This window comes from Gracilinanus agilis, chromosome 2, assembly GCF_016433145.1.
Source record: "Gracilinanus agilis isolate LMUSP501 chromosome 2, AgileGrace, whole genome shotgun sequence".
Lineage (NCBI taxonomy): Eukaryota > Metazoa > Chordata > Mammalia > Didelphimorphia > Didelphidae > Gracilinanus > Gracilinanus agilis.
The window spans coordinates 626,588,479-626,660,567 of NC_058131.1; the positions used below are offsets into that span (position 1 = coordinate 626,588,479).

The window sequence follows — 72,089 nt, forward strand, 5'->3', positions numbered from 1 at the left end:
CCTGACTCCAGGTCTGTCACTTGATAGTGTGACTATGCTTCCTGGCTGCCCCAAATATTAATGAAGGGAACCTCTAAGAAGGAAAGGTTACTGAATAATGGGAGTGAGAAGAGAGATCTAATTCACAATAAGTTTTTAATCTTAACACAAAACAAGGAATCCTTAGCATTGATAGAATTTCAGGAATTTTGGCAGGTTTAAGGGACAGATAAGTATTAATGAAGTACCTACAGCCTACCAGGCATTGTGTTAAGTACTTGAGATACAAAGAAAAGCAAAAGACTATCACTGCCCTCAATGAACACATAGTTTAATGGAGGAGGCAACATATAAACAATTGTTGTTTTCAGTCCATTTTTGAAGATCAGTGACATCACAGGCTGATGTTGACACTTGTACATAAATTAAATTTAAGTGAGGCAGATTTTCATAGTCATCAGTTTCACTCTTTCTTTCAGTCATCAAAGTACAGGGGCAAGATAAAAGTTCTAAAAACTGGTAATGGCCTGGGATGGTGTTTGCCTCTTTGATGTCTCACCAGGCTCTAAATCCTCAACAGCATCTGCTTCAGCCACCTTTATGGTTGTTGAAACAAATTGTTTTGCCAGGGGAAGTCTTCATATGCATAAGTAGAGATCCCTTGAGGACTGGTTTATGGCCCATCAGTTACCCTCAACCTGGTTTAGCCTTCCTGCAGAGACAAGTTTTACTGGAGTGTGACCACTCTGCATGTTAGAACTTAGAGGCACAACTGAATTGAGTAGCAGGTGGATACTGAACAAAAGTGAATGAGAAGCTCTGAACAGGGCTTAGCAAGTCCTCACACCAGAGGCATTTGTTTTCCTTGCACACCCACATACCCCTACTAACCACTAAGTACAAACTATATTCAGAATAAATGGAAAATAACCAACAGATGGGGCAGTAAAGTGCCACAATGACTAGAACACTGAACTTGGAATCAAGAAGACTAATCTTCCTGAGTTACTTACTAGCTATGTGATCCTGGGCAAGTCACTTAACCCTATTTGCCTCAGTTCCTCATTTGTAAAATGGAAAAAAAATCACTCCAGTATTTGTATCTAGAAAATGGGATCACAAAGAGTTGGACACAACTGAAATGACTTAATAAAATTAACAGAAGGAAGGCACTATCCTGTAGAAAGGGCATTTTAACTGGACTTGAAGGAAGCCAGGCGGTAGAGAGAAAAAAGGAGAATCTTCTAAGCATGAGATATAGCCAGAGAAAATGGGATACAGATGGAGATATGTGGACAATGGGTCTTTCCAGGATAAAGAGTCAGATTTGCACAAAATAGAAAAGAAAGCAAAATTTGGCTTTTACTTTCTTAGTTTCCTCCAGCCCTTTTAAGTTTTCCCACCCAGAGAGCAAGAGTTCCCTCATGTTCTTCCCCTCTGTTTCTCGTCAAAACACACTTAGAAAAAGAACTGGCAAACTCATGTTGATAAGTCTTAATGAATTTTGTAGTTTTATTGAGGACAATATATCTCTTTAGCCCAACTCAAAGAAATCAGAACATAAATTGTAGAATTTTGAACATCCACTTCCAAATATCTTGGCCGGGTTTAGGGAATCTTCCCAGTGTTCCTCAAATCATAACATATCAACAAGATACATATAAAATTAGTTTTGATACTAAGATTATTGTTCCTAGGAGGAAAAAGAGAAGAATATATTTTACCATCTCCAAAAATAAAATTTTAACTCAATCTGCCTGTTTTCTTCTAGAAATTGGATAAAGAGTCATTGTAAGAAAGAAATATTTTATTGTGTATGGTTGGTATACACAGAGTGACAATCAGGACAGATATTGTCTAATGCAAACTCTGAATGAAGTCTCTTTTAAATAGACCACTCCATACAATTAGTGGTTGTAAGGTACTTTGTAAATATAAAATGGCATATAAATGCGTAACAATTAGGACAGGAAATTAATTACAGTTAGTACTTGTACCTAACCTTGTAAAGCAGTGTGATTAAAAAAGGAAGGGGTAGGGGCCTCAATTAAGCCTAACACAATCATCCAGATGAAAGGTTGTATGGAACATACTGTCAATAATAGCAAATAAGATCAGAGGCAGTCCGACTTCACTCTATGAATTTAAGATAAAAAAAAATGCTAAAGACAAATTGTGCCTGCAAATGAGCACAATCAGGAATAGAAGGATCAAAATCAAGAGTGGAAAGTAAGAGTCTATTTACCATTTTTCTTTCCTTGAATCTTGAACTTAGACCCTCTTGTTTCATTTATAATCTTTTTTTCCATTTCATTTTCATTTTTTAAAATCATAAATTGATTCAAATTTTCACCCTGCACTCACTAGTGATGATCTCGAATACAAAGCACAGGTCTTGGGCAAGTCATTTAATCTCCATAAGTTTTAGTTTTCTAATCTATAAAATGAAAGAATTTAAATGGGTTATTTAAAGTTGTTATTAAAAGTAACCTTTTAGAACCTTATGATTCTCATTCCATCATGAACTTCATGTGGGTTTAAGAATGTTTTAATTTTTAAAATACCAATATAAACAAATTTCTACAGAACTCTATGAAGTGAAAATTGCCCTTTGCCAGTTCCACTGTTAAATTCGCTTAGATTTGACTTTTATAGCTATTTTAAGGATTCTCCAAATAGCATACTTGATACTTCTGTTAACCATATATATACATGCTTTATTTAGTAAGGAGTCAAGTCTACTTTGGCTCCCCCTCACAAACGTTTCTTCTTCTTCCCTAGACCTTTACATTTAAACTTTTCATCCCATGTGTAGGAAACAAAGTAATCATTTTCTGCATTCCATTCTATTTAACTGATTATATTTCCTATACTAGACCCTGCAATATTGTATTAAACAGTGCTCTGATGTTTGTCAACAAAGTTGACCTACTTCTTAGCAATACATTAATTCTCAATGTACGGTTCCCACCCCCAGGCAATTCTATTAAATAACCAATATTCTAAAGCTGTTTTAAAAGCTAGGGTCTCTACCCTGTATATTATTATACTTGATCTTCCATCCTTGATATGTGCACATCTTGTATATAAATATTGGCAAGCTGTTTTCTCAGGTAAGCTCTTATTAAAGATCTGTTTATTTATTTATTTGGTGTTTTTTATTTTTATTTTTACTTTTTTTCATGGCTTTCTTTGTATTCCCACGCTTTGCAAGGATCCTGGTGTTTACTATCTATGCTGGTTGACTGACTGATCTATGGCCCTGTACACAGTTCCAAATTTCCGGCTTCTCAATGACCTGGTTTTTTAAAAAATGTAAAAATAAAAGAATAAAAATGCAACCTCCCACCTTCTCAGCTCACATTTCCTAGCTACATATTCACCTTTCTTTTGTACCTTCCCCTCATTAGAATGTAAACTCTTTAAAGCTAGAGATTCTGGGTTATTTTTATTTATTTATTTATTTATTTTGCCTCTCTTGGTTTTTATTCTCTGTGCTTGGCATATAGAAAGTTCTTAATAATCCACAAGCATTTCTTAAGTGCCTGTTCCGTGCTAGGCTTTGTGCCAGTCGCTGGGGGTAAGAAGAGACAGTTTCCGCTCTCAAGGGGCTTACATTGTTTTTTTTTTTTTTTAAACCTTTACTTCGATCATAGAATTCTTACTAAGTATTGACAGAAGAGTGGTAAAGACTAAGCAATTGAGGTTAAGTGACTTGCCCAGGGTCACACAGCTAGACTGTGCCTGAGGTTATATTTGAACCCACAACTGCTTTGGTCTCTAGGCCTGAGTTCTCTATCCAATGCCCCCAGGAGCATACAGACTGTAGTGCGGGTTTTTCTCAGTCCCAAATCCCAGTCTTTTAACCAGCCCAATTTTTTTTTTTAGGTTAAAATGACGAATTGGCTAGATTTACGTGCGCCTCCCATGGAGTTAAGTCCTGGTAAATCCAAAAGGTAGATTCTTTTCCATTCCTTCTCTCCCAGGTGGGACTGGGAGCATTGCTAGCCAGTCTTACCCCCGCCCCTTCGTTTAGCTCCTCCCCCCTCCCCACCCCCAGCGTTCCCTCTTTCTCCTCCCCTCTAGGGCCGGGGGGCGGGGCAGGGAGGCCTCGACCGCGCCCCCTGGCGGCCGGGGCGGGGCGGAGCGAGCGGCGGCGGCGGCGGGCGGAAGGAACGCGGTGTCAGCGCAGTGCCACGGTGTCTGCTGAGCCGTAGCCTCAGGGGGTCTCCAGACTGCCACCCCGAGTACCCTCCCGCCGCCGCTTCTCTACCTGCTTTCGGCCGCCTCACTGGGCCTCCCGTCGCCCGTGCCCCCTTCCTCCATCCCGGTCTCCCCCTCTCCGTCCCGCCCTGCGTCCCGCCGGCCTTCACTCTGGAGCGGCCCCGGCAGCCGCAGCAGGGGCGGCGGCGGCGGATCGAAGAGCTCTCCAGGTCGTCCCGGGAGAAGCTGCTGCAGTCCCGGGACAAGATGTTCTCCAAGTTCACGTCCATCCTGCAACACGCCGTGGAGGCGGTAAGGCTCCGAGGCCGCAAGCTGCACGGCTGGTCGGGGATCCCCGCAGGGCCTACCTGGTGGGCCCAAGGCTTCGGGGCATGGCCCGGGGACTCCGCGAGGATCGCGGCCGCGGCCGGGGAGGCCTCCTGGAGGCGGTGGGGAGACCTTGGAGTAACCGAGGTCCATCTCGGCCTCCCTGCCTTTCCGGGACTATGTGCCTCTGGTTCCAGTCATGGCGGGGGAGGGGAGGAGGAAGGTGAAGACAGTGACCCCGACTCGTGGCCCTGAGCCTGGTTCTGTGGGTCTGGGGCCTCTGCGTCCAGCAGAGCCGGGGTGAGGGTGGTGGCTCAACCAGGGGCCCCCATTCCTTCTTCACCTAAGCGGAAGCAGGCCGCCTCACATCTGGACTTGTCCCCCAGGCTTCCCGGACCGTTAGTTTTACCTAGGAAAGAGCCTTCCGGCCTGAGCCCAAACAAAACAAAGAACCAGACCCCCCCCCCCCCCCCCCAAGTCTTGTTTTGGTTTTCTTGAGGGGAAAGAGGAGGTGTTTCCTCACTGTGTTCTGGGACCTTTCTGGGCCTTGTTAAGCTGGGCTTCTTTCATAAACCTCTCCTGGCTCTTTGCTCCCCACCAGGCCTTTAGGTGGACTTGATTGTTTTTTTGCTTTTCAGAAATAGGGCATTAAGGGCATGGTTGTAATGAAGTATGGATTTAAACAATACCCGAGCTCTCACCAATACCATCTGTTTCCTTTCTTTTCTTCTGCCATTCCTGGATCTTTTGTTTTATCCAGCAATCCTGTTTACCTCTTCAGGATTTCAGAGACATGTATATAAAGGTGCTCTCTAAATAAAATAGGGAGGTAACATCCATAAAATAAATAAACGAACAAATAGAAAATGTAACAGCGACTTGTTAGATTTTTTTTGATTTTCTAAATTATTCTGGGCTATTTTAAAGCTAATAATGTTTAGATTCGTTTTCTCCAACTTGAAATAGTTTTCTTCTTAATAGTCCAGTCTCATATTCATTTTTAAAAAATATTCATAATTCTTGAGTTCATTATATGACAGGATATTTAATTATCAACGTAATCTTTCCAATAGTTATATTCTTTTTATTGGGCTCATTAACAAAATTTTTATAGAGTGAGTTTAAATAGACAGTTGTTGGAAGCACTATGGGAAAACTGGTACAGTATGAGATCAGGAAGAAGTGAAATTTTCAACAGTTAATAGTACTGAAGCTAGAGAAGAGAGGATAGATTGAGAAGTTCCAAGTCTAGTATACATTTGTTAATTTTTCTGTGTTCACCCCACTTAGGCTGTTAATCAACATCATCCTTTGTGTTATATCCCAAACCTATTTAAAACTCCTTCACTTTAGAATAGCAAGGATTTAAAAAAAACAAAAAAACCTTCATACTTTTAATATGATCTTACTAAATCTTTGTAAATAAGAGACCTGTCATTGTTTCAAATTGCTCATCTATTAACGATGATAGGAGTGCCAGTTGTATTTGGAAAGAATAGAAGACAACCTTTCTTCCCCCTTTTCCCAGTAAAACTTTAGTCTATCCTAAGATGGAAGTTTTGTACCTTTATTTTAGCTTCTTTAATTGCAAATGTTGTTAACATCCATAAAATTACCTAAGCTGTGAGTATTTCTGTGATAGAGCTCTTTAGATTCATTCGGGTTGTTGATGGAAATCAACAAACCTTTTGCTGGGATCTTAGGAACAAATGTCCCATGAATTAAAACATTTTGTAGAGTTAGCATTCATGTTTTGAGCTAATGTCATCTTCTCTATTTACTTTCCTATGATAATAAAGTTCATTAGAATTTACTTCTTTGAAGAAAGAACAACCTTTTAAAATTTTATCCTGAATATTACAGGGTAAGGAATAGGAACTGGGCCTATGATTTCATTAATAAAGAACTCCTAAATAAGGAAACTCCCTCTACCACTGCAAGTCAGCATTTTCTCTGCAACTTATAATAAACTTAGAGAGTTCTCTAGAACACTGAGAAAATAAAGAGATTTGTCCAGGGTCACACAGTCAGTATATGTCAGAAGACCATTTTGAAACCAAGTCTTCCAGCCTTTGAGTCCAGTTCTCTCTCTACCGAGCTTCTCATGAAATATGAAATTAAATCTTAATTTGAGTCTTTGGTGTATTCACTATTTTAGTATGTCTTCCTTTTCAGCATTCCAAAAACTTTTCTTCCATAGTCATCTTTTTATCCAAACTGTATTAATTTAATTTAGAATATTTTTTCCTCAATAAATAGTCTTTATTCTTTGAAAAACCTTTACCTTTTGTCTTAAAATTGATACCAAGTATTAATTCCTAGGCAGAAGTAAGTAAGGGCTAGGCAATTGGGATTAAGTGATTTACCCAGGATCATGGAAGCTAGGAAGGGTCTGAGGCAATATTTTGAAATGCAGGACCTCCTTTCTACAGGTCTAGCTCTCTATCCATGGAGCCATCTAACTGCCCCCAAATAGTCTTTGTTCTTTGCTCATTCTATTCTGTTGCTTTCCTATGGATTCCTTCTGATGTGTGATTCAGCCTAAATACAGCTTTCCAAGTAATTATAGGGGGTCCCATGAAGACACTACTTATATGTATAGAGTAGTGGGAAATGGCATTGTTTTTCTTCTGGTGCCTGTGCTGAATAATGTTTTAATCATTTTTAGGCCTTTTGATATTATTACTTTCCAGATTTCTCGATTCTATTCCATCTCTTTCAACTTATTTTTTTCCTGTTTGCTGAATCATTAGGGTAACAAGCAATTAGTGAACATGTATTAAAACAGCTTACAAATGGAAATTTTTATAAAGGTTTCTTATTTAGTTTTACCTTAGATTACAGAAAGGAAAATTCAACTAAGATATTTGCAAAAATCAGTATTTTAAAATTTGCAATAGGAGGCAGCTGAGTGGCTCTGTGGATTGAGAGCTAGGCCTAGAAGTGGGAGGTCTTAGGTTCAAATCTGTTCTCAGACACTTCCTAGCTGTGTGACTCTGGGCAAGTCACTTAACCACCATTGCCTCACCCTTACCACTCTTCTACCTTAGAACCAATACATATATTGATTCTAAGATGAAAGGTAAGAGTTTTAAACAAACAAAAAATTTGCAATAAAGTATTCTATTTTGAATTTAAGTGAGAAAATCCTAACATTTTGAAATCCATTGACAAAGAAAAATCTTTAAATGAATTCCACCCAGCCCTCTTCAGTTTTTACTAGTTTCTGTCAGCTAGTAAGAATCATCCATTATAAAAATGCAATTCTCTGTTTATTGCTAGAGAAATAGGTCAGTGTTACATGCCACATATCTGAGATGTTTTTAGGTGACTTGGGGAATGTATCATATGAAGTAGCTGTCTAAAAGGAGAAATAAATTTTCCTCCTCTGCTTTAAATTCCTTGCTAGTCTAGTTCTAGTTTTAAGGAATGTCATTTCCCAGCAGGCTAATGTCCCCAAGACATTATTAAGGGGGATGTCATGTTTTTGTGTTAAATCTTATTTCTTTCTGACTAGATAAGAACTAGGGATTTTTGAGATCAATAGTTTCTAAAATTATTGTTTTGGATTTAAAAAGGCAGGTAGGTGGACTAGTGGATAGAGTGCTGGGCCGGAAGTCAGCAAGACCTGAACTTGAATCCAGTTTCAGACACTTATCTGTGTGACTTTGGGCAGTCACATAACCCTGTTTGCCTCAGTTTCCTCTTCTGTAAAATGAGGCAGAGAAGGAAATGGCAAACCATTCTAGTATCTTTGCAAAGAAAACACCAAATGGGGTCACATAGAGTCAGTTAGACACGCCTGAAACAAATGAACCCCAACAAGGATTTTGTTCTGTCTTAAATATGTATATAATTCCATTCTAGAAGTATTTTATAAAAATGCGCATAAAACATTGTGTTTGAGGAGATTAAATAGCAACTTAAACCATAGTCCCTGCCTTTAAAGTTATTATCTTATTGGGGAGATGACATACATAAATACAATTCAATTATAAGGAAGCATATAATTAAGTCATATGAGTGCTACAATTATTAGATATTAGAGTAGGAGAGAAATCATTGGCCAGAATACTTAGAGAGGTCTTTCTTCAAGCTTGATCTTAGAGAATTGACATGATTTTAAGATAGAGGAAGAATATAAAGGAGCTAGGGAAAAGTGAATAGCTCTAAGGAAAGGAAAGGATGGAAAGATTTTTTTAAAGAACTTTGGTCAAGACAAACCCTCTAATTTCTTTCAGTGATAGAAAGCATAATGCCACCACTGCTATTATTAGTGGGAGAAATTTTTTTTTTAAACTTTGGTAACAAACACAAGTGTACTTATTATCAAAGTGTGTTTATTATCCTAAAGGAAATGCCATTTTTGTTTTAAGGAAAGGTTATAAAAATTCCCCACACCCAGACTGCATGTTTTGCAGTTGATCTATATGATGTTAAGCAGAACTTAAAATAAGAATCTTCTTGATCCCATTGCATTATTTTTTTAGTGAAAGAATGAAAGTTTCTATGCAGTGATTGATTCCAAGTTTCTGATGTACTATTCTTGCATTCAACAAACAGTTATATTAGAAACAGCACTGTTAACACTGATATATGATCAGTGTAGTCAAGTTGAAAAACAAAATGTACTATGCTTGGGCCAACAGGGGTTAGCAGTGAAATAGATTTACTAGGGTGTCATCTTACTAACCTTTCATTTGAAATGCTGAAAATTTAAACTGTTAGCTACTTGGAACTATTTAACTTTCCATTTAAAATAAATTTCTTGTTACAAATTTTACTCCTAAAAGGAGAGGTATTTGCAAAGCAAACATGTGATTCATGTTAGTTAGACTTGTAGTAGAGGCCCAATCTTGAACTCTATTCTCAGTGGCCCATCCTGTAAAAAGATTGAAAGTTGCATTGGTAAGATGATTTGGGGCAGCTGCTGGCTCCTTTGATACAGCTATCATTATTTCCAAATTTGTTCAAAATTCTCTGAAGAATTAAAAATGAAATAAAAGCATTAAATCTTTAAGAATAAGCTAAATGTATCTGCTGTAATAGCTACTAAATTTTGAGGTCTGTCAATCGGTATACATGCAACAGATATTTCTGATGAAACTGCAATTATTTAGGGAAATATGCATATTTTGAAGAAAAATCTTTTATAAAATAGATGTTGGAGCCTAACACAATAAGATTTTAGCATGTCCTGTCTCACTATTAACTTTTCCCCAGTTAAGTATTCTTTTCCCTTATTTGTTTTACAATTAATGTCTGATGTGCCCTCAGTCTTTCTTGTTTATTTATTTAAGCCATTTCCAAATGCGTGTTTTTATTTTTTGTCTTTAATAAAGTTTTAATGACTTTTAAAAAAGGATTTTGTAGAAATCAGTATCTTTTAGAATAGATTTATTTATATTTTTTAGATCTCTAAGGTTAGGAGAGGAAGTAGGAAGAGGGAGAAAAAGAAAAAGCATGACTAGAGATAATAAAAGTTGCAGATTGTGGGTAAATATTTTTAAGACCTGCTTTTTGTTAGAATTATCTAGCTGTGAGATGCTGGGTAAGTAATTTAGCTTTTCTGAACTTCAGTCCCCCCATTTTAAAAATGAGAATAATAATAACACTTCATAGAGTTGGGTTGTGGGAATCAAATAAGATATGTATTACAAACCTTAAAACACAATATAAATGTAGAATGTTATTATGATTCATCTCTTTGGCATAGAAATTGATCCATAGGAATCATTTTAGTTTTTTATTTCTACTAAGTGATTTAAAAATAATAAATAGGTCACACATAATAAATATCTGACTTTGTTGAGTAGCATATATAAATAGGGGTTGAGTTATGGACTAGACCTGAAAATTCTTTGATATGAGGAATTCCCACATATGTATATGAAAAACTAGAGTTTGTTAAAAGTATGTTTTATTTTATGGGAACATGAGGAATATATGGATATTTTGCATTTTGTTTTGTAGTGTAGCATTTGTTTTGATATTGGTATTACCAATTTCAAAGCTTCTCTGGCAATTTTTACACATACTAGCTTCCCTAAAAATAAGGACAGAAATAGTATAAAATTTTGAATACTGTTTTCAGAATGACATTCTATAATCATTATCAGTCTTAAATTTCTAGGTTAGAGGTCTGTTTATTCTGAGCCAAACCTAACAGATTTTCTGCCTTTTCTGTGTTATTAAAATAATAAACATTTATGTAAAACGTGATAAATTATTTCCCAGCATCAAAAAATATATTTGTGTAATAATTATGTGATACAAAGTATATTGCAAAAATATCTGGGTCTGTTGTTCTTAAGTCCATACTGTTTTGACCCATATTTTTTTTTTTAACCCTTGTACTTCGGTGTATTGTCTCATAGGTAGAAGATTGGTAAGGGTGGGCAATGGGGGTCAAGTGACTTGCCCAGGGTCACATAGCTGGGAAGTGGCTGAGGCCGGGTTTGAACCTAGGACCTCCTGTCTCTAGGCCTGACTCTCACTCCACTGAGCTACCCAGCTGCCCTTGGCCCATATTTTTATGTTAGTAGCAATCTGAGATTCTATAGCTATCATATATAGAACATGAAAATTCTGATACTTAAAACTCAAAAAATTTCAAAGAAGAAATAGAAAATTTCCTTTTGAAAAATAAAATTGACATAAGATAACATTTCTAAAATGAGTTTGCTAACATGATATTTAATATCTAGTATAGCATAAAATGAGAAAGATTTAGTTTTAAATATCTGTGAAAGTGTTACCTTGGATCTGATTACTTAGTTTGCTTTATACATTCTTTTCTGCTGATGTGGAAATAGTACTGTTTTACATTTTAAAGTCCAAAGGAGAAAGTTCCCTTGATATAGTTTCATTCTGCTGATACTAAATATTAATATGACAGTTTTAAAATAGATTTTGGCAAAATGAGGGTGGGTATATCAATCACAACACATTCTTACTAGTAGATTAATTAATGAAAAAAAAATTTTTTTAACCATATAAGGAAAAGATAATGCTCTAACAGTAATGCTAAATTGTGATCTTTGTGTTGAGAAATTTATATTTTTCTACCTTCTATATAAATTCTACTCTATTTTCTTGGCTTTGAGATTTTTATGGTTCATTTTAATACCTGCCCTAGAGAAAGACATTTAAAAGTACACATTTTATATGCCATTATATATGAATAGGCTAAAATTCTTTTTCATTCTGTGGAAAATAAAATAATACCATTTTCTAAATAAGGTATTTCTTTTCCTTTTGTAGCTTGCTCCTTCTCTTCCTTTACAAGAAGATTTTGTTTATCATTGGAAGGCAATTACCCATTACTACATAGAGACTTCAGGTAATTTTTGAATTAGTACAGAAAATGTATATGAAGTAAAACTAGATTTATGAAATGCTGGGATCTCTTTTCATTACATAAGTTCCCTCCAAAGGGAGTTTTTTAAAAAACAACTTATTCTGCTTTGATTCACATTTTAGAAAGTGTCCTAATATAGCAAAGGCAAGTAATCAGTATCATCCTTCATTCTTTATTTTCTGTGATTGAAAATGTGTCCTTTATTGTCAGACTTAATTTTTTATTTCCTTTTTTTCTGTTCAATTTGTACAGAAATATTTATTACAAATTGCTACCTTTCCTGATAACTATTCTCATCTCTTGAATTGCCCCCTCCATGACACACTTTAAGTTAAATTTCTTTTCATTAATTTATCAACATTAAGAAGTCTTTCTAATAGTCATTTTTTTCTCTTAATGATAAATAGCAAGTAGTTCATTTTGAACAGTCATTATTGTCTGGTGAATTTTTAGGAAATTCATAAATAGTTTTTCAGACCAAGATTTTTTGAAAAATTATTATATTACTCAATTGATCAGTGAGCACCTTCAGTGCTAAGGACTATGCTAGGCAATGAGTTTACAAAAGGAAAAATGAACAGTCCTTGCCTTCAGGGAGTTTATATTCTATTAGAGGAAAATAGGATGTAAACATGTAAGCAAATACAAAGTATATATTTTTTGTAAAGAAAGTTTTGGCAGTAGCAGCTGTGTGGATCTATCAGTGAAGAACTCATTTAGAAAGAGGCACTTAAGTTGAATTCTGAAGGGGGCAAAATTAAACATTTAAGAGCTGAATGTGAGAAGGAGGGAGTCCATTTTAGGCATGAGTGAGAGGCAGCTGATGCAAAGAATAGAACCCAGTAGTCCTCACTGCTTTCATCTTCCCAGCTTTCTTCCCTTCTACCTCCCTACTTCCATCCCATGAGTACTCTCATCCAGCCAGTTTTCTTCACAATTCATCTTAAAAGTCAGGTTGTCCAAACTATGGCTAAATTAAACATTTTATTTTATTTTTTAAGGAAGTTTTCGAGTTTTTTTCTGTTACTATTTTCTTCTATAATCATGTTCTCTTGTGGGAAATACATTGCAATTCTATAATTCAAGAATTTATTAAACACCGACTATAGGGCATTTTACTACTAGAGATATGCATGACCCTATTGGCCTTGTATTAGGAGAGATAAAGTAAGCACACAGATAAATGTTACACAAATTCAAATATAGTAAGTGCAAAAGAGGTTCAACATTACTTATTTTGAATGAACAAGATTTAATCCATAATATTGAATAGATTTTTTAACAGGATTATGACAAAATGTGGTTTTTTTATATTTTATTTTTTAATTACAGGTAGTAACAATTTTTAACATGCTTTCTAAAATTATAAGATTTATATTGTTTCTCTCCCTCTGTTCTTTCTCCCCTTCTGAAATGGCAAGTAATTTGATCTGAGTTGTGAGTGTATTATCATGCAAAACATTTTCATATTGGTCAGGTTGTAAGAATACTCATATAAAACCAAAACCCCAAAATAAAAATACACAAATAAAATAAAGTAAACAATAGCATCCTTCAATTTACACTCACACCTCTATCAGTTCTTTCTCTGGAGGTGGATAGCATTTTTTGTCATAAGCCCTTCAGCTGTAGAAGGTATTATTTTTTGTGAGAATACAAATTATGATCTAGATTCTCCCAGATTTTAGATTTTATAAATTCTCGATAGCAATAGAAAATGCAGATATTTTCTATTTTAAGATATTATTAAAAATAAGTTTATTTTAATGTGTAAGTTAAGTGGATATTATTTTTACTCTTTAGATGATAAAGCTCCAGTGACAGATACAAATATTCCATCTCATCTGGAACAAATGTTAGTTATCTTGGTACAAGAAGAAAATGAACGTGAATTTGGAGAGACTGGGCCTTGTATGGAATATTTACTTCATCACAAGATCTTGGAAACATTGTACACATTAGGGAAAGCTGATGTAAGTTCTTAACTCATCATTCTGTTCTGATGCATTTTATCATATTTTATGAATACAGAAATCACTTTCATATCTTGGGGGCTAGGGGCATGGTGCTCCCTGAGATCTGGAAAATCCACATAAAATTTTTTGACCCTCCCTTTGACTAGAGATTTCTGAATTCTTTTTTTTTTTTCTTTTATAGGGTATTTATAATACCTTATTGTAAACTTTGGGTTAAATTTTTGGTTATAGGCTAGATCAAAGTTAACATTTCCAGCCTTTGTGTGTTGTCTACTGGCTATCAGGTTCTTTTTGCAAACTAACTTTTTACTTATTTTAACTTTAGAAAAGAAGTTGTGTATATTTACAATATTAAAAGATAAAATATGTTGGTATTGTACAATACTATAGGTGTATTTTATGCATTTATGAGTTTTTAAGCTTTTTCTGGTCATTAACAGACCTTTGTGTGTTGTGTATAGCTTCCACAAAAGCCGCCCCCTCCCCAAATTCCATTTATTTTCTTAAGCAAACTCTCAAAGTATTGAACTGTGGAAGGGATACCTATACTGTGAAATCAGAATATGAAGTGACTAGGGGGTCAAGTTTGATAAGACTTATTAATAGTCATTTGTTTGTGTAGATTACATGTTTTCTGTAGTAAGAAGAGATTATTCATTTTAAAACTCCAGAATAACAAATAATACACTAAATATATCTAAATTCTAACATAAACAGTTGGATTGAGTAGCAGGACAAATGAATGGTCAGAAGATGGCTTGTAAAAGCATTATTAGGACCATCTAATTTTAGTGTGTCATGCAACACACCAGTCAGAATAAATTGAGCCTCAGGGTGGAACTTTTAGAGCTAAGGTGGTTAAATCTCTTACTGCATGATCTAAGGAGGCCCTTTAACCCAGAAGGAATCATCAGTAAACAAAGAAGATGAGATAAGAAACTTGGTTTGGAGTCTGACTATATATATAGAGGGGGTATGCTTTTGCACTGGCTGACCCTGCTACACCAATAAGGATAATCTGCCCTTTAGTTTCCTTACCTTTCCAATAATGGCTTGGGTGCTAGTCTCTTCTAGCAAGATAAAATTTTGTAATCTGCTTCTATCTATGCATTGTGCTCAGAATTCAATTGTGAATTATGTTTAAGCAGATAGGGAAATCAAATTTCCTTATGTTCCTAAACATTATAAGTTCAAATTGGTTTATTTATTAGTGATCATTTTAATATATGTGTGTATGTTACATATAGATATATAAATAGGTAGTGCTAAATATCTTATGTTGTCTTTTGTTCAGTTCTTAATTATTCATTCAAATTCTCATTTCTTCCTAGTTATGTCAGGTGTTCTTCAACTCATTTTTCACTGTTCTGTTTAAAAAATAAAATAAAAATATTGAGTAAAGATAGTAATTCTTGAGCAAATTAATAAAGGTTATTCTAGCATAGTTATTATTAATGATTTTACACTTTTACATATAAGTACGAAATAAGAGCAACATGTGAATTATTGAACAAATACTTTTGTTCCTCAAATTATAGTTCATATTCTTTCCTGATAAATATTTGTTTTGAAGCTTATAAAGTCTTCATTGAAAGGCAGTAAAATTGGCATGATTATAGAGACCTGACATATATCTCATTAATTTCTCACTCATTTGATCCCATAGTATCAGTTCTGTTTCCTCTGTTTCCTTTAATTTTTAGTCAGTATTCCATGTTTAATACAACTGATTTGGGTTTATATTTTTAAAGACTTTATTAAAATCTTCACTGGTTATATAAAATGCAGTGCATATCATTTTACAAATAATTTAAATCAAGTATAGTTGTTAGTCCATTAAGATATAATTTGTGCCATGGAATCTTATTTGTTTCTATCTTTTGCACATTAGGAAGTTTCCAACCATTATTAAATAGTAGCATTTATTTGCCTCTTTAGTTGTAAAATGTTTAAGATAAACACTTTGAATATCTGATTCAGTGGCACAAATTAAATCTTAATGGACTAACAACTATACTTGGTTTAAATCTGACTTTGTTGGTACTAAACTTAGATCTCACTATTATTTTGTCAGTGTGCTTTTAGTAATTATGAGTCTTTAGTTTCACAGAATTTTATTTCCAGAATATAAACTTGTGATACTTGATTGACATCTTCATTCTTACATTTTAATTATTTAATCATGTATGATTCTGAGAAGGCAATAAACTTATGAAAATTTTTTTCTCATTTTTTTTTTACTTTGGAGTTAAATGTATTTTTATCATGTTTTTCTTTTTTTGTGTCTGTACCTAGTGCCCACCAGGAATGAAACAGCAAGTATTGGCTTTCTATACTAAACTTTTAGGAAAAATTCGACAGCCACTACTTCCACATATTAATGTACACAGACCAGTGCAGGTATTTTTTTTCCCTCTCACATAAAATTATTTGTTTTAGTTTGGTTTGATATAGAAATTATTTTAAATATTTGCTCAAAGGTGCTAACAGTACAAGAACTTATCTTTAAAAGAAAATGTTTAGATCTAATCAAATGTCAGCTATATGTAAGATATGAATATATGTATATATGTTCATTCATTCAACATTGATATAATTATTAGTTTTTATTTGAAATATTAAAGATACTAAGAAAAATATAAAGAAAATTAGAATATTTTTCCCATCTACATAACATACATGTCAATAAATCTTTATCTTAATCCAGCTCTATATAAATTATACAAGAGTATTCCTTTTTATTTAAACAGAAATTAATCAGACTTTGTGGTGAAGTCCTTGCAACTCCAACTGAAAATGAAGAAATTCAGTTTCTCTGTATAGTTTGTGCAAAATTGAAGCAAGATCCCTACTTGGTCAATTTTTTTCTTGAGGTATGTAACTAAGATGTCAACCTTCAAAGTATGCTTATGTTTTACAACTAAAGATATCAATGTTGGTTTCAGTTAATAATTTTAAGAGAACTTTGCTTTTGGGAATATTCAAGGCTTAAACTACTTCTTTCATCAGTTACTAAGACAACTTTTATTTAGTACTTTGTTTTATTCCCAACTTAGTGATACTAACAGAATGCACTTAATGCACATTGCTTTTTTCCTTTCTCTTCCTCTCCACTCCTGCCCAATTTATTCTCTTTCCCCTCCTAATTCTCCCCTCATTTTTCTCTTAAGATCATTCATACAAAATAGAACTACTCCTAGGCTATGCCCAATTAGACTCCTTTTATGATCTCTGATGATGATAAGGATCAGAGAGGACACATGTATCATTTCCCTTTATTAGAATATAAGCACTTAATGTCCTTGTTTAGTCCTTTATCATTGTTTATTCATGTTTACCTTTTCATGTTTCTCTTCACTCTTTTGTTTGAACTTCAAAGTTTCTGGTCTTTTCATCAGAATTGCTTAGAGGTCTTCTATTTCTTTAAAAATCCTGTTTGATTTTTTTTTTTTCATTATGCTCAATTTTGCTGAGTGAGTTATTCTTGGCTGTAAGGCTATATTTTTTTGCATTCTGGAAGACTATAAGTTCTCAACTCTTTTATAGTGGTAACTCGCTCTGCTACTCATATTATTTTTTTTCTTGCTATTCACAGTATTTTTTCTTTGACTTGAAGACTGGATTTTAGCTATGATGTTCCTGAAGTTTTTTTTTTCTTTTGAGAGTTTCTTTCACAAAATGACCAAGTGGATTCTTTCTGTTTACCCTTTGGCCATTGGTTCTAAGAAATGTAGGCAGTTTTTTTTAAGATTTCTTGAAAATATGATGACATTCATATAGTTCATTGATTTTTTTTAAACACTATTTTTCCCTCTATAGGATTATACTCAGCTTGGTTAGATATAATACTAATATTACAATGTTCATAATAATAATCAATACTAAGTTTCAATTCTAAGGCAGAAGAGTGGTAAGGAATTGTGTTATATATAACTAAATGGATGGTATCCCTTCAGGTCCCACCTGGGGTTGATTGATGATGAATTTGGGCTCTATTAGCCTTGGAAATGGTTTATCTGACTGCGTTGTTCCCTTCCCAGAGAAGGTATGAAATAACCACTCCAGGAAGGTACTAGAATAGCTTTATCTATATTTTAGCAAAGAAGGAGTATTGGGAAATGGAAAGAGGAATTGGGAAACCTTAAACTAATTTGATAATAGTAAACCCTCAGAGCTGTAGGCAGGTAAGTGATTCTGGCTTGTTAGCTCCTCTGGCTCAGCCTGGCCACAGCCAAACCAGAGCAAGCAAGTGGCTGTTAGATGTATTCAACTTCTTCTTGCCAGATGTTGTTATGCCTATTACAGCCTTCAGGTACCACCCCTATCCACCCTCTTTTTCTTCTCCTGCCCACTTCCTGGATCCCTCCCGGGCCCTGGGATACCTAGATAACTAAAGATATTTGAATTCCTAAATATCTAGGGACAGTAGGATAAGAAGATTGATGGTCTGGGTACAGGTTGGCAATTTTAATAGGTACAAGACAGGAGTTCTTGCAAGGTTGAACCAAGCAAGTCACAAATCCCAGTAGACCAGGGTCCACAGATCTCCAGTCCAAGGGAAGTGAAAGGAACCAAAAGCCAGGGCTGCCAGGGTATTTATACTCCCCTGGCCAACCGCTTTCTCCCCTGCCCTCATGGCCTCTGGGAACATTCTGATGTCCAACGGTCCTCACCTGCCCAATCAAGGGTGAGACTCTCTGCTCCCAGAGTTTCAATATAACAATTGGCAATTGGGTTTTAGTGGCTTGCCCAGGATCACATGGCTAGGTAGTGTCTGAGGTCACAGTTGAATCCAGGTCCTCTCTATTCCAGATCTGGCATTCTATCAACTGTGCTATCTAGCTGTCCCTCAATGATTTAAAAAAAAAAAAGTTTTATTTCTCAATTGCATGTTTTAAAAAAAATGTCGAGTTTTAAATTCTTTCCCATTCCTCCCCTGCCCCCTCTTTGAGAAAGCAAGCAATTTGATAGTTGTTATTAATGGGAAGTCATCTAAAACATATTTCCATATTAGACATATTACAAAAAAAGTACAGACTAAATCCTTCCCTCCCCCAAAAAGTAAAAGTTTAAAAAGTGTGCTTCAGTCTGCATTCATTATAAGTCCTTCAGAATTATCTTGGATCACTGTCTTAATCTGAATAGCTAAGTCTTTTTTATAGTTAGTCATCCAGATAATGTTACTGTTACCATGTACAATGTTCTGGTTTTGCTCATTTCAGTTTGTATCAGTTCATATAAGTTGTCACAGGTTTTTCTGAAAGCATCTTGCTTGTCATTTTGTACAGAACAATAGTATTCCATTACAATAATTTACTACAACTTATTTAGCCAGTCCTCATTCTTCATTGAGGTTCCCTTAATTTCCAGTTCTTTGTCATCACAATAGGTCCTTTCCCCTTGTCTTTGATCTCTTTGGGATATAGACCTAGCAGTGGAATTGCAGAATCAAAGAATATGTACAGTTTTATAACCCTTTGAACAATTTGGACAATTCCCAATTGGTCTCCAGAATGGCTAAAGTAGTTCACAAGTCCATCATCACCAAAATATCTGAATTTGTGTCCTAATTTGTCCACATCCCCTCCAACATTTGTCATTTTCCTTTCCTGTCACATTAATCAATCTGAAAACTGCTTGTTCATATCCTTTGACCACTTATCAACTGTGAAATGGCTTTTATTTTTATAAATTTCATCCATTTGATAAATAAGGCTTTTATCAGAGAAACTTGCTATAAAATTTCCCTGACTTTCCTGTTTTCTTTCTAATTTTGGCTACATTAATTTTGTTTGTGCAAAAGCTTTTAATTTCATGTAATCGAAATTAGCTATTTAATTCTTGTGATCCTATCTCTTGTTTAGTCATAAATTCTTCCCTTATCCATAGATCTGATAAGGGATATGTTTCCATGCTCCCCTAATTTACTTATGTTGTCACTCTTTTGTCTAAACCATTTATCCATTTTGACCTTATCTTGGTATATGGTATGAAAAGTTCGTTCTTCTCTGCCTAATTTCTGTCATGCTGTTTTTCAGTTTTCCCAGCAGTTTTTGTCAAAAGTTGAGTTCTTACCATCAAAGTTTAAGGATCTTTGGGTTTATCAAACACTAGATTACTATAGTCCTTTACTATTGTGTATTGTGTACCTAGTTCAATAGTTGTTGAATTTTTTTCTCTTTTACCCTATGTGACCTTATAATAAGCCAGTTTTTGCTATAATAATAATATATAGGCTTTTGACTTTATTTTCATATTTCTCATTGCCTCATAGAGTCATTGGCTTCTACTTGGTCCATTCTAATTTTCGTGGCATTTATTGATTAGATAAAAATTTGTACTTCTTTTCCAAATTTTTTTTGTCACTCATCTCTTTTCCATTTTTTCTTCTAAGTACTCTATTTATAAGAACATTTAAAAATTTTTTTGTGAACTCTTGATTCGTCTTTGCCAGGAATTTTAGTTGAGTTCATGCACACACTGGGGTTCCCTCCCCCCCAACAAGACTTTGCTTATAGATATTTTGGAATCCTTCTCCTCTAGGGTTGTGACTTGAACTTCCCTACCACCATTATAGTTCTTTATGGATAGGCTTTAACAGATAGCCAAAGGAGTCTAGGACATATAAAAGGCTAAGAACTCCTGTTTTAGTTGAATTTGGTCATTATTATTTCTATTTCTCTAAAGTAGGAGCTTGCAATTATACTAGATTTATAATTTAGGTAAATTTTAAAAATTGTAATATTAGCATGGCCTGGCTATGAAACATTGATATCTCTACAATTATTTGAATCTGTCTTCATTTCTACATTTTTTAGTTGTATTCTTATAATTCTTATTGTTTCTTGGTAAATTGACTCCCAAATATTTTATATGTTTGGTAATTATTTGGAAAGAAATTTCTTTTTCTATCTTCCTACTGAGTTACTTTGGAATTTTATATAAAGGTTACTTTATATTCTGCTACTTTCCTAAAGTTATTAATTTTATCAATTAGTCAGTGCTCTAGACTTCTTTAAATGATGCTGTTGGGGGAAAAAAGCATTTTTTTCTTCTTTGCCTATACTTATTCTCTCAATTACTTTATCTTATTAGAGTAGGTATATTTATACAAATACATACTTCTGTCTGAGCTTATTGGAAAGGGTTCTCACATTTTTCCATTAAAGATAATTCTAGTTTGGGGTTTTAGATATACCATTTTCCCTACTAAGGAAATACAAATTTATTCCTGTGGTTTTTTTAGTGATTTTTATGTAAATGGGTATTTTGTCAAGTTTTTTTTTTCCATCTATTAATATAATCATATGACCTTTATGGTGTTGTTATTTGTATGGCTTATGTTTTTTGTCTCAGTATTTATTAGAAATATTGGTCTGTTTTATTTCTTGTCAAAGAAGGAATTTAGTAACACGCCAATTTATGTAATATCAAAATTGTTTTGATTGATAGAATTCTCATATAAATACATCTGAGTTTTTTTCCTTTAGAAGTTCATTTGTGATCCCTTTTATCTTTTGAGAATTTTTTTTTAAGTTCTTTATTTCTTATTCTGTTAACCTCAGTATTTTTGAAAATATTAATATGTTTAATTTAGGTTTTGTTTCTTAGAATATAATTGGGCAAAATAATTTATGTTGTTATTTTTCACCTGTTGTGAATTCTCCTTTTTCTTTTTCATTTTGCCATCTTAGTTGTCTTTTAATCAAATTAATTTCTATTCTCCCCCCCCCACTCAAACTTTTGGTTTTATTTATTATTAATTCAATATAAACCCACAAATTTTTAGATTACTATTAAGTATTCATTTTCATATTCTGCTAAGATTTCTCCTTTTGCCATACATATCCTTCAGGAATTATTAGTTATAATTACAATAAGATATATAATTTCCCTTCGGAATAGTATATGCTGGACATATAGTATGCTATTTTCTGACCATGTGATTCCCCTATTCAACCAACTTCATTGCCTCCTAAAATACAAATTCCTCTGTTCAGCTTTTAAAGACCTTTATAACATGTCCCTATGCTTTCCTTCCAGCCTCATTAAATGTTATTCCCGCCCCCCAAAATCTCCATACAATCCAGCCAATTTCACCTTTTCTTTGTCCCTCATACATGACACTCTCTCTTGTTCTCCTCATCTTTGAATTATCACAATCCTCTATTCTTAGAATTTACTCCTTACCTTTAAACCTTTAATATTTAAGTTAACTACCCTGGTTTTCCCCATAATAAGCCTCATAGAGTCTCTCTTCCTTTAAATAGAGCTCTGATACTATTTTCTTTTGGCATGAAACATTTTCTTCATCCTCCCAATTGCTAATGCCCTCTTTCCCAAACAACCTTGTATTGAACTATTTTGTATATATTTTTCTTTTTTCTGATTTTGTTTATTATATATGTTGTTTTCCCCATTAAAATATAGACTCATTGCAAATTGTCATTGTTTCATTTTACTTATGTCCAAATATGTGCCTGGTACATATTAGGTGCTTAATAAATACTTCTTCATTGATTGATAGCTAATAGCTATTTTTAGTCTATTATTATCTTTGCAGTTGTTCCCCTGTAATTCATATGTTCTTAGCTTGATTTCTCAAGATACTTGATGATTAGCCATATTTCTAACATTAACAAAAAGTTTATTAGTATTATGATTTTAGTTCAATTAAAGGAAAATCTTGCTAGTCACTTACTAAGACAATTTATGAGGAATTCTAATTTCTGTTTGTAATATAGTTTTTCCTCACCCATTTATGTACTCAAACTGAAAACCTTTGCTTTAAAGTTGATTTTTTACTTTAGGCTTCTTTTTATATTTCAAGAAAACAAATTGTCATAGCAGAAATTTTGGAATATAATCTTCAAAGATAATAAATAAAATGCCTTCGGTATGTTCTTATTCTTTTAAAGGAGTATAAATGCCAAGGATGTTAAAATTTTTGTAACTACAAAAATCTAGTTATGAAAACATCTTGAAAGTGATACTACTCATTTAAAACTTAATATTTCCTAACTTTATTTGAAAGCATGTAATTCATATGATCTTATTGAATTCATAATTGATGTTGCCTTCATGATGCCATGCCTATTGGGTACTATATGAACTTGGGACCTAGAATCAAAGTGTTTTTCTGTTCTGTTAAGTGTGTATAATGTACAATATCAATAAAGAAATTAAACCAAATAATAACTAACTAGTGGTCACTTGTTTCTGCAGAAAAGATTTTTCAGGTAGTACTAAGGATTTCATAAAACAGTTAAGGGATATAGCAAACCTATCTGATACATGGTATTACGTTATGCTGTAGTATTTTTTCTGGAGGTCATTAATGCCCTCATTGATTGCTATAGTACCTACACTTGTAAAACATTAATTATATAGAAAATTGTTTTTTTCTAGGCTTTGTAGTTTGTGGTGCTGTTGGTATAACTAAAAATGTTGTTCTTTTTAGAACAAGTTAAAATCATTGACTTCTAAAGAAGACTCAGATTTAGTTACAGAGGATACATTAAAAGGGCAAGATTCCTTGACAACAGATACAAGGCAGGCCTGTGCACCTGAGGAACTCACTAGTACTATTGGAATGGAGCCAACAGAGATAGAAAATGATCTTCCTCATCAGCCAGATGATCTGTCCACAAGACTGGATCAGCTAAATGTCACTTCATTGCCTGAGGCTTCTACTGCCCGTCCATATCAGGATTACAATTTAGTAAATTCATTGCTAAATCTTACTAGAAGTCCAGTAAGTTCAACTTTGTCTTTTACAAGTCTTGTGGTTTTCTTCTTGCATGGTTGTGGTAGTAAAAGTTTGAAATAAGACTTTTAGAATGTTAAAAAATCTTTTCTTACTTTAGAAGATGTATTAAAATGCTTTTAAGGTCTGTTTTTTTCCCTAAAATTACTTATTGGAACTCATACTCCTCATTTGAAGGGCTGCCATTTTCCATTTTTTGTAGGATGGTCGAATAGCAGTGAAGGCATGTGAGGGTCTGATGTTGTTAGTAAGTTTGCCAGAACCTGCAGCTGCCAAATGCCTTACCCAGAGTACTTGTTTATGTGAACTACTGACAGACAGACTTGCTGCGCTCTATAAGGCTTTACCTCAGTCAGTGGATCCCTTGGATATTGAAACAGTGGAAGCAATTAACTGGGGGTAAGAAATTTCTTTTGTATTTCTTCTTAAAGAAAATTATTCTAAACTGCAATTTCTGTTTTACAGTGATGATATTTACTTTTGAAAATTGTTGACTTTTTTCTAAAGATGTTTATATTTTGCTGTTCTGTTTCAGGTTTGTTAGAAATATCTAATTTTTTTTTAAACCCTTGTACTTCGGTGTATTGTCTCATAGGTGGAAGATTGGTAAGGGTGGGCAATGGGGGTCAAGTGACTTGCCCAGGGTCACACAGCTGGGAAGTGGCTGAGGCCGGGTTTGAACCTAGGACCTCCTGTCTCTAGGCCTGACTCTCACTCCACTGAGCTACCCAGCTGCCCATATCTAATTTTTAATCAATTATTGTAATATAATGGGTATTGGAGAATGTAAGCAGTTATATATGTAAACTTCTTTTATCTTTATTAAGATAGGTAATGTTTATAAATAGCTATAGTTCCCTAGCCTCTAGAGAGAAACCTTTCATGTACTGGGTTGCCTGATGCTGGGGTATCTTCTTTTAAATTCTGCCCTGCCCTCACTTTTTTAAAACCAGAATTATGAAACTGTTTTAGTCTCTTACTTGAAAAAGAGACCTCACTTTACTTGGCTATCCAACAACTGACAGTACTGTTAACATTGCACAGCAGAAAAGGGAAAGAAGGCCTATCTAGTTATCATTTATTTGCAGATTCTGTTATCTTCCTTCACTTCTTTTCCATACCAACAATGATGGAATCTGGCTCTCATTGCTGTTTTCCAGAAATTATGGGGAAAAGTGAAAGGGAGTAATCAGTCATATTTTCTTTTCTTCTTAAATTCCATTTAGAATAATATATAACAGAATATTTCTATTTTTCTAATCTTTCTTTGTTTCTCTTTCACTACTTTATGTTAACTGTATTTTATGAAATTTTTCTGCACTTCATTGTAACATGAATAAGAAGTGAATCTAGGTGGCAGAATGAAATGTATGCTTCTTGAAAGCTTAAAGTTGTTTTGGATATCGTATATTAAGGACTTTTCTGTATGTTACAGTTTAGATTCATATAGTCACAAAGAAGATGCATCAGCTTTTCCAGGAAAACGGGCCTTAATTTCCTTTCTCTCATGGTTTGATTACTGTGATCAACTAATTAAAGAAGCACAAAAGGTTTGAAATATCTTTTGACTTTCATACTTTTTCATCATTCAAAAATGTAAATATATACATACTAGGTGAAATTTGAACTTCTTGCATGTAATCCAAGATAGATGTTAAATGCATTAATATAGTTAGCATAGTCTTTTAAAAAATATTTTATCTTAAGGGGAGGTAAACAGACTGAGTGAGGTTCAAGTTTTAGATTTTTGTTAATACTTTGAACAACTGTTCTTAGTACCCTCATTTTCTGGTGTGTAAAATAGGAATAATGCCTTGATAATTTTCAGAAATAGTACAAAGCATAAGTTATGTGAAGTAATAAGTTATTTTGAGAAACTTAGAAAACTTGCTGTACTATACGAGGAATCTGTCACACTTATTCCTTTGATAATCAATAGAATATTCCATCATCTCCTCAGTTTCACTTTAAGTTACTTTGCCACTTTTTGCCTATAGAATGCTTTAACTGATGTGATTTACATTAGTCATACTGGTGCTTTAGTTTTCCACTTTCTATGCATTCTTTAATTTGATCAGTATAACAGCCTTGTGAGTACTTTATTATTCCTATTTTACAAGGGAAGAAACTGAAACTCAGAGAAGTTTTAAACCTCATATTTGCCCAGAGTCACAAAAGAGCATCTGAGGTAGAATTCAAACCCATATCTTCATGACTCCAAGTCTAATTCATTGCTTTTCTAGTTTTCTTAGATAATTTATTTCAAACAAATTCTTTTCCCTAAGTGAAAGTATTTTATAAGATAAATGAGCTAATTAGCCATCAAATTGAGTTATGAACTCTTGACAGTCTACCTAGATACTATATACTTCTTTCCTCTTTGTTTTTGGATATTTGCTTTTTCCCAAGATTCTAAAACCTCCTTAACTGACAGAAGAACTCTGCAAAGCAGTTATGCCCCCTTTCTGCACCACATTATAATAATTGCCTGGGCCTACTTTGGATGCATATATCAGTACAACAGGGACCTTGTTGGTCAGTCAGTAAACATTTATTAAATGCCACTATGACACTGTACTAAACACTGAGGATATGAAGAAAATGAAAATGATAGTCCCTGCCTTCAAGGAGCTTATACTCTGCTGGAGGAAGGCTATATATAAAGAAAGTTAAAACCAAGAAATGGGTAGGGGTAGGGCTATCTGTTAAGGACATGATGCAGAAGGCCAGTAGAACGCAGCTGGGTGAGAAATGAAAAGGTGACTCACCTAGGTGTCCTCCTTAAATGAAGATTTTGGAAGGAGCCTTCAGCCCCTTTACTCTCTAATCAGGGAGGGAGGAGCTCCAGGAACAAAGAATAATAGTGAAGAATTATGAGTTCCAGGGCTGATTTTTCTTGCAGTGGGGTACTGACCAGGCACAAATCCCTCTAGCCAGTATAGTTGTCATTCATCATTGACTGTCTTAGAGAGTTGCCTGAGACTCCGAAGGGTTAAATTCTTTGTAATAATACAAGTGTCAGAAGCAATATTTGAACCTATATCTTTCTGACTCAAAATCTAGCACTCAGTTTGCTCTGAAAATCTAGCACTGAGATGCTTTTCCATTTGGGTTCATTTGATCAAGGCATATGCTGAAGTAGGAAGATTATTTTCCCTATGTAGATTAGGAAGTAGTTTTAAAATTTCCTAAATATTATTTAAAATTCAGGGGTTTTTTTCTTATTTAAAATTTCATTCTTATACTGTATTTTAGTCTGCTGCTGTTGCTCTGGCCAGAGCTGTTCGGGAAAGGTTTTTCATTGGCGTTATGGAACCTCAGTTAATGCAAACGTGAGTAGCTTCTTTCCATTGAAAATAAATAATAAAATCGGTGTTTTTATGTTATATGGCTTTTCTGCCACCAAGTATCTTTTCCCTTTTTCCTTTATCTAGTTCAGAGATGGGTATTCTGACATCAACTGCTTTGCTTCATCGCATTGTTCGACAAGTAACTTCTGATGTTTTACTTCAAGAAATGGTTTCTTTTATTCTTGGAGAGCAGAGGGAACCAGAGACACTTGCAGAGATTAACAGACATCCACTTCGGCACAGATTAATTGAACACTGTGATCATATATCTGATGAGGTGAGAAAAAAGAACAATTTTGAATTTGATTTTAGAATATTCAAGACACTATCAGATCTACTTACATATAATATATAAGTACATATATATTATATACATTTTCCATGTATTTAGTTACTAAGATTTGGAAACAAAAACTATATGCACAAAGGCAAGAATAATAATTTTAAAAGGTATTTTAAAATTCATTCTTATACTTTTGGTTACAGATTAGCATTATGACTTTAAGGATGTTTGAACATCTATTACAAAAACCCAATGAGCACATTCTTTATAACTTGGTTCTGAGAAATCTTGAAGAAAGAAACTACACAGAATATAAACCTTTATGCCCAGAAGATAAAGATGTGGTGGAGAATGGATTAATAGCAGGAGCAGTGTAAGTTTTTAATGTGTCAACTGAGCATCTTAAGTAGACAGTTTCTGAAACATGGAATCTTAAAATTGAAAGGAATCTAAGCAATAATCTCGTCCAACTTTATACCTAATGCATGAATGCCTTCTATAGTGTCCCTACAGGATAAAAAAAAATAAGTTCAACCTCTGCTTGAACAGCTCCAATGATAGGAAATCACTTTCTAACAAGGGAACCAGTTGCATTTTAGGGACAACTGTAATTCTTGGAAAATCTTTCTTTAAATTAAACTGAAATCTTCCTTTTCACTGCTCCTTCCTATCCCATATCCCACAAAAATGTAATACTTGGTTGTAATTCTTCCCTATGCTTAAAATATAATAAATTTTCTTCATGTAATAAAAGCTTTGAAAATTTCAAAGAGAACTAGATATTCTCTGTTAAGTATTCTTGAGACTAAATATCCCCATTTCCTTTTCTGATCTGGTGGCATGGTTTTATGCCCCCCATAATCTTATTTGATTTTTTGCTTTCTCTTTCTTTGAATCTTTCTCATTTTTCATTTAAGAGTTGAAAAACTCAAATCTAAAACAACCTAGCAGTTTCAAAGTTTAGTTGAGTAAAGCTAAGCTGTCTTGCCAAGATAGTACAGTACTACTAGTACAACTAGTCTACCAGTCTTAAAATCAGGAAGACATTAACTTAGATTTCACTTCTACCACTTAGTCTCTTTGTGACCATGAAAAAAAAAAAAACACTTAAATTTTCTGACCCTCAGGTAATTGTCTAGGACTGTTGTTATAGTTGGCTTGTGACTTGCACCAAAAATGGAGGAAGTCCCCATAAAGCCCACACTGATGAAATCACAGGTCCTAGATATATTAACATTGGGATGTTTTAATACAACCATACTTTTAATCACAAAAAAAAATTATTCTGTCTGCTTTAAGTTTAAGACAGAATTTATTTAAATGTACAAAATCTAAGTTGTCAGTTATATATTAGTACAATATTTCTTAATTTATTTGTCAACTAATGATGACATACTACCTAAAATAGCAGAAATAGTGTTTCAGGAATATTGCCCAACTTTTGATTAATAAGAGTTGGAGGTTATTTAGTCTAACTTGTATATTGGACTACAATTTATCATACAGACTCCACATGCTGTCTATAATGAGAGTCTTTACATTTCTGAAACACCTTATTCTACTTCTGAACATCTTTAATCATAAAGGAATTTTACTTAAGTTGAGTTGAAATCCAGCACTCTCCTACTTCCACCCATTTCTCTCTCCTATTAAGTCTTTTGGACCATGTAAAACAGATTTAATGTCATTTTCCACAGGATAGCTCTTCATTTACAGAAAGCTGTCATGGTATGCCTAAGTTTTCTCTTCAGGCTAAAATGCATATTTAGTTTCTTCAACCATGTTTATGGCATGGTTTTCAGTACTCCCTTTCCCCACTTTCTCCTGGGTACTATGCTTTGTTTTTTAATTTAATTTTTTAAAATTCTGAACTTAAATACAAAAAAAAAAGAGACACAGAAGAAATTCTGATTTTGAAAAAAGTACATGTTGCTTTCAAAATTATCCTACTTGTCTGTGTGTCTTTCTGAGTTTCCTTCTATTCTCTTCTGTGAATTTAAAAGTTATTTTTCATCTTTCTTTTCTTTTTTTTTTTTTGAGGGAAAAGGAATCACTATTTTTACTCACGCTCCCCTGGCCTCTCTTTCTCCTTCTACCATTAACATAGTTGAAAAAAAAAATATTGTTGCAAGTAAGCACAGTTAAACAAATCAGCATAATGGCAAATTATAAATGTGTGTGTCTGGACCTTTTGTCCATCCATTCTTTGTTAGGAGGGAGGGAGGTACCATATTTCAAGAGACATAGGTCTCTTTGCTTTAAATATAGTTCTTGAAAGCTTTCAAAGTTGTTTTCTTTACAGTGTTATCTTTTACATAATTATTTACCTATTCTACTATTTTCACTCCTATCAGTTTATTCATACTATCTAGGAGTCACTGAAATAATCATTTCTTATGGTATGATCCAATACAATTTTATATGCAGTTTGTTCAGTTAGTCCTTAATTGTCTAAGAAATAATCTTTCTTTTTCTTTTCTTTTTTTTCTAACTCTTACTTTTTATTTTAACATTCTAAGACAGAAGGGCAAGGGCTAGGCAAATAGGGTTAAATGACTTGCCCAGGTCACACAGCTAGGAAGTGTCTGAGGTCAGATTTTAAACCCAGGTCCTCCCGACTCCAAGCCTGGTTCTCTATACACTCTACTACTTATCTGCACTCCCCACTTTGAAGATTAGGATGTTTGTTTTCCTTGTGACTACTTCCTTCTTGATATTCTCTCTCTTAATCCTGACATCCCTTTATCCTGATTGTTTCCTTATTAATTTTAAAGCATTTTTAAACCAAAATCTTTGCGTCTTCAACCTTCCTTTGTCCATTTGAGATAAGAGTAAAGTTCATTTGATACCACTCTCCCCACCCATTCTTCCACGTTCCTTCCACATAACTAAATTACAACAAATAGCAAATTCCACTCTTTTTCCACCATAGACAAGTAACAACCTGTACTTGCTTCAGTTTCCTCAACTGTAAAATAGGAATGATAACAGCATACTTCCCAAGGTTGTTTTGAAGATCAAATGAGATGATTATAGAATGCTTAGCAACATGTCTGGCACATAGTCAGTGTCTCTTAAAATGTAGTTTCCCAATATTATAATAATTGAGTTTGACCTTGAAGTAGAAATGAGGAGAAATAAATTTCCCTCCTTTTTTTGCGGAGGAGGGTATAGAACATTACATGTATTTCAGACTTTGTTAAGGTCATCTGGTGGTTTTTTTTTTAAAACCTTTAACTTTTTGTGTATTGGCTCATAGGTGGAAGAGTGGTAAGGGTGGGCAATGGGGGTCAAGTGACTTGCCCAGGGTCACACAGCTGGGAAGTGTCTGAGGCCAGCTTTGAACCTAGGACCTCCCGTCTCTAGGCCTGAGTCTCAATCCACTGAACTACCCAGCTGCCCCCTCAACTAGGTCATCTGGTTTTTACTGAATTGCTTTTTTTCCTCCCATTTATTCTTTGTGTCAAGGGATGTCTTCTTGAGAAGTGAAAGGTAGAGAAGAGATATTTTTTAAAAGAAGATGATGTGAAAACAAAAGATAACAGTGATTTGCCTCCTGGTTAGTAAAGGGGCAAGAGCGGGTGGGAAATTATATTTTTTAAAGGTGATATAAAAACAAAAGAGCAATTTATTTTTTCTTAATGTACTCAGATTGGAACAAAATTGTCTGTATATCACCTACCAGATTATAGGACACAATGTGACTATAATCTCCCTGGTCCTATACATTTTATTTCTTTTTAAGCAGCCTAAGATCAAAGTAGAGTTTTTGGCTTCTGTGTCATATTATTGAATTATATTTTTTATAATCTGCTAAAATCCTCATGTATTTTTCATTTGAATTGTTGTTTGGATATGCCTCCCCCATCTTGTACTTTGGTTGTTGATTTTTTTAAACCTAAGTGTAGGTAGACCTTTATATTTACTCTCATTAAACTATATCTTGTTAGATTTGTCCCCTACTAATCCAACAAGATATTTTTGGATCCCAGTTCTGTCATCTATTGACTTAGATCTCTTCCATCTTCATGGGAGGGCAACCTGATACATTAGAAAGAGCAGTCAGTTTATAGTCACAGCACTTGAAGTTGAATCCTGGCTCTGCATTTAACTACCTGGGCATGTCACTTAATATCTCTGGGCTTCACTTTCCTTACCTATAAATTCAGAGTATTAGACTAGGTGGCCTATAAGATTCCTTTTAAAGCTGTATATGTGGAGTGTTCCTGACCTGGACCTCCACATTGTAATCTCTTGTGTGGAGCATAGGTTATTCACTCTCTTCTTGCCCTGGCATAGATCACCCTTTGTTCTCACTTCCCCCTTAATCTGGCAGGTCTGAATTCCCAAAGAAGGGCTACCACTGTGTGACTGCCTAAACCTTTTTTGGTTGCTAGGGGTAACCCAGTTATGGGAGAACACACTCCCCCTACTTATCAAAAGCTCCAGAGCTTCCACCAGTTTGCTTCCACTAAAAGAAACCCAGCCACCCAAAATAGTAACATTAGGTCTTATACATAAGCATTTATTTAACAATATGGCAAAAATAGCATTATAGCATTATGGGGACTATATATAAGCAAATACAGGAATAGGCAACATATTACTTTAACTTGATTCACACTCTTCCACCAAAGCACAGAAACTTAGCAGGGAGTTACATGAATGAGGAAAATCTATATGCTTGGGGTCACTCACAGCTCTGAAGTGCATGCCTTTAAATCATTGATCCATTTGGGAGCATCTCTGCCCCAGGAAGTCCTCTTTCTACTCAGTAATTTCCTATTTTTCTAACTGCTCCCCTTTTTTACTCTCAACTGATGAAGCTTTCACAAGCTCTTTTAACCCATAATCACCCATTTAAAAGGTGTTGAGGAAATATTAGACTGTTTTGTTGACTACTAATTCCTTGCAACCAGATAGCTGCAGAACTTATCCTTTTGGCTCTCTGAGCAGTGCAGACATATGCAGTCAGCTATTACAGTCATCTCATCAAACAGCAAATCTGCTTCAAAGCCTTTATTTCCCTGTTTTCTTTTCCCTTTAAAGCCAGAGAGGGTAGCAAAGAGGAATAGATGCCTCAGAGGCTACCTAGCAGCTGTCAGGCTGTTCATTTCTTAAGAGCAATTTGTTTTCTCCTAATGGAATTAGCCCAGTCCATTAGGAATGAGCAGCTAACCATTTTCTTGTTTCTGGCTTCTTTTCACAGCTCAGAACCAACCACACCTGCTTCTTCCTCCTCTCTTGCCCTTTCTTCACCTCCTCATCCTGTGTCTTCATTCCTTTCTGCAGCTCATGTCATTATCTCATGACATTGTATAGGACTTGCTTTTCTCTTTCTAGGTAAAAACTCTCGAACTCCCATTATCTGTTAATTTCTAAACCACTCATTCTTATCTAAGTCTCTCATAGTCTTGAAACAGCCATTTGATTGATCATTTTGGTAACTGTAACCTTTGAAGTCTAAAACACAGTGATATATAAATGAGATCTAGGACTGTAATGCTTTGCAGCCATAGCCATTCCTCAGTTCACATTCTAGTTCTCTTAACAGTCCCTGACTCTGAACTTTCTTTCCACGTACATTATACAAGTTTTTAAATAAATAAAAGCTTATTTCTCTTCTAACCACCAAACTTTTTACCTATGAGTCACTGTACATCCTTTACAAGATGTTTCAGGCCTTTTTGTTTTCTTCATTTTTGACAATTAGACTTTTCATATTCCAACTGAAAACTGTATTTAAATATATATTTTAGGGATTGTAGGTGTTTGGTTTTTTAAAATAAACAAAAGTTATTTTTCTTTCCCTTTCAGCTACTAAATTGTTAAAATATTGAATTGAAAAATATTGAACAAAACAAATCTATGCCAAAGACTTTAGACCCAAGTCATTTTACTAGAAATTTCAATCCAGGTTGTCATTTTTTTTTTGTTTTAGTCATTAAATAAGTTCTGAATGTATTTAACTTTATTATCATCCTGCCAATATTCATTATCATTTCCACAGATTATTAAGAAACTTTGTTGTGTGCCTTGTTAGCTTCCAGGTATACTATATTTATGATCTCCTTATCTAGTAACCCTGTCAAAAAAAACAAAACAAAAAAAAGGAAATGAGATTGATTTGGGATGACCTATTCTTCATAAACTTCCACAGATACAGTCATCAGTACATCCCTTTCTAATGGCTTTCGTAATTCATTCTAGAATTTTACTAGGAATTAAAAGTCAAGTTCCCTTGTAGTTTAAGAAATCTACTTTTTCATTTCGAAGGAATTTGGACTACATTTGCCATCTTGCCTATAACTACTACCATACAACATGATTTTTTTCAAAAATACATAACAGACACTCAGCAGTTGCATTTGTATATTTTTTTAACTTGGTAGCCTGGTTACTTGAGTTCTTTGAGTTTCACTGTCTTACAGTATGCTCAGTTAGCTAGGGTATCACTTATCTCTCCAGCTAAAGATGTTTATAAGAGAAGTCAGTAACAGAGTAAAAGCTGAGAAGTTCTTCCTCTTTTCCATCATTCCATTCTCTGTTATTAATCTTTTAACTACTAGCACCAGTATTATCCCTTTGGTTTTTCTCTTATTTCCAACAGTTTATAAAAACCAAAAATACTTTTTTGATATTAATGTTGATTTCCACCTTCATCTTGCTCTGATCTTTAGTATTCCTTACACTATTATGGACCATGACACTCAGTTTTTTTTTCAGTTGTCTACCCTTGTATGTGCCTTTCTAAAACCTTTGTTGTCAGGTTAATTTCTTTGTATCAGCATCATTTTTTTTCTTCCTTATTTGAATTTATGTGTTCATCAAATAGATTTTGTTTTTTAGTTTGGCTTTTCTCTTTTGAGCAACTTCTAGTATAGATTTTCATTCCTGCAACTGCTCTTAGTATAGAGAATATTTTGCCAGATGACCAAATACCTGTCATTTCATCTTTAATCTGTCATGTCCATGTGGCAGACTTCTGTTTCTGGAACTCGTGTTTCTGGATTTCTGGAACTCTGTCCATTTCTTTCTGGCAAGTGCATTCTTGTCAAATATTCTTCTTATACAAAGATATACAATCCCTTATTTGGTTTGCAGATCTCCCCAGATGGGTAAATCTTTGTATACAATCCTATTACACTGCACTTTTTGTTATTTCCTTTTGTATAAAGTATACCTGTCTTTTTTTATATTATAATCATGAATTACATCCTCTTCTTGAGTTAAAACCTTTATTTCAATTGTTATTACTCTGCCCATTGCTGAAATTCAAGACAAGTGTTATATTGTTGCCTTTCTTTTTTTGGATATGATCTGTGAATTAATTGATGGGCCTTTAGCCTTATTTTCTTTTCCTATATTATATCACCTTCTCCCTGTGGTATTTAGCTTAGCAGACGTATGTGGATAGGTTGATTTCTGTTTTTGTTCTTTTGCTACTTCCTCTCCATTTTCCTATTTAAAACCAACTTAAATGTATCTATAATTCACAAATATATTTTACCACTTCTTGTTAGATATGCTTCATCTGGCTAAGAGTCTGTAGTTCTTATATGTAAAATTTTGGCTAAGAAATCAAATATTTGTCTTCTCTAGCATCACCTTCTTTACTTTCTTAAAGTTTATGTCCCATTTTAGAAATGTTGTAACAAAGTATTTCCTTATTTCTAAAACCCAACTTAGGGATTTAGAAGAAGATCCATTATTTACTGATCTTTCACCAGAAAACACTTTGTCAAATCAAGAGTGGCTTAGTTCTTCACCACCTACTACTCCAGAACACCCCAAAAATGATGGAAAAACTGAAGTCCATAAAATTGTAAATAGGTAAGTAGATTTACTTATCTTTGATTTTGTATGTATAATTCATGGGAATATGTTGATTTACATAATTATTCATTTGAATTTTTCCCAAAAATGTATTCCAGTGTCAGTAGAAACCCTCACTTTCACAACTTTTACTTATTTAATATAATATGAGGAAAACAGTAACTATTTGCCAACCTTAAAAATTAAAGCTAAGGGCTATAATCAAGCCCAAGAGTAAATGAGTTTAAGTGAAAAAAAAAATCCTGTGGTTTTAGCAGAATCAAAATATACCTCATCTGATTTGCAGATCTCCTCAGATGGGTAAATCTGTCTATAATCCTATTACATTGCCCTTTTTGTCATTTCCTTTTGGATAAAGTATACTTGTTTCCTCTTGAAGTAACATAGTTCTGTACAAAAGGCATCACTTGGCAAAGGCAGTTAATTTTAAAGATGTTATTAAATGTGGAAACAATAATACTTTTAAAATATTTTGCTTTTTTGTTATTTTAAGTTTTCTCTGTCTAGTACCTGATGAAGCAAAATCATCTTACCAGGTGGAGGGCACAGGTTATGACACCTACCTCAGAGATGCTCACAGGCAGGTAAATGAAGAAGCAACTAATTTTTTCATTAAAATGTTTTTTAAATTAATTCATTAAGGAGGCATAGATTCTTAAATGAGAACAGTATGAAATTTATTTTCTATCTTCTTGCATATAGATTTGACTTAGTTATGCCCCTTTCTATCTTCCTGAACCTAGATGTTTTTCTCCCGCCTTGATTCCATTAGCTATTTCTATTCCCTTTCCCTCTTCTCCCCTACCTTGCCTCCCCCAACCACCAGACCAGGTTTCTTCAACTTAGTGCCATTGAAGGGAAGAAAAGATTGGGAGGGGATAGCAGGGAGAAGGAATGAGAAAATATTATCTTAATGCTAAGCCCCTGCTACCACTCTTCCCTACCTTTTTTAATTATCCCTTTCCTCAGGAGAAAAAAACCAATGAAGAAGGAAAAGCTGCCTTCTTTTTCCTTTCTTCTCCCTCCTCACTCCTAAAGGAAAAGAGAAGTCCTGTCCACATCTTTGTTCCACCAGTAGTCAACCTGGAAATGGCCTGGGAAGGAAAAACCTGGCTACTACTTTTCTTCATTGCAGCCAGCCAGGCCCTGTGCCAAGTGCTGGAAATACAAAGAAATGTAAAGAATAGTCTCAGGTCTTTAAAAAAAAGTTCTTTAATCCTTACTTTTTGTCTTAGTATCAATACTGTATATTGGTTCCAAGTCAAAAGAGTGGTAAGGACTAGGTAATAGGTGTTAAGTGACTTGCCCAGGGTCAAACAGCTAGGAAGTGTCTGAGACCACATTTGAACCCAGGACCTCCCATCTCTGGGCCCAACTATCTACTGAGTCACCCAGCTGCCCCCAAAAGTTCCTGTTCTTAAGGAGTTTATAATCTTATAGGGGAGACAATATGCAAATAACTTTGCAGAAGCAAAAAAATATAAAGGATAAACTGGAGATGATTAATAGAGATACGGCACTAGTATTAAAGAGGTTCAAAAAAGGATTCTGGTAGAGGGTGGTATTTTAGATGAGACTTGAAGGAAGCCAGGAGGCAGAGTCTTTAGAGGGAGGGAATTCCAGGTATGAGGGGAAATAGGGAAATTACAGGATTGGGAGATGGAATGTCTTGTAGAAGGAACAACAAGACTGTTGTCACTGGATTGCAGAGTATGTGGAGGGAGTAATGTGTTAGATAAAGTAGGACAGAAAGGTAGGAGGGGGTTAGGATATGAAGAGTAATCAATACTAGAAGATTCTGGGGGTGATGGGGAGCCACTGAAGTTAACTGAATAGGAGGACAACCTGGTCAGACTTTCACTTTAGGATTATCAATTTGACAGCTGAATGGAAGATGAGCTAGAATGAGGAAGAGACTTATGATGGGAAATCCACCCAGCAGGCTATTGTAGTCATCTAGATGTGAGGTGATCAGGGCCTGCACTAGAGTAGTGGCAGTGTCAAAGGAGAGTGGAAAACATATATGAGAGATTTTATAAAGCTAAAATTGGCAGGAATTGGCAATAGATTGTATGTGGGGGCTGAGAGAGAGTAAGGAGTTGAGAATGATATCTAGGTTGTGAGCCTTGGTGTCACGGAGGAAGGTGGTACCCTTAACATTGACAGGGAGGAAGGAAGAGCTGTGGGAAAAGAAAAAATGAGTTTAGTTTTGGGTATATTATGTTAAAGATGTCTACAAGGCATCTTGTGTGAGATATCTAAGACACATTTGGAGATCTGGAACTGGAGATCAGGAGAGAGATTAGTGCTGGAGAAGTAGATTGAGAATTATCAGCATAGAGATGATCATTGAATTTACAGGAGCTGATGTAGTCACCAAAGGAATTTGAATAGAGGAAAAAGGGATGCCAGTCCAGGTACCTATAGAAAGATCTAGCAAAGGAGCTTGAGAAGGAATGTTCAGAGAAGAGGAGACAGAAACCTAAATAGGAGAGTATCAAGGAGAAGATGAACTGCAGTGTCAAAGACTGAAGAAAGGTCAAGCTGAAGGAGGAGGACTGAGAAAGCTACAAACCTCTTCTTCATCCCCCACAGCCATCCCCTGTTTTTTAGCATCTCTTCTTTCCTGACTTTTACTTACCAGCCCCTGTGCCCAATCCTTATTCCCTGGCTTCTCTCCAAACCAAGCTCTAAGCCCTGGGAACTAGTACCATAAACTTTCAGCTATAGATTCTGACCTGGAAGGGGTCATCTGATATCGCTATCATTTTACACAGGAAAAATAGGGCCAGAAAGGCTGAGTTACTTACAGTCACATTGATGGTCAGTGGCAGTGCCAGGGTTCACCAAAGCCATTGCTTTTCTCCTGTGTTATACTGCTCAGCAGACAGCAAGGGTGAGAGGGCTTTCTTGCATCTGAAGTTGTAACTTCAAATGTGTTTTTCTCAAAGAATCATTCTAGTTGTTAAACAAACAGCAGAATGAAAGGTGTTTTTGGCACCCCTATTTCTAAATTCAAATGTATTTTCTCATGGAATCATTCTTTTAAAATGGCAACTTAATTCTATAATAGTATTAATTCTTTATTTCACATACATTATAGGTTAAGTAAGATTTTATAGTTTGCCCTGGGAAACCAAACACCATTTTAAATGTTTCTATTGCAATATATTATTTTTAAACAATGAAATACTTGTAACGTAATCTTTAAGTGTCACAAATTGTGAACTACCTAAATGTACCCATAGATGATTTATGGTTTTAAGCAATATATTTCAACCAGTTCTTCCAAGTTGTTTAAATCCATATTACTATGTAACTAATTGGAATAATAGGCCTATACATTTATAAATTATAATAGAACAATACAAATAGATGTTAAAAGTTAAAGGGACTCTAGATAATTAGTAAATATCAAAATAATTTTCAAAACTACTGGTACAGGATTTCAAAAACTTAGCATAAAATGCTTTATGTGACTTATATAGATAAAATGTCTTTATTAAAGTCTAAGAGCCAAAATCATTTGAAATCACTAGTAACATGAGTTCTATTATTTCTGATTCTCCCTTGTCTAATCTTTTCCACTGATAGCTTTCTATTTTTTTGGCCACTATTAAATTGTTTTGATGACCACTGCTTTATAATATAGACTGTGGTCCAGATGTGTAGTTCCCCTTTCATTGCGATCTCTCTTCATTATTTCCCTTGATATCCTAGACTTTTACTTTTCCAAATATTTTATTATTTTATGGGATCCTATATAGTATCGCTTTGATAATTTGATATAACATTAAAATGGTAAATTAACTTTGGTAATATTCTCATTTTTTTACTTGGCATGGTTATGAATATTCCACTGGCTATTTAAATTGTTATTTCTTTAAGGAGCATTGTAATTGGATCTATACTAGTATTTTTTGTGTGTTAACTTTTAGTGACTTGAGGAACTTGTGATTTTTATTCAATTTTAAAATGAAATGGTTCAAAATGACACTGATAAGGAGTGTTACTTCTTGTTTTCTTGAGTAGTTTCCAAATTTAAAAAGTCATGAGTGATTTCTCTAGACTAAAGTCAGTTTAAGAAGAAACACTGTGAGTAGCATTCTTTTCTCTAAATTTTGGAAGTTGCATATTTAAGAAGATATTCTTATTGCTGATTCTTTAAGTTTTAAAATCAGAGATGAGAGAACAAAATTCTCACTTGAACTTGAGAATACTTCTTTCTTTAACAGTTATAGAATCTAACTACGGACACATGCTCTACCATTGCTTTTTTACTGATAAATATTCATGTATTCATTTTCATGCCATTTGATAATACATTTGCTATTTTAGTGGGGATTTATCTTAATTTTAAAGTCATTCCATTTGGAAAATGTTGAAGGAAATAAGTGAGAAAGCAGACTTTTTTTCCACAACACCTGTGCTTTATCATTGTACTCTGCCACCTTGTCACCTCAAAGACATTTCTGTTGGGGGTTCCTTCCTTTGGTTTACATAAGCCATGTACCAGGAAAACCCCAATTAAGATCAGAGGATAATAGACGTAGAGCTAGAAAGAACCATAGAAATCATCTATTCCAAATCCCTCATTTTATACATAATGGAAACCAAAGCTCCAAGTATTAAGGGAACTTGCTTGAGGTAACACATTACTGGCAGACAGGATTCAAACCCAAGACTTTTGAGTTCAAATCCAGCACACTTTACTCTTTTTTTTGCTGTGTCCCACTTAGTCTCTTCTATATCTAGCATAGCACCTGTTTTGTTGAATAAATATGCAAGAATGTATTTCTGAAAGTCATTTTTGTTTAAAATTTGTTACCCTGATTTAACCTAGTTAATTAACCTTTTTCCTAGTTCCGAGATTATTGTTCAATCTGCTTAAGATGGGAGTGGCCTGGATCTCCAAAAGCATTGGATAAATGCAATTTAGAAGCAGCTTTTTTTGAGGGTCATTTCTTGAAAGTTTTGTTTGACAGAATGGGGAGGATTCTTGATCAGGTAATTGGAAATAAAATACTTATAAAAACTGTATTTTGTGTTTTTTCTCATTATTGTTCTCTACAAATTATACTTGTGCTAATTTAGTTTTTCAACATACCAATTACATATTCTTTGATTGTCTTACTATATATATTCTTTTATGAAACTTTCTCAATCAAGTATTTTATTACCTTGGGTATTTCTTTGGTGACCTAAGTAATTTCTCTCATTGATCAGTTTAGAAAACTATATTTGCATTTATATAGCTTTAAAAAGAACATTAAAAAGTTAGAGGTGATATTAATGCAGATTAATGTTCATTCATTTGCTTTTTTTTTTAATAAAATTACTTGAGTTCAATATTTGCTTTCCTAGGTTCATGAGATCTTTTTTTTTTTAAACCCATAATTTCCATCTTGGAGTCAATACTGTACATTGGTTCTAAGGCAGAAGGGTGGTAAGGGTTAAGCAGTGTGGGGTTAAATAACTTGCCCAGGGTCTTACAGCTAGGAAGTCTCTGAGACCAGATTTGAACCAAAGACCTACTGTTTCCAGGCCTGGCTCTTTATCCATTAGGCCACCTTGCTGTCCTCCATGATATATTTTTGATACATATACTATTTCCATTTTGGCAGCTCTCAGTCCATGCATACCTTCTCATGCTTTGCCCTTGTTGTCTATATTCCTTTCATAAATTCACTCATGAAGAATCTACTCACTGCAATGGGAACCCTTATTCTTAAGTCTTTTAGCATTTTGTGTTTGCCATTGTAGCACTTAAGGCTATCAATATGTTCATCATAACATATTAGAATACTTGATGATCTAAACCAGTGATGGGCAAAGTATTGCCACGGGCCAGATCCAGGCCATAGTTTTCCCATCACTGCCTTAAGCCACTGATCTAAACCAAAGGTCAGCAAACTGGGGCCTGTCTCCTGTTTTTGTATAGTCTGTGAGCTAAGAACACTTTTTACATTTTTTTTTAATTGCTGAATTTGACCCCCAAGCAATAGTTCACTGACATCTGGTCTGGATTATGAGTAAAGGCATACTCAAACCTTCACAATTTTTATATTCAAGGACCCTGCTCTTTCTCTTTGAAGCTGCAAGAGAATAAATCATCAGACAAACATGCTTCCTTATGCAAAGGTCTTCGGATGAGTTCTGGTTATTTTTTAGGTGAGAGAGAAAAAATGACAAAATTACTTTTGTTTCTCCATAGGAGAACAAAAATCATCACTATAAACACTAATAGTCTTTCTCTGACTTCAGTGATGATACATTTTTTAATTACTGACTTTACCAGTGAATAATGTGGATTTAGATCTCATTTTCTCCCTAAGCCCACTAACAAATCATCAGAGTAGTTCATTTTTAAACATGGCAACTTTTGAGTTATCTAATATAGAATTAAAATTTTTATGTTTTCAAATTGTTACCCTCTGAGATCTTCCAGAAAATGTGCAAATGATTTTTAACAGACTCTGGAATATTATAAAAATTCTATCCCTTAACTTTAAAAAGACAGTATTAAATGCTGAGAAAAAATCAAGTAAAAGGAAGTTAAATTAAGAAAATAAAGAAATATTATTTTATCAGACCTTTTTTTAATAAAAAAGCATGATGTAGGTTTTTTTATATTTCCTATTGCCTCTTAATAGTAGATAGCTTTTAAAAAAGTTTATTATAAAAGATTCTCAAATATTAAAGTGGTTTAAGCATTTAGAGATTTAGATTTCCGAAGGTCTTTGAATAATGCTGTCTAGAATATAAAATAGCTATACTTCTATTAAATTAATTTTATTATCTTATTTATCTTGTTGAAAAGCTCTACCAGGAACCACACATTTAGTAAACACCTATCCAGGCACAGTACCTGAAGATTCAGTAAATGCTTGCCTAACAGCTTTACTTTGATACCTATTTAGGATGTTAGTATATGTAACTATTTAATATTAGTATGTAAACAACCTGTTAACATCCTTCAAGATGTAAAAGTGAAATTTGGGAAATGCCAGCTAAAAGTGTATATATTTCTATGGACATGGGAAATTTATCAAAACTACATTTCCCGTGATCCAACATGGTCCAACTGGTTTCCGTTTCCGGGTCTTTGGGCATGGGGAGGCCTACGTAGACGCAGAGAGGAGTTTATAATCTCCTGGGTTAGGAGGGAGTGGGCTCTTGGCCAGCAGACTCTGGAGAGGTAGCAAAATGGAGGCGGCAGTTTTGAATGCTTACAAGCGCGTGGTCTAATTATCTTATCAGCATGGCTTTAATTAAATTACTAATTTATATATTTATACCAGCCTTTACCATTTTTAATATTTATAAAGAGCTTAGCTTAGCAGTATTTGGCACATATCAGGCATTTAATAAATGTTTATTCATTGATGGATTGATAATTAAATGCTTTGAGAAGTGTGGTAGGCAAGAGTTCCAGGATTCAAATTGAATCTCCTTCACTTATAAATTTTTTCTTTGTTTCTTTGTGCAATTTCTGTAATACCTTAAAAAAAACTGAAGACAGTATCCAAAGTTTAAATGATTATGTTCTTAAGTAAATTGTTTTTATTTATTCTGCTCCATCATTAATGTAATGCTCAAATGATTCTAGCAGTCCAAAATGAATTATTTTACTTTAACCCAAGCTGTTTTCTTTTTATCATTCACATTATATTTTTCTTATGCCAAATAGCAAAACTAAAGTGATCTTAAATATTAAGACCATCTGATATAAATATTATGGTACAATTCTGTATATTTTGAGTTATCCTTTTCATAGTCTTTGTTATCAAGATTATAACACTTGAATAGAATTGTTTCCTTTAAAAAAATATTTCATTTGCACTTGAAACTAAAGAAAATTTGGAGTTTGTAAGCCTGTTGGTGTTATCAGAAAAAGAAAGTGCAGTTGACAGTAGGCATTTATCTTCTGTTCTAGTGGTTAGAGGCTTATAGATAATCCTTTTAAAAAGAGAGAATTCATGAATTCAATTGGTTAAACTACTTTTAATTGAGACTAGAATCAAAATCTTCTACTTATTCATGAGTATCAGTTTTATTTCTTTTAACATTGACAGAATATATTTTTAGATTATAAACTATCTGTGTTTGCTAGGTTGGCAGGACTAGGTTTTTTTTTTTTTAAGCAGCTCTTCAGTGAAATCACTCATGAATTATCTTTAATGGAGATTGTATTGAACATTATCATAATTATTCTTCCTTCCCTTTCACCTAAAATTCCTGCTGTATACATGACTCCTTTCTGCCCACAACACTCCTCCCTATGGAGGGAGATAAGAAGAGACATCATTTCTTAAAACAATTTCTACAGAATATTTTAGGATTTAGAAGACAACTTACTCAAAAAGTCCAATCCTATATTTGATTTTTGCCAAAATTCTAATAAGCAAAACCCCCTTGTTTTTCAAAGAAGGAAATGAAGATTCACAGAAGCAAAGTGATTTTTCCCCAAGTCAAAAAATTAGTGCCAGAGCTGAGATAAACTAACTGCATCCATATATATCATTTAACCTTTCTTTACTATGTAAATTAGATAGTGAAAAATCCTAAAGAAATAATTATGATTTTGTGTATGTATGTATCTATATAATGTATGAAAAAATCTATACTAATGTTTTTTGATTAAGGTTATTAGGGTTAACATTGATAGATTTGATGCTTGCCTCCAGTTAAAGAATGTCTTACTGGAAAAATTAAATAGTGGATTGTGTTTCCTGATGAACTTGGGTTAACATTATTAAGTGAATAGTACAAAATGTAAGAAAAATAAAAAAGTTCTTTTTTCATTCCACAGCCATATGATGTAAATTTACAAGTAACATCAGTGTTATCCAGACTTTCTCTTTTCCCTCATCCTCATATACATGAATACCTTTTGGATCCATATGTGAATCTGGCTTCTGGCTGTAGATCACTTTTTTCTGTTATTGTCAGGGTAAGTGATTAATGTATGCTATAAGGAATCTATAAAAGTGCTAGCATGTTGTTAAATTTTTTAAGGAAATATAGTATTTTTATACTAGCTTTAATAAAGTGTATAAAAAGAAAATATTTTGTATGTAGTCCTTAAATCAAGCTTATAGTCACTACAGATTTGTTTGATTTTAGTTTGTGTACAATAAAGAAATAGTTTAATATAAAACAGTTAGATCAGACGTGCTTACCTTGAATAGAAGGTTAATTCATCTGGGTGGTGTGCTATAATATATACTGGGCACTGTATTTGGAGTCATCTTTGAGTCATGGTCATCAAATAGCTATGTGGATATATGCAATTTACTTCCTCTCCTTCTGACTTAATTTTTTAATCTATAAAATGAAGGTATTGGATTAGATAAACTCCACAGCCCCTTATAACACTTGACCATCTTTAAAAAATTTTTTTAATTTAATTTTTAAATTTTTCCCATGGTTGCATGATTCCTGTTGTTTCCCTTCCCTCTTCCCTCACCCTTCCCAAAGTTGACAAGCAATTCCACTGGATTATACACATATTATCACTCAAAATCTATTTCCATAGTATTCATTTTTGTAATATTAACTTTAACAATCTTAACATCATAGCTCTAGAGCTGGAAGGGATCTTAGAACTCTTCTAGTCTAAACACAGCATTTTGTAGATGAGGAATCAAAGGGCCAGAGAGATTAATTGACTTACCCCAAGATCACCCAGAACATAACAGAAGGATGAATTGGACTTGGGTCCCTTTACTTCAAGTCAAGTGGTCTCTCCATGTTTCCATTGTACCATGCTGATCAAAGCCCGAGATTCTGTCAAATTCTGCTTTAGCTATAGATAAAGAAACTGTAACTAACATGGTACTACTAAATGTGGAGTCAGAATTACTGTGTTTGATTCTTGCCTGTTCCTTGCAAATTATGTGATTTGGGGTAGATTGCTTACCAAAGAATTGGCATTTTCCTCTTCTATATCTTAAGTAAAGTGGGTTATATGGAAGATTTATGATAATAGCAATACTCATTGTTCATTGTTTCTCATTTTCACTATAATTCTCTTTTAGGTAGATTGAGCATATATTATTATCCTATTTTCCAGATAATTCAGTGCAAACCAAATTTTCCTGAAACAAAGGCTTAATGTTATTCTTGCTTCTTCACACTGCCATGAACTGCTCCTTTTTTTAAACCCTTACGTCTTAGAATTGATATTAATTATAGGTTCCAAAGCAGAAGAGCAGTTAGAACTAGGCAGTTGGGGTTAAGTTACTTTCCCAAGGTCACAGAGTTAGAAAGTGACCTAGGAAGAAGCTATATTTGAACTAATGACCTCCTTTCTCTAGGCCTAGCACTCCATCTGCTGAGCTACTTAGATGCCCCATGAAGTGCTCGTATTATGCGGGAGCTTCTTGTACATGAGATTTTAGGGTCACAATGTCTTGTTTCAATAGGCTACAGTAAGGAGGAAATATATAGTAAAACCATATTACTGGGGAACCACAACCATCCCCTATCAGAACTAGATAAATCAAACCAAAAAATAAATAAGAAAGAAGTAAGGGAAATGAATGAAAAAATGTTGGAAAAATTAGAGGTAATATCTGGAAAAAAATAAGGATAAAAAAAGAATATATCTTCTTTGCAGCAGCACATGGCACATATACAAAGATTGACTATGTACTAGGTCATAAAAACATTGCAAACAAATGTAGGAAAGCAGAAATAACAAATGCATTTCTTTAAACCATAATGTAATAAAAATCTTAATAAGGGTTTGTGGAAAGGCAGATTTAAAATTAATTGGAAATTAAATAAATCTAATTCTTCAAAACTGGTGAGTCAGAGAACAAATCAAAGAAATAATTACTGTTTTCATCAAAGAGAATGACAATGAAGAAACAACTTATCAAAATCTATGGGATACAGCCAAAGCAGTACTTGGGAAAATTTATATCCCTGGGTGCATATTTATCCAACAAATTAGAGAGGGAAAAGGTCAATGAATTCAGCATGCAACTTAAAAAAACGAGAGAGAGAACAAATTTAAAATTCCCAGATAAAAACTAAGTTGGAAATAATAAAAATCAAAGAAGAAATTAATAAAATTGAAAGTAAAAGAACTAATGAACTAATAAATAAGACTAGGAGCTAGTACTTTGTAAAAACAAATAAAATGGATAAAGTACTGGTTAATCTAATTTTAAAAAAAAGAAAGAAGAATATCAAATTAACACTATCAAAGATGTAATGGGCAACCTCACCTCTAATGAAGGGGAAGTTAAGATAATTATTAAAAACTTATTTTGCCCAATTATATGGAAATAAATATGACAATATAGGTGAAATGGGTGAATATTTACAAAAATATAAATTGCCTAGAATAACAAAAGAGGAAATAGAATACTTAAATAATCCCATCTCAGAAAAAGAAATTGAACAAGCCATCAAGGAACTCCCTAAGGAAAAATCCCCAGGGCCAAATGGATTCATAAGTGAATTCTATCAAACATTTAGAGAACAACTAATCTCAATACTATACAAACTATTTGACAAAATAAGCAAAGAAGGAGTTTTACCAAATTTCTTTTATGACACAAATATGGTACAGATTCCAAAGGCAAGCACACCAAAAACAGAGAAAGAAAACTACAGATCAAACTCTTCAATGAACATAGATACAAAAATCTTAAATAGAATACTAGCAAAAAGATTCCAGCAAATGATCATGAGAATTATTCACTATGATCAGGTGAGATTTATACCAGGAATGCAAGGGTGGTTTAATATCAGGAAAAATATCCACATAATTGACCATATCAACAACCAAACCAACAGAAATCACATGAATCTCAATAGATGAAGAAAAGCCTTTGACAAAATGTAACACTCATTCATTGAAAACACTAGAAAGTATAGGAATAGATGGACCTTTGCTAAAAATAATAAACAGTATATATTTAAAACCATCAGCAACTATCATCTGCAATGGGGTAAGTTAGAAACCTTCCCAGTAAGATCAAGGATACCCATTATTACCTCTATTATTTAACATTGTACTAGAAATGGTAGCAGTAGCAATTAGAGAAGAAAAAGAAATTGAAGGGATTAAATTAGGCAATGAGGAGATCAAGCTATCACTCTTTGCAGATGATATAATGGTCTGCTTAAAGAATCCTAGATCAAAACTATCAACCAACACATGAAAAGGTGTTCTAAATCTCTTATAATTAGAGAAATGCAAATCAAAACAACTCTGAGGTACCATCTCACACCTTGCAGATTAGCTAACATGACAGCAAAGGAAAGTGGTGAATGTTGGAGGGGACATGGCAAAATTGGGACATTAATGCACTGCTGCTGGAGTTGTGAATTAATCCAACCATTCTGGATGGTAATTTTGAACTATGCCCAAAGGGCTTTAAAAGACTATTTGCCTTTTGATCCAGCCATACCACTGCTGGGTTTATACCCCAAAGAGATAATAAGGAAAAAGACTTGTACAAAAATATTTATAACCGCGCTCTTTGTGGTGGCAATAAATTGGAAAATGAGGGGGTGTCCATCAATTGGGGAATGGCTGAACAAGTTGTGGTATCTGTTGGTGATGGAATACTGTTGTGCTGAAAGTAATAATGAACTGGAGGAATTCCATGTGAACTGGAATGACCTCCAGGAATTGATGCAGAGTGAAAGGAGCAGATCCAGGAGAACATTGTATACAGCGACTGATACACTGTGGTAAAATCAAACATTATGGACTTCTCTACTAGCAGCAATGCAAGAATCCAGAGCAGGGGGCGGCAACCTTTTTGGCCGTGAGAGCCATAAACGCCACATTTTTTTAAATGTAATTTCATGAGAGCCGTACAGTGCTCACAGTGCACGCTCCTGTAACAGCACCTGAAAAAAAATTGACTTTATGGCTCCTGCAAAAAGAGCCATACTTTGCTGACCCCTGATCCAGAGCAAGGCTGAGGAACTTATGAGAATGAAAACTAGCCACATTCAGAGGAAGAACTGTGGGAGCAGAACCACAGAAGAAAAACAACTGCTTGAACACATGGGTTGATGGGGATATTATTGGGGATGTAGACACTAAACGATAACTCTAGTCCATATATCAATAATATGGAATTAGGTCTTAAACAATGATACATGTAAAACCTAGTGGAATTGCACATTGGCTAAGCGGGGTTATAGGGTTTGGGGGAGAGGGAAAGAACATGAAACATGGGAAAATATTCAAAAATTTAAAAAAAAGAATGCTAGAGAATCAACTAAAATACTAGTGGAAATAATGAACAACTCAATGTGTTGCAGGTTGTTGGTGACCTTATGGTCCGAATCCAGCGGATTCCAGATTTCACTCCCAAACTTTTGCTGGTCAGAAAACGACTACTTGGTTTGGAGCCTGAAGGCCCACTGTAAGTCATAGTTAAATTGCCATATATAAGCTTCAACACTTAGAAACGTACTAATATTTTGTTATGATTCTGTTATACTCTTTTCTCTTTAACAGGATTGATCACATGACATTACTAGAGGGTGTGATTGTATTAGAAGAGTTCTGTAAGGAACTAGCAGCAATTGCATTTGTGAAGTATCACACTTCATCCACACCATGAAGAACATCTTTATGGGTAGCGTCCATATCAACCAGGCAAGAAAGGATGAAGCCAGAACCATGACGAACACAACTGAATGGACATTCTTGGTAGCAAGTGTACAATTTTTGCCATTGTCTTTATTGTAATGGTTCTGTATGTAATTGCATGTCATTGAATCCAGGATGCAATCAAAGGAATTTCAGGAAACAAACATTTCTAATGACTGTTTCAAAAGCTGTAAAATTTCTGATGTCATAACTTTGATGATCTTTTGGTTATTTTAATATCATTTAAGGTAGTGAGGCTTTTTGACACTCTATGGAAATCAGTGCATATGGTCTTTTGGATAGATATGTAGCAAAGAAAATCACTGATTTTTGTAATTTTTTGTTGTCAGAATTCTTATCAAACAAAAGATGAAAGGAAAGTAGAAATCAGAAAATGCTATACATGTATAAAAAGAAAAAGTAGTTCAATACAAGAAAGCTGGAAAAAGCAAAAGATGATAACTCAAGAAAAGAATTTTTAGAATAAATTTACTTCCTTCAGCCTTTTATAAGAAAAAATAATTTAGTAACGTGAAGAAATTCTTAATTTATGTACTGGATATTTAATCAATTACTTATTTTTCAAAATATTTTAATCTTATTTAGCAATGTTAAGAATTAATTCCATATGTTGGTCCCAGTTTACTTAAACTATTATATTTGCCACTGTGTTTGTTAAAACAGTATTTTTTAAAGTTTATTTAACACAAATTGGGTTGAGAACATTCTGTGCCTTGGCAGTGTAGTTTGTGATTTTATTATCCTGTTGAATTTCATGGTAGTTTCTAGGCAAAGAACTGACTGATACCATTTTAGTAAATAGTAATCAGAATGCCAATATCCTCAATGTTTACATTTTTCTTCATCGAAGTCTTTGTTGTGTAGGATTCTAAAGGGAAAAAAAATTATAGTTTTTCAGTGTCCTTGTATGTCAAAGGATTTTGGTAAATTTCTGTGTGTGTAGAAAGTGGGTGCTGACTGGGTCTCTTGGATTTGTGGGCAGCTTATCCAAACAGCGCTGGGCGCAAGTGCTTTGTGGACAAAGCAGTGTTTGCCGCTGCCACTTGGCCTTTTTAATTTAATTGACTTTTAATACTCAAATCAGTCTTCTAAGTTGTCTATTTAGGGTTTTTTGTTGTTAACATTTTTAAAGTTAAGCAGCTGCACTTTCTTTTTTCTTCATTACCAGTCCATTTAAAGATATTGGGGGAGACAGAGGAGAGTTACCTTTATAGTCACTTAAAGGGAATCTGTCACTGCCTCTTTGAGAAGCTATATTTACTTAGCACATATTTGCATATATGAAGACTGCACTGCCTGTGTGTAGGACCAAGATAAACTTTTGTGTTTTTAGGGCTTTTGTTTTGATTTCATTTTTCTGGTCTTTTATGTTTCATAAAACTTCTTTTCATTACAGGATATCAAATAATTATGAGCATTCTATTTACCACCTTTTAAGAGAATATGTTTGTAAATAATTTAGTCCAAATTTGTAATGATATTCCAAATTTGCAAAGTAAAATGACAAAAAAAAATCAAGTTTATAACTGCAGGTGTTAACATCATGTGTAGTTTTCTTTAAAAGATATTGATGATGGAGTCTCAGTCTGCTATTATCAGTCAGTTCATGCAAAGAGTACAGCATTTATACTCTATCGTAGAAGTTGTTTACTTAATTTGAATTATTTAAAACTTAATGCATTAAGGTAAATTTTGCTTATTAATATTTTCTTATGTTTGGTATGTAATTGTTTAATGTTTAAGATGTCACTGTGATGCTGTTACCTCTCAAGCCAAATGCTATTCTTCCTCTCAGAAATGGGTGTTGTGAGCTAATCCATGAAATCAAGTTAAAAGCTTTAGGACTTGTTTTTGTAATGGGTGCTGCTTATGAAACCATAGTTCTATTAATACGGTGACTCTTCCAAATAAGTTAACAATTAAGAAAAACTTTTTTTTTTCACATGCACTTTTTGTGTTTGGAAGATATGAAAAATTACTCAATGTTGAATTTGTCAATGGAAAGTTGCACTAAGGTAGCTTAGTTTTTATTGTTGTTTCATGTATATGGCTCTTTATTTCCTATTAATGAACATTTGAATAAAAGATTGTTAATGGCTAGTGTTGGACTGAAAAACATCACTGAGATAATCAACATAAGCAGATCCCAAATTGAATTTCAGCTTTGCTGCATATTTGTGTAAATAGGGGTGCACATTTAAAAAAACTATTTCCTCCACCAGTGTAATTAACTGTTTTCAAACCTCTTGAAGTTTTTATAATGAGCATCAGTCTTAGCCTTCAGCCTTTGACAATGCAGTGCTCACATTGTAACTATGTATAGTTCTCATAATATATCTGTGCAATATGAGAGTTGTGAGTTAATACACAGCTTTTCAGTCTGGTTGTACATTACTATATGTATATATGAACCCAAATCCTTAGCTTGCTTACACTGTTGCTAGTGTAAAAGTTGTTAACACCTAATTTTACAGGGCACAAAAATTATGGAATCACTTCATCAATTGGTAAGTTATTTCCACAAATTATTGTACAAATGCAAAATGACCATTTAATTATGAAGTTCATAGACATTAATAGAAACCGTGAAATGCTAACTCACAGATTACATGGTGTTTATATTTTGGGTTGTATGATAAATCCAGATATATATGCCATGGTAATAATCCAGTGGTTTAACAAATACAGTTGATAATCATTTTAGGCCCTGTAAAATAGTGTTACTATAAACTCTTTGTTTGCCTCCTGCCTTGTTTACATTAAACAGAGGATATTCAGTAAATTTTTTTTATTGAACTTTGTATAAATTGCTGACTCAACAGTGTTACCACAGTTTGGCAGTCATGGGGCTATCCATTGAAGAAGCAGTGATCAGAGTAAACACTTTAACTTTTACCAAGAAGATTGTGATAATGTTCAACTCTGTGCTAACCAATGCATGCAGGTCTAAGAGGGATATTCTAAAATAAATTAATTTAATTTAAGCTACATGTGTATTTATATTTTTGGAATTTGAATTGCTTACATTTCATTTGTTGCATGTATTTAAAAGAAAGATTGATAAACCATCTGTGACAACAATGACAGTAATATGTCACTATATTCTAAATACTATTTTGTTTAAAAAATTAATTACTATTTTGCCTGATTATTAGCCTTTCAGTTAAGTATAAGATTTTATAAATTGGTAGCTGAATGGAACAAATGCAAATTACAGCATAATCTGAAAGAAACAAAGCCAGTCATTTACTCAGGCTACCTTGCATTTTTCTTCCCCCTCTGCCTTTCAACCTGAAGTTTTTAAAATTTGCAAATAGAAGAGATAATGGGATAAGGATATACCAGCAGAAGAGATTTAAATATTAGTGAATAAGAAGTCCTTAACTGTTGTTCCTCCTGTCTTTGCCAGCCATTTCTGTAGAAAATTTCAGGATCAGTGTGTGTGTGTGTGTGTGTGTGTGTGTGTGTGTGTGTGTGTGTGTGTGTGTGTGTACACATAACGTATGTACATATGTACATGGATGCACTTAACATGCATATCCCCAAATACATAAACTTTATAGTATTTCGTCCATTAAAGTGATACCATAATCCCAAGGATAACTTGAAAAAGTAAACATTGAAACCTGGATCAAGTGATAATTATGCAAAAACCAAGATGAATGAGAGAGAGAGAGAGAGAGAGAGAGGATATTTTAAAGATACTGAGAAGTTTTGCCACTGATCAGTAACAACAAAACTAGAGTTGAATCTTTGTCATAGGTTTTTGGCAAATTGACTGTCTCAGGAACAGCATACCAGCCACTAGGGATGTGTTCTGATACTTATTTGACCACTGCATGTATTAGAATTTACATATATATCAATGGAGGGAGTTCCCACATCAGGATCTCTACATAATGAAGAAATCACCAGTGGTCCAGATCTGCCTGCCCACCCCCTCAAAAAAAAAACAAACAAAAAAACTGTGATAGGAAGCAACATTGAAAGTATTCCAGAATGGAAAATGATCCAAAAAGCCACTTAAATTTGATTCTTTAATACTTGTTTGACTACAGATATATCTGATTTAAGAATCTAGTATTTCACTATGAGAAATGTATATTAAACATATGCAGTTCTCTCCTCTTTCTTGTGTCCGAGTCCTGCATTTCCAATTGCCTGCTAGATGTCTCTACCTGAATGTCCCATAGGTATACCAAATTCAATGTGTGTTGAGTACTAAACTCATGTTTTTCTTTAAACCTATTCTTCCTTCTGACTTCCTTGTTTCTGCTAATGGCACTGCTATTCTTCTAGACATCCAGGTTCACAAACAAGGAATCATCCTGAACTCTTCATTCTTAACTCCCTTATCCAATCAATGGTCAAATCTTGTCAATTCTCCAAAATATCTCTTGCATATATCCTCTTCTGTTCACTTGCAATACAATCACTATCTTTTATACAAATTGTTTCAAAAACCATCTAATTGATCTTACATCCATTCTCTCTCATTTCCAATTCATCCTCATAGATATTCTGTGTCACAGTCCTGCTCACAAAACTTTAATGGCTCACTTTTGCCTCATCTATAAAATAAAAGCTTCCTAGTTTGGCCTTTTTAAAACCATTCACAGTCTGGTACCTTCCATTTTATGAGCTAATGACTGTCTTCACTCATACTGTTTAAGTTCCAGCCACTCTGGTCTTGTTTGCCATTTCTAGGACATAACATTCCATTTCCCAACTCATTACCTTTATACAGCTGTCTTTCACACTTAGAATTCTCCTTCCTCAACTCTTCCTCTTGGAAGTCCTGTTTTCCTGCAGGAATCAGCTCCTGCACATTGCCTTAAAGTGATATTTCTCCTCATTAGAGTCAGGACCTGAGGCCATTACATATACAACCCAGGGCCTAACTTCACTTCTAATAATTATTACCTTTATGACCTTGTACAAGATACTTTACTTTCCTGTACTTCAGTTTCCTCATTTGTTAAATTAGAGTTTACTAGATGTTCTCTGAGATCCCTTCTAGTTCTATGATCCTATAATTTCTGATAGGTAATACTGCCCCCAACAAAATTATTCTCTATTTTCTGTATACCTTATATGTACTGATCTCTGAATATGGAGTATTTCCTTGGTAGACTGGATGCTGCTTCTCAAGGTAAGATTGGTCTGCCTTTTGTATGTTTATTCCTTCCATATCAGTAAATTGCATAATGGCTGGTACAGATTTAAGTTCTTTTTGTTTTTGTTTTTGTTTTGTTTTTATTTTTTAAACCCTCACTTTTTATTTTAGAAGGAGGGGTAAGGGCTAGGCAATGGGGGTCAAGTGACTTGTCCAGTGTCACACAGCTAGGAAGTGTCCGATGCCCAACTTGACCTAGGAACTCTGGTTTCTAGGCTTGGCTCTCAATCCACTGAGCCACACAGCTGCCCTCATAGATTAAGTTTTTAATAAATTTTTGTTGATTGATTGAAACTAGATAATTTTTTATCATTGGTGCAATTATGTGTGTGTGTGTGTTTTTGTTTTGTTTTGTTTTTGTGCTTGCTTCCTGTTATGGCTCATGTCTCCCAGAAGGCAAGAGCTGTGGTTTAGTATTATGATTTAAAGATCCTTTCTTCCTAGGATGTCTGCTTTATATAGAAAGCACATGCCTATAAAAATAGTGAATTAGATTACTAATGATCTGAAGTGAAAAATAAGCCCAAACAGCTTCAGTGGTTTTTTTTATGGCTTATATATTTCTGAATTTCAGGAAAAGAATGTTCTGGTTTAAAATGCAATCCCTTCCCTGGGTTAGCTAGGTCTCAATAGTGGCCCTTTTGCTTATTGCTACAACTCGGAACTCGAGCTCCTAACTATTGTTATGGATTGTACAGGCTGGATTATTGTTTGTTCTTCCTTTTTGAAGAGGACCTATTTGATGTCTTAACTTCTGCATAGATGGATTTAAGTGAATTAGAGTTGGCTCAAAGCTGTCAGTCTCACTCTCTTCCAGGATCATTGAAATCCAGTGGCAAGACAAAAAGTCAGGACAATAGGTTCTGGTCCAGAATGCAGTGGAAAACCATGGCATCTCCAGTATCTGACCATTCTCTAATTCATTTCATCATGTCGGCTTCTGCTTTCATGGTGGTTAGAACAAATTGCTTTTATCCACCTATTCTCCTATTCTACCAGGCGAAATCTTCCCATACCTGAGGTAGACACCCTTCTAAGTCACTAATGGGTCTGAGACTTGCCAGTCACCCTCAATCTTGGGTTTACTGGGATGTCTCCTTTGCATATGCAACTCCTTGGAGCCACTGGTGAGAGTTGAGTGTCAGGTGGACACTAAAGTTAGATGAACAGTCTTTGCACCAGAGCTCACTTTTCTTGAACATCAATGCATCCCTCCACCTGGGAAGGGGAAACTTGGAAAAGATGGTTTCATGAAAAAAACATTAGACTTCAGAGTTAAGAGACCTGGTTTCAAGTATCATTTGTGCTACTTATCAATGAAACCTTGAAGAAATCACTTTATTTCTAGCCATCAGTTTCTGTACTGGTAAAATGAGATGATCTATATTGATTCATTTAGCTGCAATTATCTGTGAAGCAAGGATCAAGAACAATATTGGAATTAAATTTAAGAGAATTAAAAAACTACTTGCTATTCATAGATTAAAAAAGCCATCTAAGTTAATAACTTCTCCCATAGTTGGCAATGCCGGGTATAATTACAAATATGGTTCCAGACTACCTCAGTAAATTGAATATCACGATAAAGTGAGTCACATTAATTTTTTGGATTCCCAGCAATATACAAATTCTTTTTATACTATATGATAGTCTGTTAAGTGTGCAATAATACCATGTCTTTTTAAAAAATTTATTTTGCAATAGTATGTCTAAAAATGTACATATCTTAATTTAAAATACTTCTAAAAAATGCTAACCATCGTCTGTCTTCAGCAAGTCCTAATCTTTGATGTTACCTCAAGGTTGATGACTGCTGGCTCATTTTGGTGGTGGTTGCTGGAGGCTGGAGTGACTATGACTGTTTCTTAAAGTAAGACCACAGTGGAGTTTGCTTTATCAATTGACCCTTTTGAACTTTTAGAGAGCATATTAGGGGAGAGGAAAGGGACGGGGGAACAGCTAATCAATTGGCAGAGTAGTCAACACACCAAACATTTATGGATTAAGTTTACTATCTTATATGGGCACTGTTTGGAGTGCCCTAAAACAATTACAATAGAATAATTAAAGATCACTAATAACAGATCAGAACATATATAATACTAATGAAAAATTGAAATATTGTGAGAATTAACAAAATGTAACACAGAGAGACAATGAGAGCACATACTGTTAGAAAAGGTACTGATAGACTTGCTTGGTACAGGATCACCACAAACCTTCAATTTGTGAAAAATACAATATTTTTGAAGTACAGTAAAGTGCAATTAAGTAAGTCCTGTCTGTACATAGTCCTGAGCTTGGGAATAGTGCCCACATGAATCCCAGAAATGGGCATGTTACCTGAATCTCTTCTCAGTTTTATCTTGGAGAATTAAAATGAGAAGGAGGCTTGGATCTTATCTTTTATGTAGGTTAGGCTGGTTTCCCTTTAAGGAGAGAAGAGCCATTTGAAGTTTTAAAGTTTCAACCTACGGGGAGTGGGTGTTATCCCTATAATTCAATAAATTAAAATGGCTCCCTAATACCTTCAGGACAAAATATGAAATCCTTTGACTTAAAACATTTTGTGACCTTATTTTATCCCACTTGCTCACCTCCCTCCCACATTCTACAATCTAGTAACACCAGCCTTCCTGCTCTTCTCTGATCACATCAGTATTCTCTTCAGATTCCAGGGTTTTTTTTTGCTGTCCCCTACTTAGAATGCTCCCCTCATCACTGCTTCCCTGGTTTCCTTCAAGTCTTTGCAAAAATTCTACCTTCTAAGCAGTCTTTCCTAATCCCTCTTAATTCTAGTGTTTTCCTTCTGTTAATTATTCCCATTTTATTCAGCATATAAACTAGTTTGTACATAGTTTTTTACATGGTGTCTCTCCCAGTAAACTTTGCTTCTTGAGAGCAGGAAACGTCTTCTGCCTTTCTCAGGTGCCTAGGCCAGAGTTGGGCATATAATAGATACTTAATAAATATTCACTGATTGTTGGAGATTTAGCTGAACTTATACTGCCTTCAGGAGCACCTAGTATGGTAGTTGTATAAGTAGAGGGGGATGGAATTTTGTCTGAATACTGTCTTTGTTTATTATTTTAAGTAAAGTTCTTTTCACTGCATTTTTGTGATCCTTGGATTATTCCTATCAGTATGTATTAGGTCAGGCCCAAAATCATTAAAGTCTTCAATGGTTTCATGATAATGTTGCTTTTTAAAAATTTTGGTCAGGGGCAGGAAGAGGGGTGCAGCTGGGAAGCTCAGTGGATTGAGAGCCAGGCCTAGATAGAGATGGGAGGTCCTAGGTTCAGATCTAGCCACAGATAGTTCCTAGCTATGTGGCCCTGGCCAAGTCACTTAACTTCCATTGTCTAGACCTTACCACTCTTCTGCCTTGGAACTAATACATAGTATTGATTCTAATGTGGAAGATAAGGGTTTAAATTTTTTTTTTCTGGGCCTGTACTTTCTAAGGAGAAGAAATTCCTAATGTGGAAGCACCTTCTGAGTATTTTTTTCTGACACCTGAGACATCTTTCTGTAAATTTTGAACCCTTTTAATCTGACTCAGTGCTGCCGCAGGTGTCTCCTAATTCTAGAGATACCTCTACCCCTTTAGTAGCTAATGAATTCCTGGAACCTCCATTTGTGGAATTACCCATGACAGTTATGTTTTCTTCTAATCTAGCTCAGCTCCTAACTCTCTAGACTTGTCCACCTTGACACCTGTCTCTCCACCAGCCCTGACCCTTTTCAGCTCCTTTATGCCTTGTCTTTCTCCATTAGAATGTAAGCTTTTATGAAAATAGATTTTAGATGGTAATAATACATGTATAATACATATTGAGTTGCTTGCTAGCTCCAAGAAGGAGGAAGCATGGGAGAGAGATAATTTAGATCATATAATTTCAGAAAACTTAAGTGGAAATTTCTTATTATATGTAATTGATAAAATGTCTCCCCCAAAAGAATGTAAACTCTTTGAGGACAGGAACTGTCTTTTTGCTTGTATTTGTATTCCTAGCCCTAAGTGTAGTGCTTGGAACACTAAGTAAGGGGTTAAGAATATTTTATATCTCATATAGAAAGCTAAGAGATGAAGTGACTTGCCAGTGATCATGTAGCTGATATGTGTCAAAGATAGGACTTGAACCCAGATTTTCCTGGTTCCAAATCAGAAATTATCTTCTCTAATATACCGGTCTGCCTTTCCTGCTGTTACTAGATCTAATGGTCTCATTCTGATACTTATTAATAAATTATAGTCATGGTTTCTAATGATCTGAGGACACAAGAATGCTCCAGTTGAATTGAGATCCAGCAAAAGACAAACCCCAATTTTTAATTCTTAGAGCAGTATGGTATATCAAGAACTCCAAACTGGCAGTCAGGATACCTGAGATCTAGCCCTGCTTTTGTTACCAGCACAATTTGTTTTATGGAACAAGTAATTTTATGTGCCGGGCTTCAGTTTTCTTTAATGGAAAATGAAGAAAGTAAATGAAAAGATAAGATCTATTTCAGTTATAAATTTGTAGGAAAGACAAGCATATTCTCTTCCTTCTTTGCAGAGGTGGGAGGACTATGGGCAGACAAAACTGCATATTCTCTCAGACTCAGTTGATTAATTTTGCTGAATTGGTTTTTTAAAATCTTTTTTATTCTGTGTAACAAAAGGCTTTCTAGATAGAGAAGGAAGAAATAGATTGAGAAATGAAGGTGATATTAAAATAATATATTGATAAAAATGAAATTAAAATGAAAGTGTAAATCTAAGGGGCAAAGATGATTCCTAAATGGTCACAGGAAGACTTCGTGTCCTCTCCTAAACTATGAATTTTCTCACCCATAAGATCCCTGTGAAAGGGCAAAGCAAGCCTACTATTGCCTAGGACCTTTAATTTATTGGTTAGGAATAACAAAATCAATTTTACTGTAATGTAAAAGGATGTGATGACTCACAAAATCACTGTAGACTGAATAAAGTCATATTTTTAAAGCCTTGGAATGAAGATTCATTTGTGTAATTATACGAAAAATGTATTCTCCATTCCATTTCACAAGTATAGTAGCATGCAGCATTTTAATTGATTTACTTTCCCTAGAGAACCATTTGCTGAAGGAAACAAATTAGCCACCTCCATAAACATCATTCTTCCATGTTGAAAAAATATGCTTTTGTACTTGTCTTCACCCTTTAGTTCTTTTCAATTGTGTAAGAAGTCAGAGCATGTAGAGGTTAGAAGCCTCCAGGCAAAGACTGGATGACAATTTGGTAAAGATTCTTGTCCAGGTGGAGGCTGGACTAGCCGACTTCTGAAGTCCCTTCCAATGCTCAGATCCTGATTATAACTCTGGGATGATCTTCTGAATGTTTAAATGTCAAATTGTCCTTTGTTCTTTATTTCCAGGGCTTCCTCTCCACAAGACTTTTAAAAAATAGGAATGATTGTAAAATGGTTGGTTTATGTAATTTTCTGAATAAAAATAGCACTCATACTAGTCTGGTACAGAAATGAAAATTCAAAGGCAATCTCTAGGTTGAGAATCACAAATATATAGGACCCCTGTTCATTTTATGGTTACATGTATATAGTGCTTCGCAAGTTATGAAGTACTCACAACCACCCCATGAGAGAGAATGAAAGCTTTTTTGAGGGCCTGGACTATTTCTTTTTTGTTGTTCTATTCCCATCACAAGACCCTGCACGCAGAAGATACTTAATAAATATTTCTTGAACTGAATGTGACTGAGCCAGGACTTAATACTTTTCAAGCTAGTGTTCTTTCCAGTATACTATCCTGCTTCTCCAGAAATCCTAAGATTGTAAGTATTTATTATTAATACTTACATTAAGGTTTGCAAAGTGCTTTAAAATTTTAATTCATTTTATCCTTATAATAATCCTAAGTGATAAAGCTGCTTTTCTAGTCTCTTCCCTCCTTCCATTTTACAGATAGGAAAACCAAAACAAGAAGATGGTAAAGTCACATAACTAATGTCTGAGCTTGGATTTGAACTCATAGCTCTCTGACTTCAGATCTGTGGTGCCACCTAGCTATCTAGATTAGAGAACTAGAAGAGGCTTTATAGGTCATTTACCCTATTTCTTTTTTTCAGATAAGAAACAGAAGCCCAAAGACTTGGTGAGTTTCCTAAAGTCATATAGACAACTTGAAAAGAGCCAGATTTTGGAACCAGGTCCTCTGATGCCAAATCCCATTCTCTAATTATTGTACCATAGTTGCATTCTCATGCCATAGCTGTATCATCTCTTTGGCATTTCAGCCTTTTTAGGTTCAATAAATAAATTTTTTAAAAATGCATTTAGCACCTACTTTTTGGTAAGCATTTTGGCAGTCACTGAGATTTGGGGTGGAATACAAAGTAAGAATGAGAAGCAAGAAGGAACTGGACATATAATTTAATTGGAATAAGGAACTCAATAAAGAAAAGCCTTCTACCAAAGTAGACCTGAAACTGCCTTAATTTGTATTTGGAGAGATTTGTCTGAGTCCTGGGAGACTGAGATTTAGGTGATACAGTGGATAGAACACCAGGCCAGGAGTCAGGAAGACCTGCATTCAAATCTGACCTCAAACACTTCTATCTGGCCTCAGATACTATGTGATCCTGGGCAACTCACTTAACCCAATTTGCCTCAGTTTCCTCATCTGTAAAAGGAGCTGGTGAAGGAAATGGCAAGCCACTCTAGTATCTTTGCCAAGAAAATCCCAAAATGGGATCACAAAGGGTCAGACTTCTCTGAACAGTCACATAGCCAGTATTTGTCAGATAAGAAATGAATTCTTCATACTGCCTCTCAGCACCAAGCATAGTGAGTAGAATGAAGGGGGATATAAAGACCCAATATAACACAATCTTTGACCTTACAGAACTTAAAATTAGGATGCTAAACTAAACATAAAACGCAATCACAAATAACAATAGTATAGAACTGATCACAAGTTAAAGAGGTAAATTAAAAAAATAATAACAACTATATGAGATCTGAAGGAAAACATTTTCTTTACAAGACCCCAATCCAAGGTAGTTTTGACCATATAATCTCCCCAGCAATGCTGTTGACAAGAGTAGATATGACTAGAATGTTAGATTAAAAGTGATGCCTAATAAAACTACAAATAAGGATTGAGAATAGTTCTCCCTGGGTGAAACCTATTAGAATGAACCATAGAAATGAAAGTGTTTTCATAGAATTCTCCACTGGTGGGAGCCTGTTCAAAGCAGAGCTGTGTGGTATCACAGAACTGATATTCATTGAGTTTCAAGTAACTCAGGGAAAGAATTGATATGAATCTTCTGAAACTTTGTTATTCAGCTATTATCATTTTTCTTTTCAATAGAAAAAAAACGGCTACTTGGAAAGTATAATTAAATCCTACTAATTCTGGGCCATGAATTTCATGCAATGTTAAATCACTTCTTTAAATGTACTTTGTCTTTATTATATAGTATATTGTTGCTAAGCTATCTGATATGAACCCATTATGCTTTTGGGCCTTCTTCCAGGCAGCTCTATGCAATCATTCTTTTTGAGAGTAGTATTAACCCTTTCGCATTGAAATTCTTGCTTTCAGTCAAATTTGGGTAAAGAAGATATGAATAGCTTAAAGGCATGTTTTTCATGAATTTGGGATCATTCCAATCTCATTTAAAGAATGAGGAAACTAAGGTCCAAAGGTTTTAAGGAATTTGCCCAATATCACCCAGATAGTAAGTGGAAAAGCCAGGAATTAGATCCAGCTCTTCTATCTCTAAATCTGACACTCCAATGATGATCTGATTTTAGTTTAGCCTGGGAAGTTTCAGACAAAAAGATGACATACAGTCCCGGACCCCAAGGAATTTGCATTCTATTGTAGATTTTAACCCCTAGATAAATATAAGAACAAACACATTTGGAGAGAGGAAACACTGACAACTAAGAGGATGGAAAAAAACTACCTGTAGAAGGTGGTATCTGAGCTAAGCCTTGAAGTAAGTTCCAAGAGATGGAGGTGGAAAGGAAATTAATTCTAAGTATAGGGTACAACCTGTACAAAGGCACAGCTGGAAGATAGAATGCTGAGTTCCACAACAGCAAGTCAGTCAGTTTGCCTAGAACAGAGAATACGTGAAGGAGAACAGTGTGAAATATTTGGAAAGGGATGTGGGAGGTATTTTATCTTAGAAGCAAAAGGGATATATTGAAGATTCTTAAACAGGGGAACAATATAGCACAAGTCAGACCTGTGCTTTAGGAAAGATAATTTTGGCTGTTCTATAGAGGATGGATTGGAAAAGAGAGTGAAAGCAAGGAGACCAATTCAAAAGCTGTTATAACATCCTGACGAGAGAAGATGAAGGTGTGAACTAGGCTAACTGGCCACTCATTCCCCTAGTTCTGAGTGTCCTCCTGCTTTCACAAGCCTCCCATCAGAACTTGTTCTCAGATAACTTCCCCTACTGGAATTAGTCTGTTGTGTAACTCCCCCTATAAAATTGTGGGACTGGATTAGGTGATTTGTAAGACATATTTTAGCTCATAGATTCTACAATCTGGTGTAAATAACTGATAGGATTTTTAAATTATGTTCCTGAAATATCTTGAACCCCTAAAACTACATTACCAAAAATTCCCTTCTGTATTACCTAGAATGCTTTTCCCTTTGTCCACATCTGCGTGGTCATGTTTGTATAAGTTCTGAGGCTCCGCCTCTCTCTTCTCTCTCTTCTTCACAAGATTGGCTGGAGTTAGTTTAGCACCTTTTCACTCTAGTTTTTTATGTTAGTTTATTACTAATAAAACTATAAAATATAATACTTAGCTTTTGCATATTAATTTTAAAACCCACATCCTGAAACCTTGCGTTGCTATTAGTAGCAAAGTCAATTACCTTTGGTCATCCCACAACATAACAGTTTCTGTGTATAATGGTCTCCTGGTTCTGCTAGAATAAGCATTTCTTAGGTACCTACTATGTGCCAGGTATTGTGCTAAGCACTTTAAAAATAATATTCAGGGCAGCTGGGTAGCTCAGTGGATTGAGAGCCAGGCCTAGAGACAGGAGGTCCTAGGTTCAAACCCGGCCTCAGCCACTTCCCAGCTGTGTGACCCTGGGCAAGTCACTTGACCCCCATTGCCCACCCTTACCAATCTTCCACCTATGAGACAATACACCGAAGTACAAGGGTTTAAAAAAAAAATCTTAAAAAAAAATTATATTCATTTGATCTTCACAACCCCCTTAGAAGGTAGGTACTATTATTTCCCCATTTTACAATTGGGAAAAGTGAGGCAAACAAGAGTTAAATGATTTGCCCAGGGTCACACAGGAAGTATCTGAGGCCAGATTTGAACTCTGCTCTTCCTGACTCTAGAGCAGTGGTTCCCAAACTTTTTTGGCCTACCGCCCCCTTTCCAGAAAAAAATATTACTTAGCCCCCTGGAAATTAAATTTTTTTTAATTTTAAGAGCAATTAATAGGAAAGATAAATGCACCTGTGGCCATCACTGCACCCCTGGATCGCTGCAGCACCCACTAGAGGGTGGTAGTGCCCACTTTGGGAATCACTGCTCTAGGCCCAACACTCAATCTACTACTATACCATTGGTGTTAAGATTTTCTCCAATAGGTGGCAATGAGGTAACTCAATGGATTGAGAGGCTGACCTGGAGATGGGAGGTCCTGGGTTCAAATCTGGCCTCAGACACTCCCTAGCTGTGTAACCCTGGGCAAGTCTCTTAACCCCCATTGCCTAGCCCTTACTGCTCTTCTGCCTTGGAACCAATACACAGTATTGATTTTTTAGACAGACAATGGTTTTTTAAAAAATTATTTTCTCCCCATAATCCCTGGCTCCTAGCTCATTAATACTGGGACTCCGTGGAACACATTTTAGGAACTACTATAATAAGGTTTCCTCTCAGAAAGGTCAGAAGATCAGCTTTTCCTTGCTATTATTTTTTGCCAACCAGCTTATCCAGTTATTCTGGCAATATGATTAGTTGTTTCTTTGGGGATATTAGTCAACCAAAAACCAAGTTTCAAGACAATATATGGGTAAGATGGTTCTTGCAATAATAAAAGCTGCCATTTTAATGATGTTTTAGGGCTTACAAAGTGCTTTACATGCCCTTTTCATTGGATCCTCACAACAGATGAGAGGAAGTAAGTGCCATTAGTCCTCATCTTTATGATGATATAGTCAGTAATTGAATAAGGGCATTAGAAAGTAACAAGGAAGCTTTTAGAAGTGAATTCAACAAAAGACTCTATATTCAACATTTCTAATCCACTACTGAAGAATGTAGAGAATATATGCTTTTTGTTGGTTGGTTGTAAACAAACGTTTGGCTCAATAAACAAGAGACCATTACAGTCTCCATACAGAGTTTATAAGGTGTCTTCAATCAACACATTAAATTACATGAGCTTCCATGGAAAATATAACAACAGAAATAACCCTGTTCAACAACTCTGATAATAAACATTAGGCAAAACATTAAAAAGGGAAGTACATGCTCACTAAAAGTGTTCACCGGTGTGATGGAGGACATTAAGTGGAGAACCTGAGTTAAAGAAGGATTTTCTGTAGATGAGGAAGTCTTTTATAGGACTTTGTGCCAACTGAATCAAACCCTAGAACATTGTAGAGCCTCCTAGAAGGCATCAGTAAATACTAAGTAATATACTAAGTAAAATACAGTAAATACTAAGAGGATTTGGATGGTTCATCCACACAGGAAAGACCAAGTGGATGAAGCATGTCTATTGTCTCCGATTTCTACAAGCATTTGGATGGCCCTCCCATTGAGCCAGTCCATTCATAGGCATATTTGAGACAGAAAGTAAGATGGACAAAAGCTAAGCCCTGAGCTTACCAGAAAGAAGAAAAGAGATTGCATTGTTTCCTGGAAATTGTAAAGTTCTGTTACTAAACCCAAGTCTCCTATGAAAGCAAAGGTTCATCTTCCCAAAACTAATGTTCCATTAGTGTTGGAAAATGGCAGCCAGATATGAAGTACAACTGCCTCCGAAAAATTAGAACTTAGTATCCCCAAGAGAGCAATGGAGAAACACATTGTGGGTGTGGACAGACTGAAACTTCAAATCAATCAGGAACTTCAAACAGGAACAAATGCTTTTACCAAGGAGGAAAAGGATCTGGTCAGATGGTGAGAATGAAGAATGACAGTTAATAACCTGAGTGTCTTATTGATACCATCACCATATCAGAAAAAAAAAACAGAGGAAGGCTTCTGGTACATTGGGTGGACCCCTACAATGATCTGATGGGAGGACAGGGGCAAAAGTGGCACAGGATGGGCATAAATAAGGTTGCATGGGTCACCGTCTTCATCATTGGAGGCAACTTCTGAAGTGATATGTCAGTAAATGCTTATTAAGCACCCACTAAGGGCCAAATCATTGGTCCAATTGAGTATTTTATATTTTTGCACATGAGCAAACTATTGCAGTTACCACAGGAAGTAAAAAGAAAGTTTACCAGACAGAGAAGTTTTTATTTTCTTTTAATATTAATATTAGCTTATCTAAATCTTCTGGCATGAAAACACATTATCTGTAAAAAATAAGTTGTTTTTGCCAAATAAGTTTTTCTTATTTGCCTCAAACCTCCCAAATATAGTTTTATTCTGTGTGAGGTGGGCTCTCCATTGTATTAAATGCCAGAAATTAATCTGAGATGTTGTCTTGTAAAATTGCAATGAATGCATTATCCCAGTTATGCTGAAAAGGAAAGTAAGACTCAGGAATAGCTTTGGCCAAGGAGAGGCAATGTTGCACTGTGAGAAGCTTCATAGACCTTGATGATCTATATTCTATAAGGATTGATTTTTACTTTTTCCCTCTTTGTGTCAATCTCTGGACTCCCTGAGATTGAAAGGGATCTTCAGGATAGGAATGAACCAAAATAGAGGAAAGACAATAATGAAAAGAAGATGAAGGAAAGAATTATCTTAAAGAAGGAAGGTGGAGGGAAAAAAGGATTGGAGTACATAGATCAAGAGAAAAGAATTAGCTGAGGGAAAGAAAAAAACTCATTCCTACAAATCCTTGTCATTTAACAAGGTGAGATATTTACAAAAACCCTTTGAGATTGGTAGTGTAAGCATGATTTCTTCCATTATTTACAGATAAGGGAGTAAATTCAGAAAGATAGTCATGGTGTAATAGAAAGAAAAGCATTTTTGAGGCAAAAAGACTTATTAGTTTTGACTCTCATCCATTACTTATGACCAGTGTGACCTACGATTCATTTAACTTTCGTAAAACAAGATAAAAAAAACTTTTCAAATAACTTCCCTTACTAGCACCAAAAAACACTGTTTTGAACAACAACAAAAAAAAAGGTCAGACAGGAAAAAAATAACTCATTGGTCATGCCTTGACCATTTATCTCATTTCACAGGTATAGTCTATAACATATTTGCCATGGAAATACCTGACTCTAATCCCTCTGTATTAAAATCTGATCACCAAATTGATGTGTTTTAATATCATTTTCCTTACATGACTGGCAAGAGGCTTTACATCTTTGGGCACTGGTATCCCCCTCTGTAAATTGAAAGAGTTGGAGTTCACATATACCTTGAAGTGCAATAGAAGAGTCAGTTATTGTTATTTCTTCTCCCCCCCCCCAAAAAAAACCCCAACTTAGCTTTTTACCCAACTTCCCATTCTACGGATGACAGCAGTTATCTATCAGTCATCCAAGTCCAAAAATCTTATCATTTTGATCTCTTCCATTCTTCCTTGTGTCCAATTGCTTACCAAGTCTCATTTATTCTTCCTTCTAAATATTTCCTTCAGCTCTTGCTATTACCTCATTTCTGGGCTGTTTCATGCCTCATCACTACTATTTTAAGAGTATTTTAAGACAGGTCTTAAGTGTCTCCCCTTTTCAGTCCATCCTCCATAGTGTCAGGTAATCTTTCTAACGCACAGTTTACAACGTATAAACACACCTGTAAATTTCTCAACCTTATCTGCTTAATTTAAGATCATCTATGGTCTGGTCCCAATCTAATTTCTCACATTTACTTTACATGGGGACCTGTCATGCTTTATATACTCCAGCCACACTGGAGTATTTGCTGTTCCCTGATCCCATCGTGGCTGCTTGTACTTTCTTGCCTTGGCATCTACTATATCTTAACCTGAAATGAACTACATCACCTCCTGCTAACATCTTTTTTTTTCCCCCTTGAGGCCCAACTCAAGTACCATATCTCCACAAACACCTGATCTGATCACCCCTGATGGAAATGATCCTTTCCTTATGGAGTCTCTGAGGACACTTTGATCTCTCATGCACTTAATCATGTTCTGACTTTTATTATAGTCATTTGCATATGTGTCTCTATAAATTCTTTGAGGACAGGAATATGAGGGTTTTTTTTCCTCTTTGATTACTATCCTGCACATAGTAGGGGACTTTAAAAATGTTCCTAATTAGAGAGAGAAGGCATCTAGAAATGAAAAATTAAATGACACTAAAATATTCCAAGAAACATTGCAAGGTTATATGTAATTAATCACCAAATCATCTATTTATATGTTGGGTTGGTATAATAGAAAAGATCCTAGTCTTGTTGTCATTGATTTAAAGCCAGAAAAATCTTTAAATATCATCTAGCCCAACCTACTCATTTCACAAAGGAAGAAACTTTAGCTCAGAGAAATTAAATGACTTCTTCAACACAGGTAAGTGAATGACAGAATAAGGATTCAAACTCAGACCTTTTGACTTCAGATACAGCATTTTTTTCCACTCAGGAGTTCAAGTTACTGGCTTTGCTGTAACATATCACCTCTCACAAGAGTGCCAGAATTGGGGGGCAACTGGGTGGCTCAGTGGATTGAGAACGAGGCTCAGAGATGGGAGGTCTTGGGTTCAAATCTGACCTGTGACACTTCCTAGCTGTGTGACCCTGGGCAAGTCACTTAACCCCCATTACCTTGCTCTTATCACTCTTCTGCCTTAGAATCAATACCTAGTATTGGTTATAAGACAGAAGGTAAGGGTTTAAAAAAAAAGTGCCAGAATTGGTAAAAAGGAGAGATCACTGCAAGCCAGAGGACTCATACAAAGAATGTGCCTTTCTGGGTTTTCCCTCCAAAACAAAATATAAAAACTAACCATTGTCATACAGTAAGAAGAATTCTAGATTTGGAGTAAGACTTGAATTTACTTTCCAGCTCCAATATTTACTCTTTGTGTGACCTTCAACAAATCATATAACTTTTCTGGGCCTCCCATTTCCTTGTTTGCAAAAATTAAAAGGTTGGATTAAATCAAAGCTGAAGTCTCAAATCTGGGGCAGCTAGGTAGCAGAGTAGATAGAGCACACAGACTCCTCTTCCTGAGTTCAGATCTGACCTTAGATATTCACTAGCTGGATGACCCTGGATAAGTAACTTAACCATGTCTGCCTTGGTTTTCTTCATCTGTAAAATGAGACGGAGAAGGAAATGGCAAACTATTTCAGTATCTTTGCCAAGGAAATCCAAAATGGTCTCTTGAAGAGTTTGACATGGCTGAACAACAACAACGAAGGTCCTTTCCACCTTTAAATCTATTATCTTTTTGATTCTAATTGAATTTTCCTTGACACATAACTTAAACTTGAAGGAGGAGACCTTGCTTTTCTAGTCCTGAGGAAGAGCATCTGAGCCTAGTGGAAAGAGAATGGACTTGGAGTCACAAAGATATGAACTCAAAATATTCCTCAAACACAAATTAGCTTTTTGGTCCTAGATAAATCAGTTCACCTCTGTTGGCCTCAACTATAAAAGGGGTGGGAGCTAATTACACAATCACAGAGTTGTTGTCAAGACTGAATAATACTTGAGTCAAGAACTTTGCAAAACTCAAAGTGTTAGCCACCTCATTATTACAAACAATGGATGAAGGAATGAGAATTTTGAGAGAACAATAATCTTGTTAGAAAATGAAGGAAAAACCGTGTTTGCCAGAGTCACAGAATCCTCTCAAAATGGAAAAGGTGGTATGGTGTTAAAGAAAGAATAATCCTTGCTCCCCTGCGTCTTAGCTGTTTCATCTTGGGCCAGTCACTTCATTTTTCTGGGGGCCAACTTTCCACTCTATAAAATGCCAGCTTAGATCTCTAAGAACCCTTCCATTTTGGGGAGGCCATGGGTACAGTCAAGCTCAGCAATCCAATTGAATGCAAAGTTCTAGAGGAGACAGACTATTCATGTTTTGGGGTTTTGTTTCCCCCTCATCCACCGGTGCCTGGCACTCGGCTACAACTTGTCAAATTCAATTGATGGCCACAACAGAATGCTGCCTGGCTTGATATCAGAGACTAGACAAAATGGTGCTTTGTTTACAGCTCTCATAGATAAACCATTCACTTCTCAAAAACCAGAATGCTGTTTGCTTTTTTTTCCCCTTCTCTTGCCAAGAAATCTCAAGTAGCATATGGAAATGATGCCTTCCTTACAGAGAGCAGGAAAAATTTTCAAGTATTAAATTAGCATAGAACTTGGAAAACAATTAACCAAAGTAGTTGACATTACTTACAATCTTTTAAGACTTGCCCGTGGAAAATAAATAATAATAAGGCACAGCAGAGAGCATTTTCCAGGTGGAAAATATCATGAATGTATTTGTTATTTGCCTACCCAAAGGGCTTAGCAACCCTAGCGTTCTGAACAGCTCATGGCATCAAATCTTTTCCCAGTGTCTAGTAATGCTTCCCATGCTTTAGTTCTTATTTTTGTGCCATGAGAAGCTACATAATGGGGGAAGTACCATGACAATAATCCAGTGCCTCTAAGGCAAATGAAGCTGGAAAAAAAAATCAACCACAAATATTTTATAGAAGCATGCCAGAATTTAAAAATGTGGAGGCTGGATTTAAGGAATATCTATGAAGTCCATATGATACAGGAGGATCAGAAAAGAAATGGTACTCTAAATACCAAGGATCTGGGCTCAGCTTGGTAAAAGAATGACTCCTCTTTGACCTTCCATTTTCTCCACTGACAAATCAAGAAACTGAAATAAATGATTTTTTGAAGAACTTTCCAGCTCTGACAATCTATGGTTCTAAAATGCACTCACCATGTTTTGCCGCCTACAAAAACATGGAAGAATAAGAGTAATTATACATTTAGGGGCTGAATAAGTGAGTATTTAAATTTTAGTGCATTCATTTTCTCAATGAATATTTATTAAAGTCAAATGCTAAGTACTACAGAGATTTAGAGATAAAAAAAAAAGTATGGTCTGTGTTCTCAAAGAGCTCACAACATTTCAGAGCTGGAAGGGATGTAAGTATGAGAAATAGAGATGGAGACTGGGTCTGTGATTTCACTGACATAAGGCTCTCTCTGGTGAGGAAAACTTCCCTACAAATGCAGGTTGATTCCTTTTCTGTAACTTAGGGAGAGATGCTTAGAGCACTGAGAAATTAAAGGACTTGCCTAAGATTATATAGCCAGTGGCTAAGGTTTCTTTAGATTTTAAGGTTTAATTAGCCATCCTACCTCTCATAAATATATTTGACCCCACCCTGACATAAAGATGATGAAAAAAAATCTTTATCTATCTGGACTTTTTCTCTGAGAACTCAAAGTATTTGGAACTAGAAGGAATGGGAAATAGGGAAAGAGACTATGTGTGGTTTTATTAATACAGTAATAATACCTCCGTTTTTGTTGACATCAGTTATTGTCAGTTTCAGTTTTTTTGTTGATTTTTTTTCCTCAAAAAAAATTGTCTCAGCTTTCCTCAGTTGCCTCGGATTTCATAGGTGTACCTACTTGACCTTGATGCTAATTTTGTGAAAACAAAGGGTGACCCATCTGTTCTCCTGCTCAGTGTGAGCAATATATGTATTGAAAAGCAAATAAATCCATTTATCCATACAGATAGCAAATGAAAATTAGAGCATAGAGAGGAGAATATATACCTAATAATATACAAAACTGGGAGTGAGATATCTCTTCTCAATCATAGTATCTCATCTAAGAAGAGGGACAAAATCAAGATAACAACTCCTCTATGTGTCAGCGTCTTTCCAAAGTCTTTCCATTATAGTGCCTTGATACCTAAGGTCTTTGTAGAGTAGGATTTCCCCTTCCAAACAATAACCTCTCTCTCCTCTCTGTCTTCCATACACCAAGAAGAGTCTTAAGAAGGTAAATGCCATGTTAAATGTTCATTTATTCTTTACATTAGTCTTTTACATTCATTTTATATTAATTTCTTATTGTTTCTAGTATTAAACACTATATTCTCTATAAAATGCATTTTGGGTATGTATTTTGGAGTGTCTAGAATGAATTAATTGTATTTACATTAATTCATATGGAAATAATTGCCTAGGTTTTCTTTGGTTTCAGAGTTCCCCAATTGTTATTGATGAAAACCAAAGTATAACTGTATAAGAAATCCCCTCTATGAATTAATTAGCAGTTTTTGCCAATTTAAAGTCTCAGAATTGCCTAGAGTCTTAAGAGGTTAAGAGACTTGCCCAGGGTGATATAGCCAGTATTTGAGGTAGGGCTTGAACTCATATATTTCTGGCTTCAAGATCTATTCACTATCTACTGTAGCATGATGCCTCCCACTAGTAAAGTTTAACCCTACCCTTATGTAAAAATGAAGACCCAAAATCTCAGGGAGTTGAAATTGTGTGCCTAAGATCATCTAGGTAGTGTCAGAGCTAGGACTTGAACTCATGTCCTCTTGCCTAGGGAGCCTTGGCCCTTTCCCCTCTCTCATGGAATCTGACTCCAGAATCAACACTCTTCCTTCGCATCTCACTGTCTTCTAGACAAAACTAAAACAAATAGCACCTTATTTAAGATAGCACATGCCTGAGGAACACCTTGTTGTAGGAGAGAGAATGAGGGCTACATTTTGTTCTACCAAGTTAAGTGCTTTAAAAAATAAGCCAGAGACTTATGAGAAAGAATGCTATCCACATTCAGAGGAAGAACTGTGGGAATAGAAACACAGAGGAAAAACAACTGCTTGAACACTTGGTTCAATGGGGATATGACTTGGGAAGTAGCCTCTAAGTGATTGTGGAGATCTCTTTATCATCTCTGATAATCTGATGACAGTTTAGTTGATAAGGAAATAAGGACAGAACAAGGGAAATGTCTTTTACTTCATGCTTCCAGCT

The 72,089-nt window shown here is 34.9% G+C and overlaps 1 protein-coding gene across 1 annotated transcript; it reads left to right on the forward strand.

Moving 5' to 3' along the window:
* Positions 1-4,138: 4,138 nt before the first annotated feature.
* Positions 4,139-48,717, forward strand: FHIP2A (FHF complex subunit HOOK interacting protein 2A). Its single transcript, XM_044662585.1, has 17 exons — positions 4,139-4,494; positions 11,773-11,851; positions 13,673-13,842; positions 16,141-16,245; positions 16,596-16,718; positions 23,306-23,599; positions 23,814-24,010; positions 25,047-25,161; positions 26,867-26,943; positions 27,046-27,238; positions 27,448-27,617; positions 34,934-35,077; positions 35,574-35,664; positions 39,944-40,087; positions 43,893-44,033; positions 48,377-48,480; positions 48,576-48,717. Exons 1-17 carry the CDS (start codon positions 4,450-4,452, stop codon positions 48,679-48,681), a joined length of 2,298 nt encoding a protein of 765 aa, XP_044518520.1. The 5' UTR covers positions 4,139-4,449; the 3' UTR covers positions 48,682-48,717.
* The last annotated feature ends 23,372 nt before the right edge of the window (positions 48,718-72,089 follow it).

What these genes read in the sequence shown, in the direction of transcription:
- FHIP2A (XM_044662585.1), top strand. Translation starts at nt 4,450, where the DNA reads ATGTTCTCCAAGTTCACGTCCATCCTGCAACACGCCGTGGAGGCG. An exon ending in TGCAACACGCCGTGGAGGCG is followed by an intron (nt 4,495 to 11,772) that starts GTAAGGCTCCGA and finishes TTCCTTTTGTAG; the next exon opens with CTTGCTCCTTCTCTTCCTTT. An exon ending in TTTTTTCTGTTATTGTCAGG is followed by an intron (nt 44,034 to 48,376) that starts GTAAGTGATTAA and finishes AATGTGTTGCAG; the next exon opens with GTTGTTGGTGACCTTATGGT.